This window comes from Homarus americanus, unplaced genomic scaffold, assembly GCF_018991925.1.
Source record: "Homarus americanus isolate GMGI-L3 unplaced genomic scaffold, GMGI_Hamer_2.0 scaffold13628, whole genome shotgun sequence".
NCBI classification, from domain to species: Eukaryota; Metazoa; Arthropoda; class Malacostraca; order Decapoda; family Nephropidae; genus Homarus; species Homarus americanus.
In genome coordinates this window covers 460,057-532,145 of record NW_024728956.1, presented here as the reverse complement: position 1 = coordinate 532,145, position 72,089 = coordinate 460,057, and the positions used below count along the sequence as shown (strand labels likewise).

General features: G+C 40.4%; 3 protein-coding genes across 7 annotated transcripts in view; all 3 read right to left on the bottom strand.

The window, feature by feature from the left end:
- Positions 1–23,210: 23,210 nt before the first annotated feature.
- LOC121866260 (gastrula zinc finger protein XlCGF57.1-like) lies at positions 23,211–25,685 on the bottom strand. 2 transcript variants are annotated; one of them, XM_042365877.1, is made up of 2 exons: positions 23,467–25,685; positions 23,211–23,424 (listed from the first exon to the last, which is right to left on the bottom strand). In XM_042365877.1, the coding sequence occupies exons 1-2, from the start codon at positions 25,193–25,195 to the stop codon at positions 23,402–23,404; spliced, it is 1,752 nt and encodes a 583-aa protein (XP_042221811.1). In that variant the 5' UTR covers positions 25,196–25,685; the 3' UTR covers positions 23,211–23,401. The 2 variants fall into 2 exon arrangements, with proteins under 2 accessions (XP_042221811.1, XP_042221810.1); XM_042365876.1 differs by having other exon boundaries at positions 23,211–25,685.
- Positions 25,686–39,839: 14,154 nt separating this feature from the next.
- LOC121866261 (tRNA-uridine aminocarboxypropyltransferase 1-like) lies at positions 39,840–55,709 on the bottom strand. Of its 4 annotated transcripts, none has more exons than XM_042365879.1 (5): positions 55,619–55,697; positions 51,337–51,718; positions 49,019–49,159; positions 46,013–46,208; positions 39,840–40,748 (listed from the first exon to the last, which is right to left on the bottom strand). In XM_042365879.1, the coding sequence occupies exons 2-5, from the start codon at positions 51,613–51,615 to the stop codon at positions 40,504–40,506; spliced, it is 861 nt and encodes a 286-aa protein (XP_042221813.1). In that variant the 5' UTR covers positions 51,616–51,718; positions 55,619–55,697; the 3' UTR covers positions 39,840–40,503. The 4 variants fall into 4 exon arrangements, with proteins under 4 accessions (XP_042221813.1, XP_042221812.1, XP_042221814.1 ...); XM_042365878.1 differs by having other exon boundaries at positions 55,553–55,679; XM_042365880.1 differs by having other exon boundaries at positions 55,586–55,678.
- A 9,472-nt stretch (positions 55,710–65,181) lies between these two features.
- LOC121866270 (gastrula zinc finger protein XlCGF8.2DB-like) overlaps positions 65,182–72,089 on the bottom strand; it is a 15,881-nt gene continuing 8,973 nt past the window's right edge. Inside the window, exon 2 of the mRNA XM_042365892.1 lies at positions 65,182–67,089. Coding sequence (XP_042221826.1) covers positions 65,182–65,889 — 708 coding nt within the window. The 5' untranslated portion in view covers positions 65,890–67,089. The remainder of the gene's footprint in view (positions 67,090–72,089) is intronic.

Below are 72,089 nucleotides of genomic sequence, written 5' to 3'. Positions count from 1 at the left end.
GCTGGTAAACAATAATACTCAGGCTGATATACTAGGGTACTTGTGATGGCTGGTAAACAATAATACTCAGGCTGATATACTAGTGTACTTGTGGCTGGTAAACAATAATACTCAGGCTGATATACTAGTGTACTTGTGACGGCTGGTAAACAATAATACTCAGGCTGATATACTAGTGTACTTGTGATGGCTGGTAAACAATAATACTCAGGCTGATATACTACTGTACTTGTGATGGCTGGTAAACAATAATACTCAGGCTGATATACTAGTGTACTTGTGATGGCTGGTAAACAATAATACCCAGGCTGATATACTAGGGTACTTGTGACGGCTGGTAAACTTTTACTACATGTGACAAAAGTTTCATGAGGGGAGAAATCTTTACAACATATTTCCACATCAAAGAATAATTTCTTGTCAACTTAGAATTGTTTCGTTCAGTTGGTAATACTTTGTCTATGTCCACTGTTGTTTACACCTGCACCAAACATAATGTTCTGCCTTTCCTAAATTCGTGACCAACAAAGTCATTGTTGAATACAATCTAGGATTGTCAAACAGAACCCTAACAACTGTAACCAGGCAAGAACTTTATGATGAATTTGAAGCAAGCAGACAAGTGGAAACAGTGAAGTTCTAATACACTGAACTTAACAAATAATGTTTTGGAAAAAATTTTAACGCTCAACACCACAATAACCTGATCACTGGGGTCTGATAAACACCTCTGTGACCTCTACTCTGCAATATTTTTTGCACTACCATTTAAAGGATGACTATGGGGTGCACAATAAACTAGCAGCTTTCCATGGCAATCAGTGTTGTCACAATTTACTGCTTGTCTTCCCACTGCCATTTGTTTTTTCACTCCATATCTGTGGAAGTAAAGTAGAACATATTAGTGAAATAATATAAGAGAGTTCCTATAAATAACTGAAGATACACCTCACCCACACACAAAACACCAGTACAGGTTGTGTTCCTCAAATACCTAATGTTAGTAAAAATTATCACTAAACAAGGGATAACAGCAAAGGGCGAACAACAGGTTCACCCAGCAGGGCAGTACACACTGTGCTCCCTAATAAACCAGTTAGTTATAAATGGTTTCAAAATTAAACAATTGGTTTATTATATACAGTAAACGATGTGGTTCAGAGTTAAATGATTTAATGAGCACAAGGTGAGTCTAATTCAATCAAATTGCATACATCATAAATGAACAAAAATGGTTTAGATAAACAATAAAAATGATACTTAACATATCCAGGGTGTCTACTGGCCAGAGAAAAAAAAATCCTTGATTATCCAGGTTTTCAAGATGTAAATTAAAAAAATTCCAAGTACAGCGGTCCCTCGATTAACGGACACAATTGGTTCCACAGAGTCGTTCGTTAGCCGAAAATTTCGTTAACTGAATCTATTATTTCAATGGGATATTGGGTAATTGGTTCCAACTCTCAGAAAAAGAACATACAAAGTACTGTATACAGGTAATAGAATTAACAAAACATTAAATATAAACTAAATACAGCACTACTACTCCTAGACTTACGACAAACTATACCTACGACCACCCAGATATAGGACCGCCTTAGTCGTACCAAAATTTTGTCAAATTACGTATTTTCGAGTCCCAACGTTAGTGATTGCGCTGTGTACTGACAAAATTTTTGTTTGTAATTCACTTTAAAATGGCTGTCAAGCTTAAAAGTGAGAGTATTTGACATGAAGATACCCTCTTAAAATGTTATTTACTACCTTTGAGAGTTATACGATTCAGTTTGGCTACTTGTACACCTAGACTAATGATTAATGAATAAACCAGAGTATATGAAGGTACATAATACTGTACACTACAATATTACTTATTGATGCTAAATACACTACAATAGTTTTTATAAAGTGGTGATAAATACACTACAGTAGTATTTATTAAGTGGTGAAAAATACACTACAATAGTATTTATAAAGTGGTGATAAATACACTACAGTAGTATTTATTAAGTGGTGAAAAATACACTACAATAGTATTTATTAAGTGGTGATAAATACACTACAATAATTTTTCATTAAGTGGTGATAAATACACTACAATAATTTTTATTAAGTGGTGATAAATACACTACAATAGTATTTATTAAGTGGTGATAAATACACTACAATAATTTTTCATTAAGTGGTGATAAATACACTACAATAATTTTTATTAAGTGGTGATAAATACACTACAATAGTATTTATTAAGTGGTGATAAATACACTACAATAATTTTTCATTAAGTGGTGATAAATACACTACAATAATTTTTATTAAGTGGTGATAAATACACTACAATAGTAATTATTAAGTGGTGATAAATACACAACTGTACTGTATTAATTTACTAAGTGTTGAAGACAAACATTGTGGTAAGCCAATCAGCTGTTTGCTCTTTGTAAACAATGACTCCTGGTTTTCTGTGAGGGATTTTTTCAGGAAAGTTGATTCTTTTAGGATAATGTTTTATCAACCAGCCACCAAATGATCCTAAATTATCTGATAATTGTGGTGGAATTGTATAAAGAAGTGTTAAAGGAATCTTGTGGGAGATAGGGGGAGGGAGCCACACACCTGCCCTCCCCTCTGCCAGCTGCTCCCATATAAAAATTCGTCTTCACATACAATACAGCTCCTCCCCGACTTAGGGCGAGGTTAGGGACCCAAATCCAGGTCGCAACTAACTTTTAAGCTTGCCAGCCATTTTAGAGTGAATTACAAACGAAAATTTTGTCTGTGTACTGATGTTGGAACTCGAAAATACGTAATTTGACAAAATTTTGGTACGACTGAGGTAGGTCGCAAGTGCGAGTGGTCGTGAGTCGAGTAGGTCGTTAGTCGGGGAGGAGCTGTATACAGTGGTCCCTCGGTTAACGAGCACAATCCGTTCCAGCAGGTTGCTCGTTAACCGAAACCATTGTTGCAATGGGTTTTTGGGTAATTGGTTCCAGCTCACCGAAAATTGCCTAAATTCAACAAAAAAGGTAGAAAAGAACACTTACTTTGAGGTGTGTATATAGAAGGCTCCTGGATGATGATGATGATTGGAATTAAAATGGGGGTGGAGGAGAAGGGAGAAGAGAAGGCATTGGGGTGGAAGAGAAGTCACCCCATGGCGCCATTTCACCCATAAAATTTTAGTTCTCTTGGTGTAATTCAAGATTATTTTCTTTAAATCAACACTGCACTGCATTATATATTGTCAATATGTAAAATAAATTTCAAAATGACCAATAATTTGCTCGCAAACACAGAAAAAAAGCGTTTAGTTGAAGTCTCAAGCAGGATGTTACCTCCACTGAAGAGATAGAGAGACTGGCGCCTGTTTGGTCTGTTGCCAGGCTGGGTGGCGCACATTAAACTAGTTTCCTTACCTTCAATTATGTTCAATAATTGTTAAAATGACTAAAAAATTTAATATTAAACTTTTAAAATTATTGAATAGTATAAACTTCTTGATATTTACTAAAATAATAAGGAATTTAAGCCCTAAAACCGATTACTGTATTGGACCGCCAAATGCAAGCGAAAACATGTTGAGGTCGGCTCGTAAAAAACTCATTAATCGAGGGATTGCTCGTTAACAGAAGTGAAGAATCTTAAGGAAGGTAAATCGTTAACCGAAATCTCATTAACCGAGGGATCACTGTACAGTACGTACAGTATTCCTATACAGTACTTATTTCTTCTTATTTTTATCTTTATAGTTCTGTACAGTAAACAGTTTTCTCTTTATTCATAAGACAAATTCTGTGGTTACTTGCATATAACACTTTACAGTAAATATCAATCATCTCGGTGACAACCAGACTTATATGTCTGATTTTCAACCCCCAAGAGTTTTCATATTTTTGTTCTTATTGGTGTAATATTCTTTTAATAACCTTGTTATACACTTAAAGACCTTAGTTGTTAAGTGCAGTAATAACATAACTGATTTTCTGTATATATTGTTTTAAGAAAACTATGGCTACAGGAGGAAAATACATACCAAAGTTTTTACCTAAATATTCCATGCTGAAATGGTGGGCGAGTCTTATATAGCCGTGAGTCGTATATAGCTGTGAGTCTTATATAGCCGTGAGCCTTATATAGCTGCGAGTCTTATATAACCATGTCTTATATAGCTGTGCATCGTATATAGCCGTGAGTCTTATATAACCATGTCTTATATAGCCGTGCATCTTATATAGCCGTGAGTCTTATATAGCCGTGCGTCTTATATAGCCGTGAGTCTTATATAGCCGTGTCTTATATAGCCGTGAGTCTTATATAGCTGTGCGTCTTATATAGCTGTGCGTCTTATATAGCTGTGAGTCTTATATAGCTGTGAGTCTATATATGAGCCGTGGTCTTATATAGCTGTGCGTCTTATATAGCTGTGCGTCTTATATAGCTGTGAGTCTTATATAGCTGTGAGTCTTATATAGCCGTCTTATATAGCCGTGCATGTCTTATATAGCCGTGAGCCTTATATAGCCGCGAGTCTAATATAACCATGTCTTATATAGCCGTGCGTCTTATATATGTCTTATATAGCCGTGAGTCTTATATAGCCGTGTCTTATATAGCCGTGCATCTTATATAGCCGTGAGTCTTATATAGCCGTGCGTCTTATATAGCTGTGCGTCTTATATAACCGTGTCTTATATAGCAGTGCATGTTATATAGCCCTGCATCGTATATAGCCGTGAGTCTTATAGCCGTGTCTTATATAGCCGTGCATCTTATATAGCCGTGAGTCTTATATAGCCGTGTCTTATATAGTGTATATAGCCGTGAGTCTTATATAGCGTGCGTCTTATATAGCCGTGGAGTGTATATAGCCGTAAAGGTCTTATATAGCCGTGCATGTTATATAGCCGTGAGTCTTATATAGCCGTGCGTCTTATATAGCTGTGCATCTTATATAACCGTGTCTTATATAGCAGTGCATGTTATATAGCCCTGCATCGTATATAGCCGTGAGTCTTATAGCCGTGTCTTATATAGCCGTGCATCTTATATAGCCGTGAGTCTTATATAGCCGTGCGTCTTATATAGCTGTGCGTCTTATATAACCGTGTCTTATATAGCAGTGCATGTTATATAGCCGTGAGTCTTATATAGCCGTGAGTCTTATATAGCCGTGAGCCTTATATGGCCGCGAGTCTTATATAGCCGCAAGTCTTATATAGCCATGTCTTATATAGCCGTGCATCTTATATAGCCGTGAGTCTTATATAGCCGTGTGTCTTATATAGCCGCGAGCCTTATATAGCCGCGAGTCTTATATAGCCGTGAGTCTTATATAGCCGTGAGCCTTATATAGCCGTGAATCTTATATAGCCATGAGTCTTATATAGGCGTGAGCCTTATATGGCCGCGAGTCTTATTTATATAGACGTATCTTATATACGCCAGTCTTATATAGGCGTGGAGCCTTATATAGCCGCGTGAGTCTTATATAGCCGTGAGTCTTATATAGGCGTGAGCCTTATATGGCCGCGAGTCTTATAGCCGGGCGAGTCTTATATAGCGTGAGCCTTATATAGCCGTGAGTCTTATGGTAGCGAGCCTTATATAGCCGTGAGTCTTATATGCAGCCGGTGAGCCTTATATAGCCGTGGGAGCCTTATATAGCCGTAAGTCTTATATAGCCGCGAGCCTTATATAGCCGTGAGCCTTATATAGCCGTGGAGTCTTATATAGCCGTGAGTCTTATATAGCCGTGAGCCTGGCAGTTTTAATCTTATATAGCCGTGAGCCTTTATAGCCGGAGCCTTATATAGCCTTTTAGTCTTATAGCCGCGAGTCTTATATATAGCCGTGAGCCTGGCATAGCCATGAGTCTTATATAGCCGCCGAATCTTATATAGCCGCATTTTGTGAGTATAGCCGCGGAGCTTTATATAGTCGCGAGTCTGCAGGCAGCCGTGAGTCTTAGAAGGGTTATAGCCGTGAGCTCTTAGAGTATAGTCAGTGGAGCCTTATAGGCCGCGAGTCTTATGGCAGGCGTGAGCCTTATATAGGCGTGAGCCTTGCAGGCAGCTGCAGTCTTATATAGCCATGAGTCTTATATAGCCGCGAGTCTTATATAGCCGTGAGTCTTATATAGCTTATATAGCCGCGAAATCTTATATGGCGTGAGCCTTATATAGCCGCGTGAGTCTTATATAGCCGTGAGTCTTAGAGAGGCAGCGAGTCTTATATAGGCGTGAGCCTTTGCGGCAGTCGTGAGTCTTATATAGCCGTGAGTCTTATATAGCCGCGAGTCTTATATAGCCGTGAGTCTTATATAGCCGTGAGCCTTATATAGCCGCGAGTCTTATATGGCCGTGAGCCTTATATAGCCGTGAGCCTTATATAGCTGTGAGTCTTATATAGCCGTGAGTCTTATATAGCCGTGAGCCTTATATAGCTGTGAGTCTTATATGCCGTAAAATTTGGAAAGACGGAATAACAAAATAAGAGGTTTTTAATAATATGTATATGTACAGTAGGATCTAGCCATTGCTAATGTAGATAATTATATAGGACTAGCCCGTGAGCAAAATTGATAGAAGACAATAAAAAAAAAAAAAGATTTTCAGTGTTATATTATAGTGGACACTGTTGTAGTTTGTGGGATTATGTTAAAAACCGAATATTTTTAAAATAAACGCTACTTAACATTTGTGGGTATGAAGAACAGACCTAACCAACCAAACCAAACAAACCTATCTAACCTTACCTAACTTCCCCAGTATTAAATAGGCGGCTGCATTTATGAAAAAAAACCCACCTTACCCTAAAAAAATTCCTACAAAAGGTTTCTCAACTGTTTATTGTAGTATCAGGTGTGCTTAATAACATATCAAAAGTCTACCGCAGTCTGGCCATGAGAAAGGTCTAATTTTCAAGATGGCGTCGAATAGCCACCAAATCATAAAAATGCCTGTTACTCCTTCATTATTCATCCTAGAGAAGTAATTTTGATGTCTAACCCCATGTTTCGGTGGCCTAGGAATCTGTTTGGCTTGTTAAAAAGGCGACATGTTTACATAATTGTGAAATCCAAGATACAATTTGCTTTGTGTGACTGTTTATTTACATTATTTATTTACTGACTATATTTACTAATGACCTTCACTTTCGCATCTTTTCAGGCCTGACCATGAGTGCTAGCACTGTAAACCAAGAGACTTGCCCCATTTGCCGTGAAGACTTAGATGTTTCTGATGTGGTTGAACTTCGTCAGAAGGGAGCTGATGGAATCAACAGTGCGAGTGTGCAAAGAGGGGATGTAGTTGTTTCAGCTGGTGAAAAAGTACACATTACATGTCGAAAGAGGTACAACAATCCAAAAGACATTGAAAATAAAAAAAGAAAGAAAGTTGAGCCACCAAAGAGAAGTGCCAGAGTATCATCCAGTCCTTTCAACAGCCAAACGGATTGCCTTTTCTGTGGGACTACAGTAACACCAAGAGGTGCAAGCTTTAGTTATGTAAAGACCGATACGTTTGTGCAGACCATTCTTGAGTGTTGTGACAGTCGTTCAGATGAATGGGCCTTCACTATGAAAGGCAGGATTGAATATTATGGCTGTGATCTACATGCTGCAGACTGTATTTACCATCACTCTTGCAGTGGTAATTTCCAGTCTGGGCTTAGCATACCACTACAGTTCCAGAATGTCCCAGAGGCAAAGCGCAGAAAGTCAGGCCGGCCCAAAAACGAAGATCAGGAGCAGGCATTCATGAACGTTTGCTCTTACCTTGAGAATAATGATGAAGAACAATTGACAATTTCACATTTACGAGAAAAAATGAAGGAATTTCTGACAAATAAAGATTCTGAACCAGATGGAAATCAATACCTCAAAGGACAATTGAAAGAACAGTATGGGGACAATGTTCATTTTGTTGAAGGGGAAGGCCTTTATGATATAGTGACAATGAGGAAAAAGACATCACAGATACTGAGATCTTATTTCAACATCCAAGCAAAGGACGAAGAATCACAGAAACAGGCGATCATTGAAACAGCGGCAAGACTCATTAAAAGTGATATCAAGTCTAATGTGCCATCACTTACAGATCAGTATCCAAGTGCAAAGTCACTCAAGCTTGATTCTGCCCTTTCATTTGTTCCCGACACTCTGCAGATGCTATTGAATGGTCTTTCAATTTCAATTTCAATTTCAATTGTTTATTCCTTGATAGAGGAAGCGGGATCCTAGTGCTGTCACTAGGTACCCCTGTACAATGACACCAGAATCATCTGGCAAGTGTGAAAAGTATATACAGTATAAATATTATAAAGGGGCTTACTAAAGCCTAAGGAAGGAAGGATGTTCCTTTAACACATAATTAATATTATTTACAAAACAGAATGGTCTTTTCGTGGGAAAGGAGACAAGACGAAAGGTTGCAGGAATAGGACATGCAATTGTCCAGGCAGTTCAATCACGTGCTGGTGTAGCTCCCTTACAAGTTGGCCTTGCAGTGCAGGTACATCATATGTATCGGTCACAGTTCCTGGTGGATACCCTTCATGAAATGGGATTTAGTTCTTCTTATAAAGAAGTCATGCGTTTTGAAAAGAATGCAGCGGATTCAGTTGCTCCAGATTTGTTAGTGGATGACATTGATTTGCTAGACATGACATTTCTTTTTGCCAGGGATAATGTTGACCACAATATCCTTACTATTGATGGCAGGGGGAACTTCCATGGAATGGGGATCATAGCAGCACTCACCCCAGGGCGAAAGAAGGATCATGTCATTCCAAGGAAAAACGTTACCAACTTTGATTTTTCACCGAAAAGTAAAATTCCAATCATTGAACACCGCTTCGCTAAACATGTGCGCCAAACCATCATGTTTGAACAACTCCCGGCATTGGTCAGCAGTGATAAGACAATTAATGCACTGTGGGAGCTTTCACTAAACTTCAAGCAGGAAACCCCTGGGTGGCAGGGAATGATGCATATCATTCATCAAGGATTAGAGCACCCAGGCCAATCATCAATTGCATTTTTGCCTATGATTGACTTGTACTCTGGGGACAAGACATGCATTCTGTCCACGCTTGATTTCGTTTGTGATCTCGCTACCAAACACCATGCTCCGCCCATTATTACGTTTGATCAGCCCCTGTATTGGAAAGCTGCAGAGATCATCATAGATGCACCACAGAGTAGCCACTTGAAAAGCATTGTCTTGATGTTTTCACACATTCATGAACCTTCTTGGTGCAATAGGCACACTGAAGGAAGGCACAGGCCTCAGGAGCATTATGGAAATTGTCTATGGTGGAAATGCCATCCAGCATATGATGACAGGAAAATCAGTGCAAGGAGCTTTCAGTGGACATTTGCTGGTGGACAGATGTCTCAGTCACCTGGTTGTGTCGGATCTGCTGAAGGATAACCCACAGTTCGAGTCAATGGTAGACCAGATGGAAGACCTTGGTGGCAAAAGAAACGACTTTGGAGAGCGCTGTAGCATCAGATATGTTGATCCAGATCAAAGATATGATTGACACAAAGAAGGCAGAACTTAGTGCAAGGTCAAAAACCATTCAGCTGTGGATAAACGATCAGAGAATGCTGCAGACTGCTCGAATGGTGATCAGAGCGAATCGCACAGGATCTTGGATGATGCACTTGCGCGCAGTATCAGATTGCCTGCCAATATTTGCCGCCGCTGGGCAATACAACTATCTGAAATCTGCATATTTCTAAGTCCAAGAAATGTGCCAACTCGAGGCTAGACATCCTGATGTATATGACCAATTTTCTAGGGGTTTCCATGTGATCCGCCGTAGCAACCAGTGCTGGGCAGGCCTTAGCTCTGACCTTGTGATCGAGCAGACACTGATGCGGTCCTCAAAGAGTATTGGAGGCTTGACTCATGGAAGTGGAATGACTGAAGAAATGCGGGCATTATGGACCATGTCCATACCCATCACATCTGAGTACAACAATGCCATGCAGGAATTCAATGACCTCACCTACACGACCAGCGAGCAACACCGAGAATCAACAGAAGCAAGGATGAAACGAGATCACTCTGACCTGGAAAAGATCAAGGAAAAACTGTCCACATGCATGCCATTTTCTCCAGACCCATCTCTGAGAAACATCATTACTGGTTTAGTTGCCAAAGAGGATGTGAATGTGCATGAGTATGAGACTGTTGGGAATGAGATTATTGAAAAAATGGTTGGAAAACCTGTTTTTGGGATCTCATTCAAACGGAATGACCGGGCAAAAACCCTCGCACGAGTCCACCATCAAATTTTCCCAAGGCCGAACCATTGACCCTGCTCTGCTGTTCCAAAGATTTCTAGTTCTGTCAAAACCCCGAGACCTTTCACTGGAAGATGTAATGAGCTATGAGCTCAGCCCATTCCCTACAGCCCTGTTTGAAGCCAAGGAAATCTTTCGTAAAACTGACAAGCCCCAACTAGCACATGCAGTTGCTGAGTATTCAAGCAAGAAATCAAAAGAAGCTGTCATGGATTCTATCCCACTAACTGAACATTATGTCCTTGATGGTGGTTCCCTGGTCCATTGCTTGCCATGGAAAAAGGGTGACAGTTATGGTGCCATTGCACGGATGTATGCTGACTTTACCATACGCCATTATGGAAAAGCAACCATAGTTTTTGATGGCTATAGTGAAGTTCCTTCCATCAAAGACAATACGCATCAGCGACATGGGAAAAACACCCGCCCGATCATCAGCTTCAATGCAAAAACTGAGTTTGTTGGAAGAAAGGATGATTTCCTTTCCAGATCTTGCAACAAACAAGGACTTATTGATCTTGTAACTGAGGAACTACATAAGAAGGGCTGCACTGTTATCAATGCATTAGGGGATGCAGACATGGGCATTGTCAAGGCTGCAATCAAGGCGTCACAACATCAGCTCACGACCTTGATAGGGGAGGATACAGACCTGCTCATTCTTCTCCTCTACCATGCTGAAGCAAACAATAGGGGCCTCTATTTTCGTTCGGACAAGTCCACAGTTCCTAAGGTGTACAACATCAGTGAGATGAAACAAGTCCTGGGTAGTGACATGTGTTCTCAGTTGCTGTTTATCCACGTTTTCACAGGATGTGACACAACTTCCCACATTTTCAGTGTTGGCAAAAAGTCAGCGTTCCAGAAACTTGTGAATGGTGAATTGACCATTCAGACCTGTGCGAATGCGTTTCTGCTCCCAAATCAAGCAAACAGTGTCATAGAGGACCTTGGGAGCAAGGCGATGGCAGTTCTGTTTGGTGGCAAGAGTACCGATTCACTTACCTCTGTGTGCTACAACCTTTTGATTAAGAAAATTGTCTCCGCCAAGTCATTTGTTACCCCAGAACGTCTCCCTCCTACCAAGTCCTCGACTAAATATCATAGCTTTAGAGTGCATTACCAGATCAAGGTGTGGACTGGAAAGGAGAGTGACATGAACGCAGTGGATTGGGGATAGAAACTGGAGGACAATCAGTTTGTGCCAGTTATGACCAAGAAAGTACTGTGCCAGAAAGCCTCCTGCAGATGGTCCACTGTAATTGCACAACTGCCTGCCGAACACGTTGTAGTTGCAGAGGATACGGAGTACCATGCACACCCGCTTGTGGACCATGTCAAATTGAAAACTGTGAGAATCCACATAATCAACCTTTACAGGAGGAAGAATGTAACTATGACTATTTGTAAACCTGGTTCAGATCAAAGGCATTTTTCAGAAATATATATTATGGGATTTGTTATAACTTTTTACCAGTAATCACTACACTATGTTAAATATGCTAATTGGTTTCCTAGATGCCCAAAACAAGGGGTCAGGCACCAGAATTATCTGCCTAGGATGAATAATGATGGAGTCATTGGCATTTTCATAGTTTGGTGGCCATATTTGTCCGCCATCTTGGATTTTGTAATTCTGTAATCACTTCACTATTATTTTAAATATGCTAACTGGATTCCTAGATCCCCAAAACATGGGGTTAGACAACGAAATTACTTGTCTAAGATGAATTAGAAAGCGTAATGGGCATTTTCATAGTTTGGCAGCCATATTGGTCCTCCATCTTAAATTATGTAATTATGTAATGGCTTCACTATAATTTAGATATGCTAACTGGATTCCTAGATCCCCAAAACATGGGTTAGGCACCAAAATTACTTCTCTAGGATGAAAAATGAAGGAGTAACGGGAATTTTAAGGATCTGGTGACTAACTTCAACGCCATCTTGAAAATTAGACCTTTCTTGTGGTCAAACTGTGGTAGACTTTTGATATGTTATTAAGCACACCTGATACTACAATAAACAGTTGAGAAACCTTTTGTAGGATTTTTTTTTGGGGTCAAACCATATTTTCAGCCGACTAAAACAGGAAGAACTTACTTTGCTACGGTGAAATTTGAGGCATTTTCTTGACGTGAGATGATAAGGCAGTCCTGGCAGGTTAGTCCTATAGTGTATATATGTATTAACCCTAATGTAGATCAACCTCAATATTAAGGGAAGTTTTTTAAGATCGATTTCGTTCGTGGCATTCGTTAGGTTCCTAGGTTCTTTCGTTGGGTTTACATCTACCATAAAAAATAAATGTACAATTTGGTTTAAAATTTTTGACACACAATTAGCATAATATTAAACACATAAATGAACATGACACTGCATAGAACCTACTAGAACCTGACCTAATAGGTTGGATTTGTTAGGTCAGGTTCTACTAGGATTTAGTAGGTTCTATGCATTGTCATTACCATTTCTGTGTTTAATATCATGCTAATAGGGTGTATAAAAAATATAAACCTTGACCAGTGTTTTTTTGTTGACGAAATCGCTCGCAGCACTAAGTAATCATTTACCAGCAATAAATATATGATAAAGGTGTAGAAGAGGGTGACCACCAGAAGGAATAGTCCGAATTGGTTGAGATTTTGGATCATATGAAGATCTTCCCCCCCCCAGGCTAGATCATATGAAGATCCTCCCCCCCAAGTAGGTTTGGGGGGGAGGTTAGGTTTGGTTAGGGGGAGGTGGATCTTCAGATGAGCGCGATTGGGCTTGATCATATGAAGATCCTCCCCCCCAGGCTAGATCATATGAAGATCCTACCCCCAAAGTAGGTTTGGGGGGGGAGGATCTTCATATGATCCGAGATTTTTTCTACACACTAATATCATGATATGAAACACAAAAATGGAAACAACAGGTTCTATTAGGTTCTATGCATTATCATGTTAATTTATATGTTAAACAACGTACCTTAATATTGAGGTTGATATAAATCACTAATGGCAAGGAGGAATACGTGGAAGCGTTCACCATCATTTAGGAAACGTCTCTTGAAAAGGGATTCAGCGAGGTAAACAACAAAAATGGCGCCGGGAGGAGAATTGTGAAGCAGGTTAGAGTAAATAAAATAAATACTTACAATCTTAACAGAAAGTTGTCGTTTCTCTTAATATACTTAAAATCATCAAAACAATAAGTACAGCAAAAATAAAGAAAATCAACAAATAACGGTGAATTTTTATCTTGCACAGCTATTTCTCTCGCTGTTATTAATATGTATTTCGCAACGTTTAGACAATTCTAAGACCTTTATCATCTGTGATATTTACACCAGAAATTAAGGATAACCGAGATATTAATTTTTCAATATAATTAGATTTGGTCAGTCACAAGTGTCGCCATTTGTTGTTTACGTCTCACAGAGAAGGTCTGACCACCCATCACACGGTGCTCTTTACCTCCGTGTTGGCTTCTTGAGCGTCTACAGCACATGTGGGGGATGTTGTGGGAGTTTCTTATTGGCTATAGTGATAGGAGACTTATAATTGGGCAAGAGTTTTTTGTCTTAGCCAATGAACAATACGTAGGTGAGTCGGGAGCGGAGACTTGATTTTTCAATACCAGAATAACCAGATATGGCCGAACTGTTTTATCAGAAAATAGTGTTAGGTTAGGTTAGGTTAGGTTAGGTCAGGTCAGGTTAGGTCAGGTTAGGTTAGGTTAGGTAGTGTTAGGATAGGTTAGGATAGGTTAGGTTAGGTAGTGTTAGGATAGGTTAGGATAGGTTAGGTTAGTTAGTGTTAAGTTAGGATAGGTTAGGTTATGTTTGGTTTGGTTGGTTTGTGGATTTTTATTTAAGGATTTACTCGAGATAAAAGAATCGTTAAGAGTGATGGGTAGGGTGGAGGGGGGGGGGTCTAAAAAACTATTGATTTCCGGTAGAAATTAATATCTAATCCGTTCGAAACTCATCAAATAACATGGGGGAAACATATTTCTAATATCCAAACAAAGACCGGTGCGTTAGTGAAAATTGACCCAAACAACTTCTGGTGGTAGCCGTTATCTACACCTTTACTTAACCATACTTAACCATATTTCTGCTGTGCATGGAAAGTTTCATTATAAATGAGGCGACATTTACCAGAACCTAATAAAACCTGGGTATTTTTGCGTTTACACACTGCACATTCCTACCACTAATCTATTATCATATTCTAATAAGAAGTCTAATTATAAGATAATTTTCATCTAATTACATTACCATCGGAAATGTATAATAACGGAGATAGCATATCCAAAATGTTCTCAATTTTTTCCATTAATCTTCCGCCATTATCACCTACATCACCTCTCACACTGGCGTCTCCTGCATCTCCTTCATAAATCATCACGCGCATGCGTTCCCGTACACGCCACATGGCCAATCAAAAGCGTTTTTGTTTTTGCAACTAATCAAAATGATTTTGGGTTTAATTCGCGGTATATTTGGCCCACTCAAATTCAAGTTTTATTTTGTGTCTCATATTTCGAAATTCAAGTTCAGTTTCGACCATAGAAGTCTGCAATAGGTGTCACTTAAATTATATGGAGCTGATTGCGAATTTTTGGGAATAAAACGAATTGACTATAGCAATTTTTCGATCACATGGTGTTCTTCCAACCTCAGTAAAGTGTACTAAGAGCAAGACTGAATGTGAATATCGCAAAGACCAACATATGTGGCGCTGTGTAAGAATCTCAGAATCCAACGACGAACAAGAACCAGGCCAATAAGGTAAGAAATAGGTTATTCCATCATGTGGTGAGAGTCAGTTAGGTTAGGCTAGGCTAGGTTTGGTTTTTGGTTTTTCTAGTGTTTTTTTTTGTGTATTTTGCCATGATTTTTTTTTCGGAAAATGTCCAACGAAAAAAAGTTGATAAAAAAAACCCCCGGCTAATATCCGCCAGAAATGAAGGTCATATTCTGTCTAAACACACACACACACATACACTAGAAAAATATACTTTTTACTTTCTAACAGAGTGCGGCATGACAGCGCAAATTTACCAAAACCTGACGTAACCAACCAAAGAAACCTAACCTAACCTAACCTACCTAACCTAACCTAACTTCCTAGCTGGGGACGGATCCCCCCCTCCATCATATTAAACAGAAAGTACTTAACCAATCAAAGTGCACTCACGGTAAAATAGCATTAGTGGGAACTTAGCCGGTCACGGCAAAATATCCAGTGTCATAAATTACTTTATGGCCCCAAGTTGCTGGTTGAGGCACACAACTGTGTAAACCAATACTTAAGTTACCTGTGTTGTGAGAGTTGGTACCACTGTGTCCTGCTCGGCCCGGACACGTGCGTGATTCAGTGTCCTCCTTCCTCCTGTACTAACACCAACCGACCAAGCCGATAACAGGTGAAATACATTAATAAAATAATAAACGTTGTACTGTACCGCCAGTCTCTTTTGTTGTGACTTGTAAGATGGTTCTTGTGCCTCATCTTTTTCTTTGGTCTTTATTTTATTTGTAGAATATTTTTTCTTCTTTCTATTTAATATTGTGGATTTTATTTACATTTAAATGCTAATATAAATAGTTATGGGTGGTAGAGCTATTGTACAGATTTTCAATCTTGGCCCAACAGGCAGTAGACTAGGGAAAATATTGAAAGACCCAGAACAAATTTCAATAGTAATTAATTTAACGTCATTCAACTTGAAAACATGACTCAAATAAAATACAGTATACAATTGCTGCAGCTTCTGAGAATGGAGGGGGGGGGGAGGAGTTGTGGGGTACGAGATGTTTGGTTCACACTCAGGATGGGATGGAGAAAGGAAACTCACAATGTGCTCTCTGTATATATGTTGTATTGGATGTACAATGTAGGTTGGTGCTGGGAAGGCAGCATGGTTACGAGCGTTGAGTAGAGAGAGCTGGTTGGTGAGGGTGTAGTGGATTCCTCCCCTACAAACGCTGTGTCCCTGACTAGCCAACCCCCGCGAATCTCTCGGCTATCCCTCGTGGTCAAGGTCAGGTAACCAGCGCCCCCAAAGCGGAGGTGCCACGCCTACCCCCGCTATATAAGACCACACCTGGCCGTGACCTGCCCCCTGACCCTCTCTCACCATGAACGGTTACGAGTTTGATAACGTGGCGCAGATACGTCCGGATACGCCGACCTGCCCCAAGAAATTAAACCTCCTAGTTCTCAAGAAGTTCTTTGAAACTAATGAGATCATGGGGTTCACCAAGGTGGAACGACTGAAGCTCCATGGTGACATCAAGATCACCTTCGCCGAGAAGGGTATGCCCGTACAGCTCGCTGAAATCCCAGACATCAACGGCATTCCATTTAAAATGATTTTTTTTTACGGGAATTAGTCAACCCGGGCACAGGTCAAACGACCCACAACGGAGCCTGGGGGGCGAAAAAAAAGAACGGAAAGAAATTGAAAATATAGAAAAAAAAGGTTATACTGTATTAATCTACACCACGAAGATGCCGGAAAACCAGCTTTTTAAAGTGAGACAGATTGTAAGACCATGGAAACACAGAAGAAGGCAGAGCATTCCACAGTTTGGCTGTGTGAGGAAAGAAGGAGGTACTATAACGGGTTATTCTCGTGTGACCGATATCCACAGAGAAACGGTGGGCACCGCGGGCAAGACGTGTGTTACGAACCCACGGCCTTGCCGGCGGTACACAGGATGCCAAATCCCCTGAACATTGTCCGTTAAAGTACCTGTAAAAGAGAGAGAGTGAAGCAACATTGCGGCGAAGAGAAAGGGGAGAGAGATTGTCGACTAAAGGAGGAGAGTTAAGAAGACGAAATGCCTTTGATTCCACCCTATCTAATAGTTGGACAGAAGAAGAGCCACCCCAGATATGAGAGCAGTACTCCAAGTTAGGACGAATGAATCCCTTATATACTTGGAGCAACTGCTCAGGAGTGAAGTAGCTGCGGCATCTGTACAGCATTCCCAACTTTCGGGAGGCAGCTTTAGTTATAAAGGATGTGTGATTTCCAGGACATATTGGAGGAAATGGTGAGGCCATACCCTGTCAAATGCTTTGGAGATGTCGAGGGCCACGACAAAAGTTTCCCCATAATCCGTAAGAGAGGATGACCAAAGATGGGTGCAATAGGAGAGCAGATCACCAGTAGATCTTGCCTGGCGAAAGCCATACTGGTGATACGACAAAAGAGAAAGGCGTTCAAGGTGACGGAGAAAATGGGAGTTCAAGATAGTTTCGAAAATCTTAGAGAGGGATGAAGTTAGGGCAATGGGGCGATAGTTAGAGGGATTAGAATGGTCACCCTTCTTCGGGATGTGCTGAACCAAGGCATGCTTCCAAGAAGAAGGAAAAGTTTTGGTTTTGAGGCAAAGGCAAAAGAGGCGAGCAAGCACAGGGACCAGGGCTTCAGCACACTCCCTCAGAACACGTCCGGTCCATGCGCCTTACTCACATCCAACCTGGATAACACACTGGCAACCCTGCGAGTGGAGATTATAGGAAAGTGCATAGGTTCAGTAGGAGGTGCAGGGGTAGGAGGGGTAGAGTGGGAATCGTCTAAGGTGGAATTAGAGGAGAATAAGGTGCCAAAGAGGTTGGCTTTCTCAGGGGGAGAGTTGGCTATAGAGTTATTGGGACAGAAGAGGGGAGGAAAAGAAGGCATGCAGAAGTTGTTACAGATGTTTTTAGCTAAGGATCAGAAGGATTTACTAGAGGAAGAATTAGTCAGGACAGCAGTCTTTCTTTTAATAAAATTCCGCTTGGCCCTACGAAGAATAGCCTTACAACGATTCCTAGAAGTAATGAAAGAGGTGTGGGTAATAGGAGATAGTTTCACAGCTCGATATGCCCTATCTCTCACCCTGCAAGCAAGAAAGCAGAAGCGATGAACTATTAAGCCACGCCTACCTCCGCAATATAAGACCTGACCTCGTGGTGACCTATCTCTTTCTACCTACAGCCAGTATTGAAGCAACACCTCCTCCTCCATTCCTGCCTGGAGGCCCTTGCTCCCGCCGGCGACCATGGCGACCCACAAGCTGGTCCTCCTCTGAGCACCCTCACCAACCAACTCTCTCTACTCAACGCTTGTAACCACGCTGCCACTTCCCAGCACCAAGCTGCATTGTACATCCAAATACAATATGTATACAGAGAGCACATTGTGAGTTTCCTTTCTCCATCCCATCCTGAGTGTGAACCAAATATCACGTATCCCACAAATTGTGACCCCCGGAGATTCGCACTCACACAGGATGGAGGAGAAACCGATCACTCTCCCAGTCTTCAAGCAACATGGAAGACTGGCTTATCCACACAGGGGCAGCTCTCATCGGCTCTACAGCTACTGTCTCTACACCGCAGGTTAGACACCATAGAGCAGCACTGCTTCTCTAAGCAGACACCAGCTCCTCTTCCTGCCCCAAGCACCACGTCCTACCGACCCCAGCAGGCGCATTTGAGGACTCTGTACCTGCCGAGAGGGAAGCACAGCATTCATCGCCCCCACACACCATTTTTTTTCCATCAGGCACTCCCTGCTGATGTCGTGGACCCTGCTGCTGTCGTGGACCCTGCTGCTGTTGTAGAACCTGCTCCTATCATAGACCCTCCTCCTGACGTCGCCCCTGACCCAGTCATCCCAGCCAGTGACCATGAGGACGCTGCCCCTGCAGCTACAGAAGCACAACATTCATCGCCCCCACACACCCTTTTTCTCCCCCTCTTCTCCCACAGATTTCGTGTGTCTAGACAGTTGTCTCCCCTAGCGGCCGGCTCATCCACGCCCTCGCCGTTGTCTCGCATGTGGCATGCACCGCCCGTTCTGCCTCGCATGTGCCATGCAACCCTGCAGACAACAAGTCTCCTACACCGCCTGGGGGGAAGGGGGAGTATTGTAGTGGTTTCCTTCCCTACAAATGCTTATCGCTAAGTAGCCAACCCCGCGAATTCCCCAGTGTATGCCTCGTGGTCTAGGTCAACCAGCGCTGCCTTACATGACGGAGGTCAACTATTAAGCCACGCCTACCTCCGCTATATAAGACCTGACCTCGTGGTGACCTATCTCTTTCTACCTACAGCCAGTATTGAAGCAACACCTCCTCCTCCACTCCTGCCTGGCGGCCCTCGCTCCCGCCGGCGAGCATGGCGACCCACAAGCTGTCCTCTGAGCACCCTCACCAAAAAGCTCTCTCTACATCACGCTTGTAACCATGCTGCCTTCCCAGCACCAAGCTGCATTGTACATCCAATACAACATGTATATAGAGAGCACATTGTGAGTTTCCTTTCTCCATCCCATCCTGAGTGCAAACAAATAACCTATACCCCACAAGCTTAAGAGAAGGGGGCGACGTGACTACTCAGGTCAGGTCAAAAATAAGGGACCCACTAAATAACTATCCTACATCTACATCCAAGGTTTTCAAAGCATTTTTAACCTTGGCCCACTGACAAATAAATTTTCTGTAACATATTCTCAGTTTTGAACTGACCATCACTAAGGTTTATTGATTTTAATTCCTTAATCAAACTAGCTTCAAACAGAAGTCTTTCTGTGACACAAGATGATTTGAATACTTCTAAACTTTTTTCCCAAACAATGGGATGATTATTATTCCTAACATGAACGAACAGGGCACTGCTTTCAGATGCTGTTCTGATATTGTACTTATGTTGTCTGATTCTGAGCAGCAATGTTTTTCTTGTCTGTCCTACATAATTACCATTACATGTGCTACATGGAATACAATAAACACTTCCATTTACATTCAAACTTGGGCTATTTTTTATTAACATATTGGTAATGGTTGAGTCATACTTGAAAACAACATTAATATTTAGTAGTTTGAGGGACCGAACTAACGGGACAAATTCATTACAATATCCTTCAGTGCAAGAAGAGGTCATGGTAGTCATGATACTGATAGTATAATTGAATATCACTGCAGTATATTTGGTATTTACATTGTTAACACAAACATGTAAACAATACATGATGCAATATACTATCAGTATCATGACTACCATGACCTCTTCTTGCACTGAAGGATATTGTACACTAAAAATTACTAAATACCTTCAATATCAGTAATTGTGTTTTCAATACATATTCTTGTCTTGACCAAACGAAAATGCTTAGATTTAGCATAAAGTTTCATATAAAGCTTAATGAAGATGTAAACTTCATTCTCTCTCAATTACTGATATACAGTGACACCAGTCAGTGACCAATGCCATGGTAACTTAAACTAGTAACTACACTTAACTACTTTACCTTTATGACGTAATTATAATCTTACCGGTCTTTATCCTTAGGAAAGCAATGGAATTTTAAATGTTTGTGGTTTTCTTGTCCTTCCTACAAACAACACAACCATGACAACTTAGGAGCCATTCCCTGTAACTATAGTTTTGTCACACTGAACGAATCTTGAATGTCCAACCATATGACGTCAAATAACAAAATATAGTCTTTTTTGCAGACGACTCTCACGCGACGGTGGCGCTAATTGGTGACCGACCCAACTATGAAGTGCCTAGTTAGTGTTTCGATGCTATTTTTTGGCGGCACGCAGCTGTATGGGGAGTCGAGCTTAACTTACTCTACCTTCCTTGCACAAAAGCCGTTTACAGCACCCAACAGTCAGTGATGCCAAACCCGGGCTACTTTTAATCTGCTTGCCCAGGAATTAAATGGTGTTGCTATTGTTTATTTATTTATTTTTTTACAAGGTACAGCTCACCCAGGCACAGGTCACTGACCCACATCAGGGCCTGGGGGCGAAAACGAAATAATAATTACAATAATAATAACAATAATAATAATAATTAGTGCAAAGTATTTAAAATTTATAATAAATACAAAATTAAAAAATAAATAATAATAATTATAATAATGACACTAATAATAATAATAAAGAACCATAAAGATATAAAAAAATGAAAAAAGATCAATGGTGAGAAACGATATATGTACAGTATGTTGTGTTGTCAAAGAAAGAGAAACAATTGAGACCCTGCAATTGTGTGTAAATGAGGCAGAAGTCAGATCAGCAACCTGGGGCTTGGTCACAATTTTCATGATGTCATATAGCAGCAGGGTCTACCACCAGACAACACATTATGCTTCCAATATCTTCCCAGGCGGTAATACCTCCCTGTTTGGTAGCTGCCTACTACCTGCGAAAGAGCCTACTATTGTGCTACTTTTCAACAAGAAAACTGCGGCACCACTAATTCACCTGTTTTTCATCATTAACTCGAATACGCCGAGTCAGCCAGCCACCGGTTGTTGACAACATCTTGCCAACAACAGAGTAATTCTCACACACAGAGTAATTGTCAGGAGTACTGGCTTAACCCACCTCAGGGGTGAGGTGAAAGAGGGGGTCCATGGGTCACTGAATGATGGTGTCACGTTATTATAGGCAGTTAGTGTTGGGGGAGAGAGAATATAGATCTCATAGGTTTTGTTCTTTTTAATAGGTGCAGGTATGTACAGTGTAGTTCTACCTATGAATGTCAACATATACTCTGATGCCCCTCTGGGCCGTCTTATTACTAAAATCTTCAATATTTTGTCCACTTGTAGGACCTCACGGCACACCTGTCCAGCACGTTCTCCCCCGCGCCACCTCACCTCCGTCACAGTGCATGCTGGGTAATACCATTGCTCCTTATACCATAAATAAATTTCTAAATACATAATAACAAACCCTCTTACTGACCAAGTTATAATAATTGTACATATTTATCTCGGGTAAGTGTTGTTATACTGACATATGTCTCATCCTTACAACAATATAAAACATTGACCAGAAACACAGGTATAACCTCTATTTACACCATTACCCCTTCAGAGGTCAGCAGCACACTTGGGTATTTTTTCCTGGTTAAGACCAAATGATTTTATTCAGCTGAGAGAAACACTTGACCTCTAGAGGGTTTGAGCTTATCTTCAATAAGTCTATGGTACAATTATGTGCACTATACATTGTTTCACTTAACACTGTACTTATGATACATTCATGATGCATTTACAGTGAGGTATACCTGTAGTGTGTTGTATACCTCTACCATGTATGTCAGGTATACCTGTAGTGTGTTGTATACCTCTACCATGTATGTCAGGTATACCTGTAGAGTGTAGTGTGTTATATACCTCTACCATGTATGTCAGGTATACCTGTAATGTGTTGTATACCTCTACCATGTATGTCAGGTATACCTGTAGTGTGTTGTATACCTCTACCATGTATGTCAGGTATACCTGTAGTGTGTTGTATACCTCTACCATGTATGTCAGGTATACCTGTACTGTGTTGTATACCTCTACCATGTATGTCAGGTATACCTGTAATGTGTTGTATACCTCTACCATGTATGTCAGGTATACCTGTAATGTGTTGTATACCTCTACCATGTATGTCAGGTATACCTGTAGTGTTGTATACCTCTACCATGTATGTAAGGTATACCTGTAGTGTTGTATACCTCTACCATGTATGTCAGGTATACCTGTAATGTGTTGTATACCACTACCATGTATGTCAGGTATACCTGTAATGTGTTGTATACCTCTACCATGTATGTCAGGTATACCTGTAATGTGTTGTACACCTCTACCATGTATGTCAGGTATACTGTACCTGTAATGTGTTGTGTATGTATACCTCTACCATGTATGTCAGGTATACCTGTAGTGTGTTGTATACCTCTACCATGTATGTCAGGTATACCTGTAGTGTGTTGTACACCTCTACCATGTATGTCAGGTATACCTGTAGTGTGTTGTATACCTCTACCATGTATGTCAGGTATACCTGTACTGTGTATGTCAGGTATACCCTCTACCATGTATGTCAGGTATACCTGTAGTGTGTTGTATACAGTACCTCTACCCTCACATTACTGATATTTATATAAGGTGATACATTAATTACTTACCAATACAGTACATGTGTTACTATTGATTACACTGGCCACAAACCTTCAGTCCCTACCTGTGCAGTATATAAACTTTACTCTTTATCAAAACCACAAATATTCCACAAAAACAGTTTCAGAATTCTTCCTTAACAAAATCTAGTTCTTCCTTAACAAAATCTAGTTCTTCCTTAACAAAATCTAGTTCTTCCTGGCACTCCATCTTTAAAGAAGATTGATCAATTATCTCCGGCTCTGGTGAAGCTTCTGTCTTACAAATGACTGAGAGTGTATCATAATTAGTCTCCTTTTTCACTCCTTCAGAGACACACATCTCCACTGTTGGTTGGCAAGACAAGCTCATGTCCTGGCAACTTTCATCTTCATAATGATGAGAGTTGACCACTTGGTCAGTCTGGTGACATCTCTGTGCATGTAATATAAAACTCTCATTCTCTTTAAAGTCTTTCATGCAACTTACACATTGGAAAGGTTTTTCTGGGTGATCTTTCTTGTGTCTTACTAGAAGATAACTTTTAGAAAAACCTTGATGACATTCTGAACACTGAAATGGTTTCTCTCCTGTATGAATTCTCATATGTTCCACTAAAGTCTGTTTACGTCTAAATCCTCTAAGACATTCTGAACACTGAAATGGTTTCTCTCCTGTATGAATTCTCATATGTCTCAATAAATTTTGTTTACTTCTAAATCCTTTAGGACATTCTGAACACTGAAATGGTTTCTCTCCTGTATGAATTCTCACATGTCTCAATAAATCTTGTTTACTTCTAAATCCTTTAGGACATTCTGAACACTGAAATGGTTTCTCTACTGCATGAATTCTCATATGTCTCAATAAATGGTGTTTACGTCTAAATCCTTTAAGACATTCTGAACACTGAAATGGTTTCTCTCCTGTATGAATTCTCATATGTCTCAATAAATTTTGTTTACTTCTAAATCCTTTAGGACATTCTGAACACTGAAATGGTTTCTCTCCTGTATGAATTCTCATATGTCTCAATAAATCTTGTTTACTTCTAAATCCTTTAGGACATTCTGAACACTGAAATGGTTTCTCTCCTGTATGAATTCTCACATGTCTCAATAAATCTTGTTTACTTCTAAATCCTTTAGGACATTCTGAACACTGAAATGGTTTCTCTCTAGTATGAATTCTCATATGACTCAATAAATCTTGTTTACTTCTAAATCCTTTAAGACATTCTGAACACTGAAATGGTTTCTCTCCTGTATGAATTCTCATATGTTCCACTAAATACTGTTTACGTCTAAATCCTTTAAGACATTCTGAACACTGAAATGGTTTCTCTCCTGTATGAATTCTCATATGTTCCACTAAAGTCTGTTTACTTCTAAATCCTTTAAGACATTCTGAACACTGAAATGGTTTCTCTCCTTTATGAATTACCATGTGTGTCAATAACCCCTGTTTACTACGAAAACCTTGATGACATTCTGAACACTGAAATGGTTTCTCTCCTGTATGAATTCTCATATGTTCCACTAAAGTCTGTTTACTTCTAAATCCTTTAAGACATTCTGAACACTGAAATGGCTTCTCTCCTGTATGAATTTTCATATGTTGCAGTAAATGCTGTTTACGTCTAAATCGTTTAAGGCATTCTGAACACTGAAATCGTTTCTCTCTAGTATGAATTCTCATATGACTCAATAACGCCTGTTTACGTCTAAATCCTTTAAGGCATTCTGAACACAGAAATGGTTTCTCTCCTTTATGAATTACCATGTGTGTCAATAACCCCTGTTTACTACAAAATCCTTTAAGACATTCTGAACACACAAACAGAGTCTGGTGTGAGTCATCTTTCACATGTGTTACTTGATGTGATTTTACAGACAATTCTCTGGGAGACTCTGCCTGTTCCTCTGAGAGACCTTCCATTATAAAACTGTGTGTATTGTGTGTTCAAAGGTTTTAGTGACACTTAACTGGCAAACTGTTTCCTCCTACAAGAACTATTAATGTCTTGTTACTGTTAATTATATTTGACAATGAAAACTGAAACATACATCAATTAGTGAATGTGATTTGCTGACATGATGTTGAGATGGGAGGACAGTGAGGAGGTAAGTGTGATGGAATATCCAGTTTGTCAAGTGACTACACCATTATTAACAAGGTTCCTCTATACCTCTTTGAACTAAATGTAAAAATTGGTGTAAAGAATGAGTTACACATACAACTATACTTGTCATTAACAAACACTGTTTATGACTTACAACATCCACTATAAAAACACTCAACAGAGAAGTGTACAAAAATTATACTGTACACTATTGTTATATGTGCAGTTCCTCTGGTGTACAGCAAACAATAACACTCAGGCTGACATAGTACAGTGATGGCTGGTAAACAATAATACTCAGGCTGATATACTGATGGCTGGTAAACAATAATACTCAGGCTGATATACTACTGTACTTGTGACGGCTGGTAAACAATAATACTCAGGCTGATATACTAGGGTACTTGTGACGGCTGGTAAACAATAATACTCAGGCTGATATACTAGGGTACTTGTGACGGCTGGTAAACAATAATACTCAGGCTGATATACTAGTGTACTTGTGACAGCTGGTAAACAATAATACTCAGGCTGATATACTAGTGTACTTGTGATGGCTGGTAAACAATAATACTCAGGCTGATATACTACTGTACTTGTGACAGCTGGTAAACAATAATACTCAGGCTGATATACTAGGGTACTTGTGACGGCTGGTAAACAATAATACTCAGGCTGATATACTAGTGTACTTGTGACGGCTGGTAAACAATAATACTCAGGCTGATATACTACTGTACTTGTGACGGCTGGTAAACTTTTACTACATGTGACAAAAGTTTCATGAGGGGAGAAATCTTTACAACATATTTCCACATCAAAGAATAATTTCTTGTCAACTTAGAATTGTTTCGTTCAGTTGGTAATACTTTGTCTATGTCCACTGTTGTTTACACCTGCACCAAACATAATGTTCTGCCTTTCCTAAATTCGTGACCAACAAAGTCATTGTTGAATACAATCTAGGATTGTCAAACAGAACCCTAACAACTGTAACCAGGCAAGAACTTTATGATGAATTTGAAGCAAGCAGACAAGTGGAAACAGTGAAGTTCTAATACACTGAACTTAACAAATAATGTTTTGGAAAAATTTTTAACGCTCAACACCACAATAACCTGATCACTGGGGTCTGATAAACACCTCTGTGACCTCTACTCTGCAATATTTTTTGCACTACCATTTAAAGGATGACTATGGGGTGCACAATAAACTAGCAGCTTTCCATGGCAATCAGTGTTGTCACAATTTACTGCTTGTCTTCCCACTGCCATTTGTTTTTTCACTCCATATCTGTGGAAGTAAAGTAGAACATATTAGTGAAATAATATAAGAGAGTTCCTTTAAATAACTGAAGATACACCTCACCCACACACAAAACACCAGTACAGGTTTGTATTCCTCAAATACCTAATGTTAGTAAAAATTATCACTAAACGAGGGATAACAGCAAAGGGCGAACAACAGGTTCACCCAGCAGGGCAGTACACACTGTGCTCCCTAATAAACCAGTTAGTTATAAATGGTTTCAAAATTAAACGATTGGTTTATTATATACAGTAAACGATGTGGTTCAGAGTTAAATGATTTAATGAGCACAAGGTGAGTCGAATTCAATCAAATTGCATACATCATAAATGAACAAAAATGGTTTAGATAAACAATAAAAATGATACTTAACATATCCAGGGTGTCTACTGGCCAGAGAAAAAAAATCCTTGATTATCCAGGTTTTCCAGACGTAAATTTAAAAAAATTCCAGGTACATGAATTTGGTATTTATTACCGTATATACTCGTCTATAATTCTATCTCGTTTATAGGTCGACCCTGAGTTTTTTACCAAGAAATCGTTAATTTATGATATGCCTCGTTTATAGGTCGACCCAAGTTTTTGAGGGTAATGGAACAACAAAACCTTCACTAAAAACACTCTATGTCCTAAAAACTGAGGGTCGCCGTACCTGAAACACGAGTGCCGAAGGCAAATTGTTTACTATTTATTATTACGACACTTTACACTGAAACGCGGGTAGTTTCAACAAAAATATTGTATATTTCCATTCAAGTATTTATTCAAGTCAATTAGGAGGGAATATTATTGTAATACAACAGTTTTTTAACTGAAAACCATTCGAAAATCGATTACGGTAACATCTTTTGAACGAAAGAAAGCAAGTCATTGTTTTCGTCACGATTTTATCCCACTTTCCACTGTAATACGTACGTCATTTCAGCAAAAATATTACATTTCCTTGAATGTATTATATCAAGCACAGTATGAATAGAATATCATTGTAATATAACAGTATTTTAACCGAAAACTGTTAAAAAAACGAGTAACATCTCTTGAACATCAGAAGGTTAGGTAAAGTCTTTTGTTTTCGTCATGTAGTTTATCCTATTTTACATTGAAATACATCACGTTTCAGCAAAACTACTATTTATTTCTGAGAATATGGAAATGTAATATTTTTTGCTGAAATAACGTACGTATTACAATGGAAAGTGGGATAAAATCGTGACGAAAACAATGACTTTCGCTTTCTTTCGTTCAAAAGATGTTACCGTAATCACTTTTCGAATGGTTTTCACTTAAAAAACTGTTGTATTACAATAATATTCTGTCCTAATTCACTTGTGATGTAACAGTTTTTTAACTGAAAACGATTCGAAAAACACGTGTACCATCTAGCTGATACGGCAGAGCCCAGGTCGCGGAGGCTTTGTTTTTGCATCGGCCATTCTTAAGCAGCCTTTAATATTAGCGTACGTTGAAATTGTGTTTACCGGTATATTCTTATTTTCTTGCTTCTTATTTTACAGAAATATGACAAGTTTGTATATAATAATACAATGTAACCGGACTTTTAATTTACAAGTACAGTCATGCGCCGGTTAACGTCCAATCGCATATACGTCCGAGCCCCCAAAAAAAAATCCGTGACGCCTGCTGGACCACCACTCCACGACCCCCTGACGGAGCAATTTTTTTTTTTTTAACAGGGATTAGCCCACCTGGGCATAGATCACTGACCCACATCAGGGCCTGGGGGGCGAAAATGTAATAGTAATAATAATTATAATAATAATAATTATTCATAGTAAATAAAAATTTTAATAAAAATACACCAAAATAAAATAATGATAACATTAATAATAATAATAATATATAATAATAAAAGTAATAAAAATACTGTACTATAATAATAAAATAATAATAATAATAATAAAGAAATACAAGAATGAAAAAAAAAAGATCAAAAGTGAGAAACACGACCTCGAGTCCTAGACCTATGAATTATTTTTATTATTATAATTTTTATTATATTCGCCCCCCCAGGCCCTGATGTGGGCCAGTGATCTATGCCCTGGTGGGCTAATACACATATATAATAATAAAAAAAAAAAAAAAAAACATTCTGAAAACAGAAAAATTACGAAATGCCTCTGGCCCCTAGCATTTTGGATAAGGGATTGTCAAACTGTACCATAAAAAATAAATGTGCAATTTGGTTTAAATTTTTTGACACACTATTAGCATAATATTAAACACATAAATGAACATGACACTACATAGAACTTACTAGAACCTGACCTAATAGGTTGGGTTTGTTAGGTCAGGTTCTATTAGGTTCTATGCATTATCATGTTAATTTAAGTGTTACAGAACTTACCTTAATATTGAGGTTGATATAAATCACCAATGGCAAGGAGGAATACGTGGAAGCGTTCACCATCATTTAGGAAACGTCTCTTGAAAAGGGATTCAGCGAGGTAAACAACAAAAATGGAGCCGGGAGGAGAATTGTGAAGCAGGTTAGAGTAAATAAAATAAATACTTACATCTTAACAGAAAGTTGTCGTTTCTCTTAATATACTTAAAATCATCAAAACAATAAGTACAGCAAAAATAAAGAAAATCAACAAATAACGGTGAATTTTTATCTTGCACAGGTATTTCTCTCGCTGTTATTAATATGTATTTCGCAATGTTTAGACAATTCTAAGACCTTTATCATCTGTGATATTTACACCAGAAATTAAGGATAACCGAGATATTAATTTTTCTTTATTATTAGATTTGGTCAGTCACAAGTGTGGCCATTTGTTGTTTACGTCTCACAGAGAAGGTCTGACCACCCATCACACGGTGCTCTTTACCTCCATGTTGGCTTCTTGAGCGTCTACAGCACATGTGGGGGATGTTGTGGGAGTTTCTTATTGACTATAGTGATAGGAGACTTATAATTGGGCAAGAGTTTTTTGTCTTAGCCAATGAACAATACGTAGGTGAGTCGGGAGCGGAGACTTGATTTTTCAATACCAGAATAACCAGATATGGCCGAACAGGTGGAAAGAGCTGTGCCGACAATGTGATAGAGATTATTTTACCTCAAGTGCAGAGTTTCATCAGAAAATAGTGTTAGGTTAGGTTAGGTTAGGTTAGGTTAGGTCAGGTCAGGTTAGGATAGGTTAGGTCAGGTTAGGATAGGTTAGGTTAGGTAGTGTTAGGATAGGTTAGGATAGGTTAGGTTAGTTAGTGTTAAGTTAGGATAGGTTAGGTTATGTTTGGTTGGTTTGTGGATTTTTATTTAAGGATTTACTCGAGATAAAAGAATCGTTAAGATTGATGGGTAGGGTGGAGGGGGGGGTCTAAAAAACTATTGATTTCCGGTAGAAATTAATATCTAATCCGTTCGAAACTCATCAAATAACATGGGGGAAACATATTTCTAATATCCAAACAAAGACCGGTGCGTTAGTGAAAATTGACCCAAACAACTTCTGGTGGTAGCCGTTATCTACACCTTTACTTAACCATATTTCTGCTGTGCATGGAAAGTTTCATTATAAATGAGGCGACATTTACCAGAACCTAATAAAACCTGGGTATTTTTGCGTTTACACACCGCACATTCCTACCACTAATCTATTATCATATTCTAATAAGAAGTCTAATTATAAGATAATTTTCATCTAATTACATTACCATCGGAAATGTATAATAACGGAGATAGCATATCCAAAATGTTCTCAATTTTTTCCATTAATCTTCCGCCATTATCACCTACATCACCTCTCACACTGGCGTCTCCTGCATATCCTTCATAAATCATCAAGCGCATGCGTTCCCATACACGCCACATGGCCAATCAAAAGCGTTTTTGTTTTTGCAACTAATTAAAATGATTTTGGGTTTAATTCGCGGTATATTTGGCCCACTCAAATTCAAGTTTTATTTTGTGTCTCATATTTCGAAATTCAAGTTCAGTTTCGACCATAGAAGTCTGCAATAGGTGTCACTTAAATTATATGGAGCTGATTGCGGATTTTTGGGAATAAAACGGAATTGACTATAGTAATTTTTCGATCACATGGTGTTCTTCCAACCTCAGTAAAGTGTACTAAGAGCAAGACTGAATGTGAATATCGCAAAGACCAACATATGTGGCGCTGTGTAAGAATCTCAGAATCCAACGACGAACAAGAACCAGGCCAATAAGGCAAGAAATAGGTGATTCCATCATGTGGTGAGAGTCAGTTAGGTTAGGCTAGGCTAGGTTTGGTTTTGGTTTTTTCTAGTGGGTTTTTTTTTTGGTGTATTTTGCCATGATTTTTTTTTCGGAAAATGTCCAACGAAAAAAAGTTGATAAAAAAAAACCCCGGCTAATATCCGCCAGAAATGAAGGTCATATTCGGTCTAAACACACACATACACTAGAAAAATATACTTTTTACTTTCTAACAGTGCGGCATGACAGCGCAAATTTACCAAAACCTGACCTAACCAACCAAAGAAACCTACCTAACCTAACTTCCTAGCTGGGGACGGATCCCCCCCCCCCTCCTCCATCATATTAAACAGAAAGTACTTAACCAATCAAAGTGCACTCACGGTAAAATAGCATTAGTGGGACCTTAGCCGGTCACGGCAAAATATCCAGTGTCATAAATTAGTTTATGGCCCCAAGTTGGTGGTTGAGGCACACAACTGTGTAAGTTACCTGTGTTGTGAGAGTTGGACGGTCAACTCCTGCTCGGCCCGGACACGTGTCCTCCTTCCTCCTGTACTAACACCAACCGACCAAGCCGATAACATTAATAAAATAATAACCGTTGTACTGTACCGCCAGTCTCTTTTGTTGTGACTTGTAACATGGTTCTTGTGACTCATCTTTTTCTTTGGTCTTTATTATATTTGTAGAATATTTTTACTTCTTTCTATTTAATATTGTGGATTTTATTTACATTTAAGTGCTAATATAAATAGTTATGGGTGGTAGAGCTATTGTACAGATTTTCAATCTTGGCCCAACAGGCAGTAGACTAGGGAAAATATTGAAAGACCCAGAACAAATTTCAATAGTAATTAATTTAACGTCATTCAACTTGAAACCATGACTCAAATAAAATACAGTATACAATTGCTGCAGCTTCTGAGAATGGAGGGGGGGGGGAGGAGTTGTGGGGTATGGGATGTTTGGTTCTCACTCAGGATGGGATGGAGAAAGGAAACTCACAATGTGCTCTCTGTATACATGTTGTATTGGATGTACAATGTAGCTTGGTGCTGGGAAGGCAGCGTGGTTACAAGCATGATGTAGAGAGAGCTGGTTGGTGAGGGTGTAGTGGATTCCTCCCCACCAAACGCTGTGTCGCTGACTAGCTGACCCCCGCGAATCTCTCAGCTATCCCTCGTGGTCAAGGTCAGGTAACCAGCGCCCCCAAAGCGGAGGTGCCACGCCTACCCCCGCTATATAAGACCACACCTGGCCGTGACCTGCCCCCTGACCCTCTCTCACCATGAACGGTTACGAGTTTGATAACGTGGCGCGGATACGCCGACCTGCCCCAAGAAATTAAACCTCCTAGTTCTCAAGAAGTTCTTTGAAACTAATGAGATCGTGGGGTTCACCAAGGTGGAATGACTGAAGCTCCATGGTGACATCAAGATCACCTTCGCCGAGAAGGGTATGCCCGTACAGCTCGCGGAGATCCCAGACATCAACGGCATTCCATTTAAAATGATTTCTTTTTTTTTTTACGGGAATTAGCCAACCCGGGCACAGGTCAAACGACCCACAACGGAGCCTGGGGGGCGAAAAAAAAAGAACGGAAAGAAATTGAAAATATAGAAAAAAAAGGTTATACTGTATTAATCTACACCACGAAGATGCCGGAAAACCAGCTTTTTAAAGTGAGACAGATTGTAAGACCATGGAAACACAGAAGAAGGCAGAGCATTCCACAGTTTGGCTGTGTGAGGAAAGAAGGAGGTACTATAACGGGTTATTCTCGTGTGACCGATATCCACAGAGAAATGGTGGGCACCGCGGGCAAGACGTGTGTTACGAACCCACGGCCTTACCGGCGGTACACAGGATGCCGAATCCCCTGAACATTGTCCGTTAAAGTACCTGTAAAAGAGAGAGAGTGAAGCAACATTGCGGCGAAGAGAAAGGGGAGAGAGATTGTCGACTAAAGGAAGAGAGTTAAGAAGACGAAATGCCTTTGATTCCACCCTATCTAACAGTTGGACAGAAGAAGAGCCACCCCAGATATGAGAGCAGTACTCCAAGTTAGGACGAATGAATCCCTTATATACTTGGAGCAACTGCTCGGGAGTGAAGTAGCTGCGGCATCTGTACAGCATTCCCAACTTTCGGGAGGCAGCTTTAGTTATAAAGGATGTGTGATTTCCAGGACATATTGGAGGAAATGGTGAGGCCATACCCTGTCAAATGCTTTGGAGATGTCGAGGGCCACGACAAAAGTTTCCCCATAATCCGTAAGAGAGGATGACCAAAGATGGGTGCAATAGGAGAGCAGATCACCAGTAGATCGTGCCTGGCGAAAGCCATACTGGTGATACGACAAAAGAGAAAGGCGTTCAAGGTGACGGAGAAAATGGGAGTTCAAGATAGTTTCGAAAATCTTAGAGAGGGATGAAGTTAGGGCAATGGGGCGATAGTTAGAGGGATTAGAATGGTCACCCTTCTTCGGGATGGGCTGAACCAAGGCATGCTTCCAAGAAGAAGGAAAAGTTTTGGTTTTGAGGCAAAGGCAAAAGAGGCGAGCAAGCACAGGGGCCAGGGCTTCAGCACACTCCCTCAGAACACGAGGGGGTATTCCGTCCGGTCCATGCGCCTTACTCACATCCAACCTGGATAACACACTGGCAACCCTGCGAGTGGAGATTATAGGAAAGTGCATAGGTTCAGTAGGAGGTGCAGGGGTAGGAGGGGTAGAGTGGGAATCGTCTAAGGTGGAATTAGAGGAGAATAAGGTGCCAAAGAGGTTGGCTTTCTCAGGGGGAGAGTTGGCTATAGAGTTATTGGGACAGAAGAGGGGAGGAAAAGAAGGCATGCAGAAGTTGTTACAGATGTTTTTGGCTAAGGACCAGAAGGATTTACTAGAGGAAGAATTAGTCAGGACAGCAGTCTTTCTTTTAATAAAATTCCGCTTGGCCCTACGAAGAATAGCCTTACAACGATTCCTAGAAGTAATGAAAGAGGTGTGGGTAATAGGAGGAGATAGTTTCATAGCTCGATATGCCCTATCTCTCACCCTGCAAGCAAGAGAGCAGGAGCGATCAAACCATGATTGTAATGTGAAAGTTTTGGTAGAAGATGGGATAAATGCACTCATACCGCCCTGTATAACCCCAGCAATGCTGTCAACACATACTGAGGCATCCCGAGTGGAAAAGCAATATTCATCCCAAGGAAAGTCGGTGAAGAATTCTCGCAAGGATTGCCAGCTTGCCCTCCGATAGTGCCATAGCTGACGTTTAGAGGGGGGAGGGGGAGGTGGTCGTGCCCAGTTTGATTTAATAGAAATAAGGTTGTGATCAGAAGACCCTAAGGGGGCAAAAATTGAGTATGAAAAGTGTGAGGGGTTAGAGGTAAAACAAAGATCAAGAATGTTAGCAAGTTGATCGTGTCAATCAGGAACGCGTGTAGGGTCTTTGATTATTTGTTCCAAATCATTAAGTAAGGAAAAAGAGAGTGCCTCAGCTCCACCTGGGTCACCCCTTGCAGAGCCAAGCCACTCTCTGTGATATACATTGAAATCCCCTAGGTAGAGGATCTCGGTGTTGGGGTCTGTGGATAGCAACAACTCATGGCAAGAAGTGAGATAGTCAAAGAGTTCAAAATAGTTGGTAGAGTTGGGAGAACAGTATAGGAAACAAAGAAAAATAGTCACAGTAGGTAGAGATATTTTGAGCCAGATGACATCATAAAGGGGAGATTCAAGATCCGTGAGTCGGGCTATAGGTGTACGTGTATTGCAGTAGGCGCATACACCTCCCTTAGAACGGAAGTAGGTATAAAGGTTGTAGTTAGAGACTTGAAAAGGTTTGGGTGAAGCTGCTTTGGTCAGTTGAAGTTCGGAGAGTAGTAAGAGATCGGGGGAAGAGGTTGATAGATGGTGCTCCACAGAAGAAAAATTGGATCTCAGTCCGCGAATGTTGGAGAAATGAAGCGTGAAAAAAGCCGATCCTCCAGCAACCGTAGTGGCGTCAGTTGAGGCCCCAGTAGCTTGATGATGATCAGGCCGGCCCTGGGGTCCACAACCTTCCCGACCAGTGGGACCCATCCGAGAAGGCCCCGCTTCAGTATTAATATCAACTGACATAGGAGAATAAAATAGAATGAATAAAACAGATCAAGAATGAGTAAGGTTTTAGTTGTGGTGTTGTCAATAGTAAGAGAGACAGTTGAGACCCTGCAATTGTGTGTAAATGAGGCAGAAAGATAGATCAGCAACCTGGGACTTGGTCACAATTTTCGTGATGCCATATAGCAGCAGGGTCTACCATTAGACAACACATTATGCTTCCAATATCTTCCCAGGTGGTAGTACCTCCCTGTTTGGTAGCTGCCTACTACCTACAAGTGGGACAACCTGAAGCTGAGAGTAATCTCCCACGCCGAAATTGCCCACGTGGACCAAGCAGAGCTGAGTGAGCTCCTCAAGGGGCAACTCCAAGTTGTGAAGAAGCTGTCCGACACCACTGCCCTCGTCGGACACCATTCAACCTTACCCAAGGAGGCTCAACTGGCGTGGGTAACTGTGCCAGTCAAGCCCTACTGCAGACCGAAACGCTGTTACAAATGCCAGCACTACGGACTCACTGTCAACAAGTGTGAGGCGCAGGAGGACACCTGCTCCCTGTGTGGCAGCCCCGGACACCGTTACACTGTCTGCCCCAACACAGTAAAAAAAATGCGCTGCCTGTGGCGGCCCACATTCCTCTGCCGATCGGACCTGCCCGAAATGGAAGGAGGAATGCAGGATAGCCAAGGCTCGACTCGACAAGAAACTGAGCTGCAAAGAGGCCCTCCTTGCTATGCGCTCCCAAGACAAGAAAAAACCAGTAGAAAAGAAAAACCAAGAAAAGAAAACCCAAGAAATGAAAACTCAAGAAAAGACACCCGCCACACAGAATCAAGAACACCACGAGGCCAGTGGAGCTGAAGCCCACGTGGTCAACCTCACTGTCTCCGACTTCTTCCACACCTATGAGGACATAAGACACGAGGAAGACGAACAACAAGACCCAAACACGAATGAATGGACACTTCAAGAGAGCAAGAAGAGGAGGAGAGTTAGAAGAAAATCAACTTCAAGCTAAGAAGAATACCAAGACATTTCCTCCAAACAAGAAAACAACACACACAATCAAGCCGACCAAGCACTGAGAAACCATGGCCCAACCCAACACGCACCTCACGCTTGACCTGATGCTAACCTGACTCTGTCCTGCCACCTCCTCGCAGCGTCCAGGCGAGTTGCTGCTGTCTCCAACTTAAACTCCCTCACGCATGTGTTGATTAGCTACTGCACCTATTCTCTCCTCCTAAAATTCACTTCAATCCTCCCTTTATCCTTCCCCCCTGTCACTAGCATTTTATGTATGTATGTACCTGCCCCTTCTAGCTACAGCCGCAGCAAGCAACACCTCCTCTGAGCACCCTCACCAACCAGCCTCCCTACTCACGCTTGTAACCACGCTGCCTCCTCGCAGCACCAGCCACCAAGCTGCATTGTACATCCAACATAATATGTATACAAAGAGCACATTGTGAATTTTTTTTCTCCATCCCATCCCGAGTATGAACCAATAACCCGTACCCCACAATTGGTGACCCCGGAGATTCGCACTCACACAGGATGGAGGAGAAACATCTCATGTAAACCTACAAGGGTGCTCAGAGGAGGACCAGCTTGTGGGTCGCCATGCTCGCCGGCGAGAGCAAGGGCCGCCAGGCAGGAGGAGGAGGAGATGTTGCTTGCTGGTTGGTGTAGGTAGAAAGAGAGGTAGGTCACCACGAGGTCAGGTCTTATATAACGGAGGTAGGCGTGGCTTAATAGTTGACCTCCATCATGTAAGGCGGCGCTGGTTGACCTAGACCACGAGGCATACACTGGGGAATTCGCGGGGTCGGCTACTCAACGACAAGTGTTTGTAGGGGAGGAATCCACTACAGAGTTACTACTATGACAAGAGACGTTACCTGGACAAACTCTCTCTTGAATGTCATGAACACTAATACTGACATGTTCCTTGATAATAGAGATGAGTTTGAAACACTTCTGAAGGTACACCAACCCAATATTTTAGGAGTTATATAACTGTTGTACAAGAAGAGGAGAATCGACCCAGAGGAATGCGAGTTCAGCATTGCTGGATATGACTCATTTACAAACCTTTCTCAAGAAACTTGGAAGAATGGTGTGGTTATCTATGCTAGGCAAGATCTTAGAGCTAGCCAGGCGAGGGTACTTAGGAGAGGATGTATTTTGAAGAGTCCAAGTGGTGTAAAAATAAATTAAAGGGAGGGGACTTACTTATTGTCAGGTGTATCTGCAGATCCCCAAACTGTAGCCCACTAAATGTTCAATAAACATGGATAACAATAATCTAATAAATACTTAGAACACATAAAATCAAACTATTAACATAGGTAATGTACACTTACTAGTGTCATGGCCACTACTGAATAACCTTCCTCTTTCAGCAGTGCTCCAACTTCTAGACCCATTAATCAGACTCATGTTCTGAAATAACAGCTGTGGTTAACAGACCAGGATCATGTAGACAAATCTTGCTGCCTCTGGCTGACAGTCGAAGATGACATTCTATAAATACACTGTGAGAATACACCCAAGGAAACTATTCATTATACTGTGCAAATTGATTTAGGACTGAGAAATACTACTTTATAACAACTATTATATTTACAATAAAACAAAGAGCACAGACATTGACACTGCATGGCCTTGTGGCCCAACTGATTTAGTAATTTATCAATCTTAATCTCAAAACATGGCTCTTCCTCCACTCACAGAAGTATCACTTAGTATTCACCCTAAATACTAGCGAGTAAATTAATACCAAAATGCAGGATATACAGCACAATGGATGAGCCAAGATTACAATCACATTCAAGGACATTATCTAGGAGAGCTCTTCTTCCTATCTCTTACTAAAGAAATTAACATCTCAAGGTAGCTTATAAAGTTTTCAACATTTGTAAATTTAGATAACTTTTCAAAATACTCTTTTATTTCTCCATAATATACAACAATGAGGTAAATTACTAGACCTATAACAAGCAATACATTCATTGCTAGTTTTCATCACATCATTTTTTTTTTCAATCTTTGTCACATGATTGAAATTGTATACAAGTACCACAATGGCAGTCAGCACTACACATGGTCTACCTGCAGCATGATCTACACAACAATTTCTTCCATTAACATGAGTGTTACAGTACATTAAACCTCACTGGTATTGTACCTCTAATACTGTCACCTTCTCTGTTGACACAATTGGGAGGGTGCCAGGAAGATCATATACCTGCCTCTCGGTACAGTGTCCTGACAAGGAAGGTGGCAGAAGGGTTGTCATACTGGTCTGGCCGATAGCTTACTGGTCGCTGGTTTGTGTCAACACTGAAGAAGCAATGTATGACTGAGATACAGAGTTTCATACCAGCAGTATATACTGTATTTCCACTGGCTTGTCATAAAACACCCAATTGACTTTCAAATATCCAATAGTGAGATTTACCTTTCCTGTCTGTAGTAAATTGTATGATATGCCCACAGGGCCTGAAGACAATGAAGTACATAGGTATACAGTATACTAAATTGGTTTACAGTACAAACACTAATGGACTTCAATAAACTGTGCTGCCAGCTGGGAAGTGACTTGGTTATAGCAGCAATCACAATCATCACCATCGTCTTACAGCCATTTTCCACACTAGTCTGGGATAGCCTTGAATACCTTTTGGAGGCTTTCTATGAGGCGTGGTCTATACAGGCCATAAAATCTTATATGAATTAAACATATAAAAATGGGCTGCTTACTAGATATAAAATATTAGTTACAGAACAATACAGTCACTCCTCCACGTGGCAACACTCCACTTGTATTACTTATTGGTTGTTATCCTGTACAGTACTGTATAACGCTAAGTCAGGCACACCATCAAGCCTTTCGTAACATCTACAGTCTGCGCGGAATGTTAAGTCACGATAGGGCCGACGAACTAAGTTCTCGCAAAAATAATATCATATGTTGTGAAGCCTGTCCTGGCGAGATGTCAAAACGCTTGGTTTGTTGGCAAGTGCTGACATTTGGCAACTGAGAACATGTCACGGCTTGTAGTCAGTGCGCCTCTGGCAGCTGTGAGGGGGAGATTTTTTGTGCGGGTTCTCGCGCCATGTGGCCATGTTTTTTCTAGTTTAAGGTGCATTAACCCGACATAGTGGCCATCAGAGATGTCCAGGAGGGTTACTACAAGAGACGATATTGCAGCAGTGATTGCATTGTACAAAGCGAACCATATACTGAGAGAAATATCGGCTCAGACTGGTGTGGCATTACGAGTTGTTCAAAATCTTGTCAAACGTTTCCGTGACCTTGGAGAGGACGAGTTACCAGCTCCATAACCTAAGTCTGGTAGGCCTAAATTATTGTCTCCACGGACACTTAAGGTTATTTCTCGACAAGTTCGGTCCAATCCCTCACTCACAGCACGTGAAGTGAAAGAGAGAAACCCCCGTCTTTTGAGTCACGTCTCGTTACGTTGTGTTCAACAAGCCCTGCACGATGACCTGGAATTTAAGAGCTTTCGTGCCAGCCGTAAACCTCTGTTGACAAAGAGACAGAAGGAAAATAGAATGAAATTTTGCAAGAAATATGAAGTGTGGGATTTAGAGACATGGAGGAGTGTATTATGGTCGGATGAGGCTACGTTTTCTGTGACTGGGAGTAATGGAGGGAGGGTGTACCGCCCCCCCCCACTCAGACGCGCACCTCCCACAGTACACAGTGAAGACTGTTAAGCACCCTGCCTCGCTTATGGTTTGGGCTTCCTTTACGTATTATGGTGTTGGTGAACTAGTAATCCTCCCTAAGAACCAGATGATGAATCAGTACAACTATCTTGAACTGCTCAGTGATTTCTTACCTGAATCATTTGATAAAGCTAAGGCAAGCCTTTTCTTGCAGGACGGTGCCCCATGCCACACTGCTAAAAGTGTCATACAGTGGCTCAAAGACTATGAGGTACCTTTCCTTAATGACTGGCCTGGCAGTAGCCCAGATCTTAACCCAATAGAAAATTTGTGGTCCATTGTTAAGCGTCGTCTGCGTGAAGCTGACACATCATCAATCCCGAAGCTAGAGGCAGCCATCAAGGATACCTGGGCTAACTTGCCACCTGACCTCTTGCAAAACCTTGCTGACAGTGTTCCTCGAAGGCTAAAAGACTGTCTGAAGCGCAGAGGAAACACTACAAAGTATTAATTGAAGTGGTAAGTGCTACTTGACTTTATTTATATAACATAATCGTAAATATCAATATTTTTTCAGCACACGAACTAACATTCCACGCAGACTGTAGACGTCTTGGGCATCATCATAATCACAGCAAAACAAGTGTCAAGACATATTCCACAAAACAAGTGTCAGGATATACTCCACAAAACAAGTGTCAAGACGTATTCCGCAAAACAGGTATCAGGACATACTTCATAAAACAAGTGTCAGGACATACTCCACAAAACAAGTGTCAAGACATACTTCAGACAACAAAGCACTATACTCCCTTGTATGCCTTTAAGGATTGTGAGTCATATATGGAGTGAATTTTTTCAAACATGAATTTAAAGAAAAACAGAAGGTCATCATATTCACTGGCATACTTGGCCTTGAGAACATGAATGTGAATATCTACTAAAAAGTAATAAATGGCCTCAATAGTTGCCAGATATGTGTGGGGTTTCCCTCGCTGGTAGCGCCAGAATAACGTCTCTCTGTTTGTCAGCTCAACACACTGGAGACCTGAAGGATGATAATAAAATGTCATAGATTGAGTATGCATAATAATACTATTAATAATAATAATAATAATAATAATTAATTATCTATTGAACGAACATGGAAGCCCAAAGGTTGAAAATACATTACAGTGGTCCCTCGGTTAATGAATGCCTTGGTTAACGAATTACCTTCCATAAGAATATTCAATTCGGTTAACGAACAAAAATTCGGTTAACAAAATTCTTACGAAAATGTTTCGACATGCTTTGGCTTGCTCACCAGCTGGAAGATTAGTCCGCCAATATAGAAATCGGTTCTAGGGCTTACATTTGTTAAAATTGGAGCAAATATCAAGAAGGTTGTTCTATTCAATAATTTTCCAAGTTTTATATTAAATTTTTTTGTCATTTTAACACTTATTTAACATAATTGCAGTACAGGGAACTAGTTTTTGGAGTGCCCATCAGCCACTTTACTCACCCACCAAGGCCTCAGTTTGTGTGTCTGTTCAGTGGAGGAAACATCTTGCTTGTGGGTCTCTTGAACACAGAGTATTTTTATGTTTTTACAGTACAATTATTGGTCATTCTGTAATTTATTTAACATATTGACAATATATAGTGCAGTGCAGTGTTGATTTAAAGAAAATAATCTTGAATTACACCGAGTGAGCTTTACATTTTATGGGTGAAATGACGGCATGAAGCATGGGGTGATTTCTCTTCCACCCCACTTCTAATTCCCATCATCATCATCATCAACCAGGAGCCTTCTACATACACACCTCAAAGTAAGTGTACTTTACTGCATTTTTTTTTTACTTTGTATGTAATTTTCGGTAAGCTGGAACCAATTCCCCAAAATCCCATTGAAACAATGGTTTCGGTTAATGAACGACCTTCTGGAACAAACTATGTTCGTTAACCGAGGGACCACTGTATACAAGAAACAATGATAAAAGTTACATATGGGGACATTGGTGACTATATGTATTTATAAATCATTGTGTGTGTTTATAAAGGACCAGGTGTGTTTATAAAGCACCAGGTGTGTTTATAAAGCACCAGGTGTCTACAAAGCACCAGGTGTGTCTACAAAGCACCAGGTGTGTCTACAAAGCACCAGGTGTGTTTATAAAGCACCAGGAGTGTCTACAAAGCACCAGGTGTGTTTATAAAGCACCAGGTGTGTCTACAAAGCACCAGGTGTGTCTACAAAGCACCAGCACCAGGTGTGTTTATAAAGCACCAGGAGTGTCTACAAAGCACCAGGTGTGTTTATAAAGCACCAGGTGTCTAAAACACCAGTGGCCTCAACACCAGGTGTGTTATAAGCACCAAGTGTGTCTACAAAGCACCAAGTGTGTTTATAAAGCTGGAGTGTTTATAAGCACAGAGTGTCTATAAAGCACCGGAATTGTGTTTATAAAGCACCAGGTGTGTTGCAAGCACCAGGTGTGTCTACACCAAGTGTGTTTATAAAGCACCAGGTGTGTTTATAAACACAGAGTGTGTCTACAAAGCACCAGGTGTGTTTACTCGCTTCAGAGTGTGTTTATAAAGCACCAAGGTGTCTACTATAAAGCACCAGGTGTGTGTTTATAAGCACCAGAGTGTGTTTATAAGCACCAGGTGTGTCTACAGCACCAGTGTGTTTATAAAGCACCAGGTGTGTCTAAAAGCACAGGTGTCTACAAAAGCACCAGGTGTGTTTATAAAAGCACCAGTGTGTCTCCCTGCAGCACCAGGTGTGTTTATAAAGCACCAGGTGTGTCTACAAAGCACCAGGTGTGTCTACAAAGCACCAGGTGTGTTTATAAAGCACCAGGAGTGTCTACAAAGCACCAGGTGTGTTTATAAAGCACCAGGTGTGTTTATAAAGCACCAGGTGTGTTTTATAAAGCACCAGGAGTGTTTATAAAGCACCAGGTGTGTTTATAAAGCACCAGGTGTGTTTATAAAGCACCAGGTGTGTTTATAAAACACCAGGTGTGTCTACAAGCACCAAGTGTGTTTATAAAAGCACAAGGTGTGTTTATAAAAAGCACCAGATGTATCACCACAAAAGCTTTCCAGGCTGTGTTTATAAGCACCAGAGTGTGTCTACAAAAGCACCAAATTGTGTCTACAAAAGCAGTGTGTTTATACTTTCCAGGAGTGTCTACAAAAGCACCGTGTGTTTATACACTTCCAGAGTGTGTTTATAAACTTTCAAGTGTGTTTATAACACCAAGTGTTTACTCCAGCACAAGTGTTCTCACTTCAGTGTGTTTATAAAACACCAGTGTTTTATAAAGCACTAGGTGTATTTATAAAGCACCATGTGTGTTTATAAAGCACCAGGAGTGTTTATAAAGCACCAGGAGTGTTTATAAAGCACCAGGTGTGTTTATAAAGCACCAGGAGTGTTTATGAAGCACTCGGTGTATTTATAAAGCACCAGGTGTGTTTATGAAGCACTAGGTGTATTTATAAAGCACCAGGTGTGTTTATAAAACACCAGGTGTGTTTATAAAACACCAGGTGTGTTTATAAAACACCAGGTGTATTTATAAAACACCAGGTGTGTTTATAAAACACCAGGTGTGTTTATAAAACACCAGGAGTGTTTATAAAGCACCAGGTGTGTTTATAAAGCACCAGGTGTGTTTATAAAACACCAGGTGTGTTTATAAAACACCAGGAGTGTTTATAAAGCACCAGGTGTGTCTACAAAGCACCAGGTGTGTTTATAAAACACCAGGTGTATTTATAAAACACCAGGTGTGTTTATAAAACACCAGGTGTGTTTATAAAGCACCAGGTGTGTCTACAAAGCACCAGGTGTGTTTATAAAACACCAGGTGTATTTATAAAGCACCAGGTGTGTTTTATAAAACTCCAGAGTGTGTTATAAAACACCAGGAGTGTTTATAAAGCACCAGGTGTGTCTACAAAGCACCAGGTGTGTTTATAAAACACCAGGTGTATTTATAAAGCACCAGGTGTGTTTTATAAAGCACCAGGTGTGTTTATAAAACACCAGGTGTATTTATAAAGCACCAGGTGTGTTTATAAAACACCAGGTGTGTTTATAAAGCACCAGGTGTGTTTTATAAAGCACCAGGTGTGTTTATAAAACACCAGGTGTATTTATAAAGCACCAGGTGTGTTTATAAAACACCAGGAGTGTTTATAAAACACCAGGTGTGTTTATAAAACACCAGGAGTGTTTATAAAGCACCAGGAGTGTTTATAAAGCACCAGGAGTGTCTACAAAGCACCAGGTGTGTTTATAAAACACCAGGTGTGTTTATAAAACACCAGGAGTGTTTATAAAGCACCAGGAGTGTTTATAAAGCACCAGGTGTGTTTATAAAGCACCAGGAGTGTTTATAAAGCACCAGGTGTGTTTATAAAGCACCAGGAGTGTTTATGAAGCACTCGGTGTATTTATAAAGCACCAGGTGTGTTTATGAAGCACTAGGTGTATTTATAAAGCACCAGGTGTGTTTATAAAGCACCAGGTGTGTCTACAAAGCACCAGGTGTGTTTATAAAGCACCAGGTGTGTCTACAAAGCACCAGGTGTGTCTACAAAGCACCAGGTGTGTCTACAAAGCACCAGGTGTGTTTATAAAGCACCAGGTGTGTCTACAAAGCACCAGGTGTGTCTACAAAGCACCAGGTGTGTCTACAAAGCACCAGGTGTGTCTACAAAGCACAAGGTGTGTTTTTGAAGCACAAGGTGTGTTTATGCGGGACTTCTAGCACCAGTAGTATTTGTAAAATAACTGAGTCACTATGAACAGTGATGATCATAAAAAGATTCAGTGTAATATAAGTGAAGATAACTTATAACTCTAAGGAGACAGCCAAGAGGATCTCAGAACATATTTCACTATACAGTACTTTAAATAATTCAAGCATCTAAACTTAAAATTTTACAGTACATATTCAATATTTTTAAAATGTCAACATTCTGAAATCATCATCAACATCATCAGCACTGTTTTACAGTTGTTTTCCATGTTTGTATTAGTTAGCTGTGATTACAAGATGGCAGTGTCCCAGTTTCCATCAGGCAAAGTTGAAGCAAATTTTACAGGTGGCTGACCTTCCTACCACAACTCACGTTTACAGAGGGAAATGGACAATTGGGCATTATATGATATTATAATACAGTTGGTCCTCATATTACGCGGTCCCGCATTCCGCGTTTCACCGTTAACGCGGTGCCTTGCCAGAACCTAACATTCTTACATTCCGCGGTCGCGAACGCCATTACGCGGAGAGTGTCCGGCGCGACGCTATTTTTAGATTTTCCCCACGCGCCACCCGCCCGCCCGCCTGCCTGCCTCTCCCTCCTCCTCCCTCCGCTTGGGCAAGCGGCGCGGTAAGGTTGCGCAGTGTGTGTCTTTGTTGCGTTATCACTGACGTCATATGACGTATCAGACCTGTGATTGGCCATGCATCCCTACCCTCCTCTGCTGCTAGCTGTAATTGGCTTAAAGTATTATGACGTGTCCACCCGGGGGAGGGAGGGAGGGAGGAAAGACGACGCTTGACCTAGCCGCGGCAGTTTCATCCCTCAAGGCCACTCCGTGTAAACGCGCATCCATTGTTCCGTAAAATGGCTTCCGCTGGACCACCACCCCCAGAGAAAAACCTTTCCTTACCTGCAAAGCATAACAGATTTCTTCACCCGCAACCCACCACAGCCAGCCCAAGCCAGTGATAGTGAAGTTGACTTTGAGGGATTTGTCAGGGAAGCCCTGACAACTGTAAGTGACAGTGATGATGATTCACCTAGTAATGGTGATTCACCTGAGGGCCAGTAATCTGCCCTCTGCCTCGGAACCAGCCTCCATCCCCGTATGCCGACCCATCTCTTCTACTACCGTAAGTGTTACACAAAATTTTTAGTTTTCTAACCTAACCTTTATTTTTCCTATGTTAACCTTTATCTTTCCTAACCTAACCTCTTCTATATTACTTGTTTTTTCATACCATCATAAAGTTAAGATAAAATTTTTACTACAACATAGTTGTGTGTCGTCAAAAAGTGGAGTTTGGGGATCGGCCTGGACTCCATTTCAATTAATCCCATATGTTATGTTGTTCACTTTACGCGTTCCTCACTTTCCGCGGGACCCTCCGGGTTACATTAACCGCGTAATATGAGGACCAACTGTACATTTTATTTCACAATAAGACTGACATTACAAACAGTGTCACTGCTGCTGCTATAAAGGCAGAAACAACATGTAGAATCAAGTGACTTATCACCAACATTTTGCTACTTTACCTTTTATTCTCTCATCATTATAGATCTTCCTGGTTTGGTTCCACGTACAGTCTATAAATACTGCTCTAGTAAATGGGATTTGTGGCTTGATGCGCTTTGTCTCTGGTTCTTCGAGGCTTTTTCTTGTCTTCTTGTCCAGGTGTGACCACAAATCATTAATATTTATGGCATCTTTGTCTGGAAATACGAGCAGTACCTGTTAGGAAAATATCACATTACCAACAAAGTACTGTACCGGGTACTGTGTGTGGAAAAAACATATTTAAATGTATGAAAGAAGCGGCAGATGAAGATAAAATGAAAGGCTGCAGAATAAAATGAAGAAGTTTATGTTGAAAAGAGATTCTAACATGGATATACTGTACAGTACTGTACAGCAGTTAACTTAACCCTTTAACTTTCATTTTCAACAGGTCTGTGTTTTGACAGTACTGTACTGTACCCTACTGTACTGTACTGTACTGTACCCTACTGTACTGTACCCTACTGTACTGTACTGTACTGTACCCTACTGTACTGTACTGAACTGTACCCTACAATACTGTACTGAACTGTACCCTACTGTACTGTACTGTACTGTACTGTACCCTACTGTACTGAACTGTATCCTACTGTACTGTACTGGACTGTACCCTACTGTACTGTACTGTACTGAACTGTACCCTACTGTACTGTACTGAACTGTACCCTACTGTACTGTACTGAACTGTACCCTACTGTACTGTACTGTACTGAACTGTACCCTACTGTACTGTACTGAATGGTACCCTACTGTACTGAACTGTACCCTACTATACTGTACTGTACTGAACTGTACCCTACTATACTGTGCTACTGAACTGCACCCTACTGTACTTACTGAACTGTAACTACTGAACTGAAACTGAACTGTGCCCTACTGCTACTGTACTGAACTGTACCCTACTGTACTATACTGAACTGTACCCCTGTACTGTACTGAACTGTACCCTACTGTGCTGAACTGTACCCTAATGTACTGTGTGAACTGTACCCTACTGTACTGTGTACCTGTACTGTACTGAACTGTACTGTAAAGAACTGTACCCTACTGTACTGAACTGTACTGTACCCTACTGTACTGTACCCTACTGTACTGAACTGTACCCTACTGTACTGTACTGAACTGTACCCTACTGTACTGAACTGTACCCTACTGTACTGTACTGAACTGTACCCTACTGTACTGTACCCTACTGTACTGTAACAAACTGTACCCTACTGTACTGCACTGAACTGTACCCTACTGTGTTCTTTGTTGATTGTGCCCTGGTACAGTAAAGTACAGCATTGCACCACACAAATTATATACAAAGACAGCAGCTAGTGAGGGAACAACCTTCTAAAATAGAAGCAGAATACAGTGATCCCTGGGTTAACGAAATTTCGGTTAATGAATTATCTTCCATAAGAATCTTCAATTCGGTTAACGAAAAAAATTCGGTTAACGAATTCCTCTCAACATGTTTTCGCTTGCTCACCAGCTGGAATATTAGTCCGCCAATACAGTAATCGGTTCTAGGGCTTAAATTCGTTCCCATTTGAGTAAATATCAAGAAGGTTGTACTATTCAATAATTTTCCAAGTTTTATATTAAATTTTTTAGTCATTTTAACACTTATTTAACTTAATTGAAGTACAGGGAACAAGTTTTTAGCATGCCAAACAGCCACTTGACTCACCCAGCATGGCATCAGTTTGTGTCTCTGCTCAGTGGAGGTAACATCTTGCTTGAGACTCTCTTGAACATAAACTATTTTTACATTTTTACAGTACAATTATTAGTCATTCTGAAATTTATTTTACATATTGACAATATATATTGCAGTGCAGTGTTGATTTAAAGAAAATAATCTTGAATTACACCTAGTGAACTTAAAATTTTATGGGTGAAATGACGGCATGAAGCATGGGGTGGCTTCTCTTCCACCCCAACTTCCTTCTCTTCTCCCTTCTCCTCCATCCTCACTTCTAATTCCCATCATCATCATCAACCAGGAACCTTCTACATACACACCTCAAAGTAAGTGCACTTTACTGCATTTATTTTTACTTTGTACTATATAATTTTTTCTGTGAGCTGGAACCAATTACCCAAAATCCCATTGAAACAATGGTTTCGGTTAATGAAATTTTCGGTGAACGAACGACCTTCTGGAACGAATTTTGTTCGTTAACCGAGGGACCACTGTACTGTATGAGATAAGAGAGTAAGTTACGAAGCAGCTAGCCCTCCCATGCACTTCACAAGTGAGGCTGCAGAGGACCATGATGCAATCTCTTGGAATGTCCTGAAATTTTTTCCTGGGGCTAAAATGAAGAGGTTTCAAGAGATTTTCTCAGATTTTTTCCAGAAAATGCGCCCGATTTTTATCCCCAGAAACGTGTTTGCAAACCCAGATTGAGAGAATTTTCCCAAAAAATTTTGGACCAATTTCCCTTTTGGTTATTAGAGAGTTCTGGGGACCAGGGATTCTGGTCAACAGGGAGATTACTGTATCCCGTTAAAGATAATACGTACGCTACATAAAAATTTGACATAAACGAGTGTAGGTAGCGAGGTGAGGCGCACTGATATGATACATATAAAGGTAGAACACAGAAATTTGCCACGCAATGCCCAGGCACAGACATTCAACCACACGTATCAACCCTGAAACCGCTTGTACTGATGCTGGATTTTTTAGACTTTTTTTAATATTTCTGGTGAATAAAGGAGCTGTCTGGAGCACCCCAGAGAGCTTGAAAAAAGCAATGTCCAGTGTATAGAGGTTCTACTGTATCTCAAATTTGATACATAGGAATTGGGTGCAGAGAGGTAATACTGTACTGTATTAAGTACAGTACAGTATTACCTCTCTGCACTCAACTTCTATATACTGTACAGTGTACTTACCTTCCCTTCTTTAGGTGATTGGCCTCCCCTGTATACTTACTACTAGTGTACAGAACAGTACAGTACTTAGGTCTCAACCTTTTAATACTTACATTTTCCTGACTTGAGTAATGTGGCAGGTCAGGGTAGGTGTAGATGTGCACATCATCTGGTGCTATCACTGCTGCATGTACTGCTGTGCTCTTCCCATCAATTTCTCTTGGGTGTTTGACAATATCAATCTTACAGGGGAGCTGGAAATGAAAAAATTTGCATTACTATTTAAAACAATGAACTTTTTAATTTATGAAACACAACACTTAACTACTTATGGTGAACCAAACAAATACAGTACATAAATTAACTACATAATGCATAAAAACACTATTGCCCCAGCAGTATTTGAACCCACACTGCTCACCTTGTGATAGGTGTTTTTATATCACACACAAATATATATAAAATAGTTCTGGAACTCTTAAGTGGCAGGGTTGACGTAAACTCTTCGTCTGGCCTTTCTTTATTGTTGAAGCGTCTATATACACAGTCCTGAGTTTTGGAGAGAATGTATTGTGAATTCTCCCCAGGTAAGTGTCTTGAGTGCATTTATATATGGGAACACTTGAGTGAGGTGTTCACTCATTAACCAGTGATAGCAGTCTAGCCTCTGTGACCGTGAGAAGAGAGGCCGGCAGGTGGGCTGTTGTGGTTGGTGGGCTTGACTTCGCCTGACTCTTGATGAAGTTATAGACTCAGCATGTATAGCATGAACAACTACTGAGTCATCGTTGAATAACTTAGTGAATAACTACTGAGTCATTGTAGACTAACTTAGTGAATAATTTGTTATTATACACTTGGGTGAATATTTATATTATGCAAATGGTGCTGTTGCAACCTGAGGTGCAGTATTACCACAACAATAAAGTATTTGAACCCACACTGATGAGAAACTTAGCTGGGGAAACCACATACAAGCCATTCACAGTATAAGTCAATGAACAGTGTGGTATCATGTATCACACTCGACAGTCACTCACTTTTACAGTAACGAAAGAAATCTATTATGATCATGTTTACCAACACCTGACACACTGTCACACACTATGGGGGGCCTCTGGCTCTTCTAAAACACAATCACTGGTTACTGCACAAAAGAGAGTTGTGCAGACAATGACCTACTTGAAAAAACTGATCACACAAACAAACAATTTGCTAAATTGAAAACGTTAAAATTCGAAGATGTTAACACCTACTGCTGTGTCCTATTTGTTTACAAATCTGTCAATTACTTGCTTGACAATACTGTAATTATTTCCAGTTCCGGAATAATCAGAGATACAACTAAAGGCACCCAGAGCGAATAAGACCACCCCCATACTCTCCTCTCAGTCCCAGACCTCCATAAAATATCACGATGTGAAGGTGTGGAACAACTTACCCCCACCCATCTGAGCAAAGACTACGCCCCTTCCTTTAAATCATCTTTCAAATAATATCTATTGTCTAATTATTAATATTTTTTTGTAATACATATTTTATATACAGGTGCTCCCCGACTTACGACGGGGTTAGGGACCCAAATCCAGGTCGTAAGTCCGACATAGATTTAAAAAAATGTAAATAAATAAATAAATAAATAAAAAAAAAATCAATTTTTGTTTAAATAAAAAATCTACAATGAAATACAGTACAGTAAAAGTAATAAATAATGAGGAATGGATACAGTGTGACTGAGCACTTACCTTTAATGTAGTCAGCTGAATGCACACGGGGCTCCCATAATTTTCTAATTATACATGGAGACTACATTAACTGGAAACATTTCGGTATAGAAAATAAGCGCGTCATTTGAAAAAATAAAATAAAAAATTAGTCATGACTGCGGTGGTCGTATGTCCCGACGGTCGTAAGGTCAGAGCAGGTCATAAGTATTGAAGGACGTAAGTTGAGGCAGTCGTAAGTCGGGGGACTACCTGTACCTACTTTCATTGTAGCACCAAAACCGTTTATCAGAAATTATCATGTACAAAGATAGAAATTACCATTGTAATAAATATATTTGCCAACTAGACATGATACTGACAGCTCTGTTCTTTTGTTCCACCTTAATACAACCATGTTGTATTGCTTCCCTCCCTTATCATATTTATGTATATCAACTCCACAGTGAAATTAGTTCAGTGTAGTTGGCCGAGGAGATAGAGTATGCACATATACACACACACACACACACACACACACGCTGTACTATATATGGGTACAAAGTTAATTAATACAGTATAGAACAATTAACTGCTGTTCTGTTATAAGTATTATCTCAATGTGTCAACTTCTGAAACTGTTTTTTCTTAATATGCTTAAAAGACTGTGGTTGAGTGATACACTGTACAGTAATTCTAAGACATCAAACAAATAACTTAGTATTTACCTTTAGTTTGGGAATTTTGTCAGCAATACAAGGTAGAGGGATGTAACACGTGTAGCAGAAGTATTTTCTTGATTTCCCACACTTACAACAAGAACTTCTTCCATCTAAATCATTCAAAAAACTAGAATCACTAATTTTCATATCTGAAAATGGATTTTCCAAATTCTTAGTGGGCTTCATTAGCTTTATTTGGTCATTGCTATACTTTCGAAGATCAACAATTTCTTCTTTCTTCATTGCTTCTCTATGTGTAAGAGTTTCTTCAGCGTCTGTCTTCATGGTACTGTACCAAACGACCTCTCTTCCACACAACTCCAATATACTGTAGTGGTGTTCTCAGTGTGATGTAACACATAACTTATTTTAACACACAATTTCTGACCTGCAAAAATAAATTTGATAATTGAGACATACTACTAATAATATCGTAATATGGAAAAAGTCTATTGGTAAAAATACATAAAATGAACATGTGAAGACAAGATATCTTGCCTACAATAATGGGTCATTCCCAGTTCAGTACAAAATACAGGTAGTCCCCGACTTACGACCACATGGACTTACGTCCATTGGTACTTACAACCTGCTCTGACCATATGTCCGTCGGGACATACAACTGCGGCAGTCGTGACCAAAAATATTTTCAAATGACGCACGCATTTTCTATACCGAAATGTTTCCGTCCCGGGCGAGAGGGTGGCAAGTCTCGGGTCACCTCATGGGTACACTCACTCAGTGGAGCGCTTAGTTTGTGTTTGGCTATTGTATCCTATACTAATCGCGCTGTGAACTTTCGTTATAATCGTATTTAATTGACTTTATAATGACTGGAAAGCGTAAAAGTGAGAGTGCTGGTGGTGTTCCAAGGAAAAGGAGACAGGCAATTACTTTTGAGATGAAAATGAAGATAATAACACAGCATGAGAATGGAAAAACTGTAGCAACAATCTCACACGACCTTGGTTTCTCACACTCGACTATATCCACTATTCTGAAGGACAAGGAACGTATTCGTGAAGTAGTGAAAGGAACAACACCTATAAAGGGAACTATAATATCAAAGAGAAGACAAGGTCCTATTCACAATATGGAAAAATTATCGGTGATATGGATAGAAGACCAGATACAGAAGTGTGTACCCTTTAGCCTTCTAACCATACAGGCCAAAGCAAGAAGCCTGAAGGAGCAGGCAGGAGAAGAATGTGATCAAACCTTTACAGGAAGTCATGGGTGGTTTGATAGATTTAAAAAACGCTACAGTCTACACAATGTTAAGGTGAGTGGAGAGGCAGCTGGTGCCGATGTTGTTGCTGCCGAAGCTTTTAAGGAGGAGTTAGATGAAGTGATTGTGGAAGGGAATTATTTGCCTGAGCAAATATTCAATGTGGATGAGACTGGATTATTGTGGAAGCGCATGCCTGAGCGGACACACATCCACAAAGAGGCGAAAACAATGCCAGGATTCAAGGCATTCAAGGACAGAATTACACTTCTGTTGGGGGGGAATGTAGCTGGTTTCAAGCTAAAGCCCTTCATGATCTATCATTCAGAGAACCCCAGGGCTTTTAAACATGTCAGCAAGCACACACTGCATGTGTTTTATCGCAGTAATAAGAGAGCCTGGATGACCCTAGTACTGTTTGAGGATTGGTTCATGACTTGTTTCATTCCACGAGCCAAGGAGTATTGTCTGCAACAACAGATTCCATTCAAGATTTTACTGATTTTGGATAATGCTCCGGGACACCCACCACACCTGGACGACATGCACCCTGATGTTAAGGTAGTGTACATTCCACCTAACACTACCTCTATCATCCAACCCATGGATCAAGGTGCTATTGCTGCCTTTAAAGCGTATTATATACGCACGACCTTCGCTCGGGCTGTTGCTGCTACTGAAGGTGAGAAAACGCTCAGAGAGTTTTGCAAGGCGTACAACATTTTGTCATGTATAAAGAACATTAGTGCAGCATGGGATCAGGTTACAAAACATTGCATGAATGGAATATGGAAGAAAATCCTGAAAAGATATGTGAACAGTTTCAAAGGATTTAATGAAATTAAGTTATTTCGGATATTAGTAACAAGATAGTGGAGTTAGGTAAACAGCTGGAGTTAGAAATTGTTAATGAAGATGTTGGACCGTTGGTAGAAAGTGTAGCAGAATAGCTCAGTAACGAGGATCTTTTTGAACTAGATGCACAGAAAATTGCAGAGGAAGAAGAGAGACAAAATGTAGAAGAGGCACAAAAAAGTGTGGCAGAGGCAGCTACAAGCAATGTAAAGATGGCATGGAAGCACCCCCCAAACCAAAAAGTTTTCCCCCAGTGACATATGGCAAGAGGCATTCTGTATACATGTGTTAATTATGTGCAAGCAAAAATGTTTGATGGCATGGAAAAAACATCTGCTATTCATACCCATCCCCCCCCGTTTATCCAATCAATTTATTGTTACCCATTTCCACTATTCTAATGGTTGCCCCGTCATATATATATATATATATATATATATATATATATATATATATATATATATATATATATATATATATATATATATATATATATATATATATATATATATATATATATATATATATATTTGTACATATATAAATTTTTTGTAAAAAAAAAGCGAATGATCAAAACCACGATAAAAAACTATCTGAAAAACACGGGATTACTGTGCTGTACTCTGTTTTGGTGACTGTACAGTAATTTGATTTTTGCTATGTTTCTTGTGACTGTAAAGCGCTTTGCCTCTGTTGTTGTGAACATGATGTGAGCAGCACTGGCCGTAATTATGTCATCACCATTTGGTCTGTTTTTGTGACTGTGAAGTGAACAATGTAATTTTGAAAATGTCTGGGAAGGCTGAGGCACCCAGGGAACTGTGTTTCTGGAGGTGAAGTTTACTCCCCAGAGGCTGTGTGGGGGTCTGAGTGACGTCTCCACTCTACCTTCAAGAGTCCCCCTAGTCTTGAAGGGGACGAGTGATGATGACCAGGCTTATTCTTAATGATGTGATGAGTGTTGTTTAATTGTGTTGAAGGGATTTTTGTGTTAAAAGTGGGTGTCCGACTGGTTGGGAATATATCCCATTGAACCCCCATTATAATGATCCCTGTAGTATATTCAAATAACACACTTTGCCAAGATGATCGAGAATCTTTAGTTTGCCATTAAAGAGGAACGTTTTTCTATTATCTGTAGGACTGGATGTTACGATGGAATCTATTCACTTTAAATGCCTTCCCGTGATTCTATTTTGTTGGACGCTCGTACACTATGAGTAAACAAGTTTGATTCTGTGCTTATACTTTTTGGACTCTGCTTTTGGCAGTTAACTCTGTGTGCGATAAACCCAGACCATGGACGTATAATGGGATCATAATGCAGAGCTGTACAAGTCATGACATGTGACAACAATCATTGATGACAGGTATGTGATGTGGTTTGGGTCATACTTAATCCAAATTTACGTTATTTTGAACTGTAGTGAGCTTTTCCCCATTGTAAATATGGGGATGCCTGCACATATTCCTGTCTTAAACTATACACTAAGCCGGTGACCTTTAGAACACACTGTGCCAGTTTTTAACATTTCTACTGCCCTGAGTGTCAAGTATAATTTTCAATATTCAAATTATTGTCATGTGTATATTGATAAATAATACTTTCATAGATACTGTACTTGAATTTAGCGGGACATTCTAAAAATAAACGCGATATTCGCGATTTATTTGTTGTAATAATCACATATTTTTCTAAGTCCCAATTTGATGTTATGGTGACATGCAACATCACTCATTTGTTCGTTTGTGTGTTAGCACACCTGTTAGGTTAGGTTAGGTTAGTACATAGGCCTAGTTTAGTTTTAACCTTTTTTCCCATTTGAAACATATTTTTTCGCTAGTTTCCTTAGTGTTATAAATGATTCTGACATGCATTTATGTTGAAAATCACTCGTTTTCAGCTCCCCCACCACCCCAAAACTCACATTCTAAACGAGGCCCCCTACATTGTTGGGGTGGAAGGGGGTAAAGAAAGAAAAATTATTTGCTCTAAAGATAAATGCCAGAATCGCCTAAAGCAGCAAGAAAACAAGCGAAAAAAATATTTTTCATGTGAAAAAAGGTGATGGGTCACTACCAAATGTTTACCCTTTTATGTAAACATGTAAAACATGAAGTAAAAACTGTCTTACTTACAGTACAGTGACTGAGGTTGACTGTCTCACTTACAGTACAGTGATTAAGGTTGACTGTCTCACTTACAGTTCTAGAGTAATGGTGACAGCTTACTGTTTGTTTACAGTGTCGACTACTGCCGCTGCTGTTACACAACATAGACTCACACGAACCATTAATGTTAACATAATACCACGAACACGAATAATGTATTATATATTTTTTAGTTTGATTCACTCATGTTCAGAGGAGTAAAGTAGCGAAGTATATATACTTTGTTAATATACTGAAGCAACTTTTTCATTGGTCTACTTTAAAAAAAATGCTTTATGGAGCAGTTGGTAGGTGGCGCAGTCAGACAAATTTATTTACCTCAGACATTTTACAAAGTACAGTATGAAGCACAGCCAGGGCCGGATTCAGGAGTGGGCAAAGTGGGCAGCTGCCCAGGGGCCTCCACAATCTGGGGGCCTGTGGGGTTATGAGATATTGGTTCACACTCAGGATGGGTAAACATATTGTATTGGATGTACAGTACAATGCAGCTTGTTGCTGGGTAGGTAGCATTGTAATAACCGTTGAGTAGAGAGAACTGGGTGCTTGAGGGACGTCTAGGTCGCCGGCGGGAGTGGGAGCCACCAGGCTGGCGTGGAGGAGGTGTTGTTTGCTGGTGGCACTGGGTAGAAAAGAGAGAAGGCGGTCACAGCGGTGTCAGGCATTATAAGGCGGGGGTAGGCGTGGGTAGATTGTAGTGGAATTCTCCCCTACAAACGCTGTTTGTCGCTGCCTAGCCGACCCCACCAATTCCCCAGTGTATGCCTCGTGGTCTAGGTCAACCAGCGCCGCCATACACCACGGAGCGGGGGTCAACTGCTAAGCCACGCCTACTCCCGCTATTTAATACCTGACCTCGTGGTGATCTCTCTCTCTTACTACCCACACCAACCAGCCAGCAACACCTCCTCCGCCTGCCTGGCGGTCCTCGCTCCTCCGCCTGCCTGGCGGTCCTCGCTCCTCCGCCTGCCCGGCAGGCCTCGCTCCTCCGCCTGCCTGGCGGTCCTCTCTCCCGCCGGCGAGCATGGCGACCCACAAGCTGTCCTTCTCTGAGCGTCCTCACCAACCAGCTCTCTCTACATCACGCTTGTAACCATGCTGCCTTCCCAGCACCAAGCTGCATTGTACATCCAATACAACATGTATATAGAGAGCACATTGTGAGTTTCCTTTCTCCATTCCATCCTGAGTGTGAACCAAACAATCTCATACCCCCACAAATGGTGACTCCCGGAGATTCGCACTCACACAGGATGGAGAGAAACTGATCACGCTCCCAGTCTTCAAGCAACATGGAAGACTGGCTTATCCACCCAGAAGCAGCTCTCATCGGCTCTACAGCTACTGTCTCTACACCACAGGTCAGACACCCTAGAGCAGCTCTGCTACTCTAAGCAGACAGTCGCTCCTCTTCCGACCCAAGCACATCCGTCCTGCCTCAGACGCCGACCCCGGCCCAGCAGTAACCCCTGCCGCCCCTGATGCGGCCTCTGTTCCTGAGTGCGGATCAACACACCCCTCTTTTCTCCCTCAGGTACTCCCTGCTAATGTCCTGCACCCTGCTGCTGTCGTGGACCCAGCTGCTGTCACGAGCCCTCATCCGCTTCTGCTGACGCAGCCCCTGCTCCTGACCCAGGCCCACACACCCCAGCAGGCGCATCTGACGACTCTGTACCTGCCGTGAGGGAAGCACAACATTCATCGCCTCCACACATCCTTATTCTCTCTCTCTACTCCCACAGATATTGTGTATCTAGACAGTTGTATCCAGCGACCGGCTCATCCACGCCATCGCCGTTGTCTCACATGAGGCATGCACCGCCCGGTCTGCCTCACATGTGCTATACAACTCTGCAGACAACAAGTCTCCTACACCGCCTGGAGGGAAGGGGGAGTATTGTAGAGGAATTCTCCCCTACAAACGCTGTTTGTCGCTGCCTAGCCGACCCCACCAATTCCCCAGTGTATGCCTTGTGGTCTAGGTCAACCAGCGCCGCCATACACCACGGAGCGGGGGTCAACTGCTAAGCCACGCCTACTCCCGCTATTTAAGACCTGACCTCATGGTGATCTCTCTCTCTTACTACCCACACCAACCAGCCAGCAACACCTCCTCCGCCTGCCTGGCGGTCCTCGCTCCTCCGCCTGCCTGGCGGTCCTCTCTCCCGCTGGCGAGCATGGCGACCCACAAGCTGTCCTTCTCTGAGCGTCCTCACCAACCAGCTCTCTCTACATCACGCTTGTAACCATGCTGCCTTCCCAGCACCAAGCTGCATTGTACATCCAATACAACATGTATATAGAGAGCACATTGTGAGTTTCCTTTCTCCATTCCATCCTGAGTGTGAACCAAACAACCTGAACCCCACAAGATAGTTGATCCCCGCTCCGTGGGCGGCGCTGGAGGCGTAGGCTGTGGAATTCGAGAAGGTACGGTGCTTGTAGGGGAGGAATCCACTACAATACTCCCCTTCCCCTCCAGGCGCGGCGGGAGGCTTGAGGTTGGCAGAGTTGCGTGCCACATGTGAGGCAGAACGGGCGGTGCATGCTACATGTGGAACATAACGGCGAGGGCGTGGATGAGCCGGCCGCTAGGGGGGAGGCAACTCTGTCTAGATACACGAGATCTGTGGGAGAAAAGAGGGAGAAGGAGGGTTGTGGAGGCGATGAATGTTGTGCTTCACCCACGACGGGTACAGAGTCCTTAGATGCGCTTTCTGGGGTGTGTGGGCCTGGGTCAGGAGCAGGGGCTGCGTTAGGAAGTGTGTCCATGACAGCAGCAGGGTGCATGACAGCAGCAGGGTGCATGACAGCAGCAGGGTCCACGACAGTAGCAGGGGGTACCTGAGGGAGAAAAGAGGGGTGTGTGGGTCCGCGTCAGGAGGAGCGGCAGGGGGTACTGCTGGGCTGGCGTCTGAGGCAGGACGGGTGTGTTGGGATCGGTAGGACGTGGTGCTTGAGGCAGGAAGAGGAGCGGCTGTCTCCTTAGAGTAGCAGAGCTGCTCTAGGGTGTCTAACCTGCGGTGTAGAGACAGTAGATGTAGAGCCGACGAGAGCTGCCTCTGCGTGGGTAAGCCAGTCTTCCATGTTGCTTGAAGACTGGGAGAGTGATCAGTTTCTCCTCCATCCTGTGTGAGTGCGAATCTCTGGGGGTCACCATTTGTGGGGTTATGAAATATTGGTTCACACTCAGGATGGGATGGAGAAAGGAAACTCACAAAGTGCTCACTGTATACATATTGTATTGGATGTACAATGCAGCTTGTTGCTGGGTAGGTAGCATGGTAATAAGCGTTGAGTAAAGAGAGCTGGGTGGTGAGGGTGCCCAGAGTGAGGGCCTGCGGCTTGAGGGACGCCTAGGTCGCCGGTTGGAGCGGGAGCCGCCAGGCTGGCGCGGAGGAGGAGGTGTTGCTTGCTGGTGGCACTGGGTAGAAAAGAGAGGGAGCGGTCACAGCGGTGTCAGGCCCTATAAGGCAGGGGTAGGCGTGGGTAGATAGTTGACCCCCCTCTCCGTGGGCGGCGCTGGAGGTGTAGGCTGTGGAATTCGAGAAGGTTCGTTGCTTGTAGGGGAGGAATCCACTACAGACCTCCATATATTGCAATATTTTATTGGTTTGTTTATTCATTTGGATTATATTTATTTTCATTCTTTAAAATTCATGTTTATCTATTCCATCACGTAAAACTATGTTCAGCAAGAAGCGTGGTAGAAATTAGGCTAGCTACCCCATGAAATTCATGAATAATGCAAAGAATCATCTCTCTGTAATAACTAATATATTCTTTTCTGTGAAGTCTCTTGAAATTTTTTGACGTGCGGTAGTAGCTATATTAAGGCTGGTCGACTTGAAACCACATGAATGACTCCAGTCATGTCTCACTTTTGTGTGTGTGTGTTGGGTATTTGTACACTATCAATAAATATACAGTTAATTAAAATTTTCTCAATGTTCTAATGTCCTCAATATAACTGCATATGGCTTCAAAATTCTCCAAAGAAGTGTTCAAATTTCAAAATTTTCCCGGGGGGCTTACATTGTAGTGGATTCCTCCCCTACAAACGCTTATCGCTGAGTAGCCGACCCCACGAATTCCTCAGTGTATGCCTCGTGGTCTGGGTCAACCAGCGCCGCCTTACATGACGGAGGTCAACTATTAAGCCACGCCTATCTCCGCTATATAAGACCTGACCTCGTGGTGACCTATCTCTTTCTACCTACAGCCAGTATTGAAGTAACACCTCCTCCTCCTCCATTCCTGCCTGGAGGCCCTTGCTCCCGCCGGCGACCATGGCGACTCACAAGCTGGTCCTCCTCTGAGCACCCTCACCAACCAGCTCTCTCTACTCAACGCTTGTAACCACGCTGCTACTTCCCAGCACCAAGCTGCATTGTACATCCAATACAATATGTATACAGAGAGCACATTGTGAGTTTCCTTTCTCCATCCCATCCTGAGTGTGAACCAAATATCACGTACCCCACAAATGGTGACCCCCGGAGATTCGCACTCACACAGGATGGAGGAGAAACCGATCACTCTCCCAGTCTTCAAGCAACATGGAAGACTGGCTTATCCACACAGAGGCAGCTCTCATCGGCTCTACAGCTACTGTCTCTACACCGCAGGTTAGACACCCTAGAGCAGCACTGCTTCTCTAAGCAGACACCAGCTCCTCTTCCTACCCCAAGCACCACGTCCTACTGACCCCAGCTGGCGCATTTGAGGACTCTGTACCTGCCGAGAGGGAAGCACAGCATTCATCGCCCCCACACACCATTTTTTTTCCATCAGGCACTCCCTGCTGCTGTCGTGGACCCTGCTGCTGTTGTAGAACCTGCTCCTATCATAGAGCCTCCTCCTGACGTCGCCCCTGACCCAGTCATCCCAGCCAGTGACCATGAGGATGCTGCCCCTGCAGCTACAGAAGCACAACATTCATCGCCCCCACACAACCTTTTTCTCCCTCTCTTCTCCCACAGATTTCGTGTGTCTGGACAGTTGTCTCCCCTAGCGGCCGGCTCATCCACGCCCTCGCCGTTCTGCCTCGCATGTGCCATGCAACCCTGCAGACAACAAGTCTCCTACACCGCCTGGGGGGAAAGGGGAGTATTGTAGTGGTTTCCTCCCCTACAAACGCTTATCGCTAAGTAGCCAACCCCGCGAATTCCCCAGTGTATGCCTCGTGGTCTAGATCAACCAGCGCTGCCTTACATGACGGAGGTCAACTATTAAGCCACGCCTACCTCCGCTATATAAGACCTGACCTCGTGGTGACCTATCTCTTTCTACCTACAGCCAGTATTGAAGCAACACCTCCTCCTCCACTCCTGCCTAGCGGCCCTCGCTCCCGCCGGCGAGCATGGCGACCCACAAGCTGTCCTCTGAGCACCCTCACCAAATAGCTCTCTCTACATCACGCTTGTAACCATGCTGCCTTCCCAGCACCAAGCTGCATTGTACATCCAATACAACATGTATATAGAGAGCACATTGTGAGTTTCCTTTCTCCATCCCATCCTGAGTGCAAACAAATAACCTATACCACACAAGCTTAAGAGAAGGGGGCGACGTGACTACTCAGGTCAGGTCAAAAATAAGGGACCCACTAAATAACTATCCTACATCTACATCCAAGGTTTTCAAAGCATTTTTAACCTTGGCCCACTGACAAATAAATTTTCTGTAACATATTATCAGTTTTGAACTGACCATCACTAAGGTTTATTGATTTTAATTCCTTAATCAAACTAGCTTCAAACAGAAGTCTTTCTGTGACACAAGATGATTTGAATACTTCTAAACTTTTTTCCCAAACAATGGGGTGATTATTATTCCTAACATAAACGAACAGGGCACTGCTTTCAGATGCTGTTCTGATATTGTACTTATGTTGTCTGATTCTGAGCAGCAATGTTTTTCCTCTCTGTCCTACATAATTACCATTACATTTGCTACATGGAATACAATAAACACTTCCATTTACATTCAAACTTGGGCTATTTTTTATTAACATATTGGTAATGGTTGAGTCATACTTGAAAACAACATTAATATTTAGTAGTTTGAGGGACCGAACTAACTGGACAAATTCATTACAATATCCTTCAGTGCAAGAAGAGGTCATGATACTGATAGTATAATTGAATATCACTGCAGTATATTTGGTATTTACATTGTTAACACAAACATGTAAACAATACATGATGCAATATACTATTCAATTATACTATCAGTATCATGACCTCTTCTTGCACTGAAGGATATTGTACACTAAAAATTACTAAATACCTTCAATATCAGTAATTGTGTTTTCAATACATATTCTTGTCTTGACCAAACGAAAATGCTTAGATTTAGCATAAAGTTTCATATAAAGCTTAATGAAGATCTAAACTTCATTCTCTCTCAATTACTGATAAACAGTGACACCACTGTCAGTGACCAATGCCATGGTAACTTAAACTAGTAACTACACTTAACTACTTTACCTTTATGATGTAATTATAATCTAACCGGTCTTTATCCTTAGGAAAGCAATGGAATTTTAAATGTTTGTGGTTTTCTTGTCCTTCCTACAAACAACACAACCATGACAACTTAGGAGCCATTCCCTGTAACTATAGTTTTGTCACACTGAACGAATCTTGAATGTCCAACCAAATGACGTCAAATAACAAAATATAGTCTTTTTTGCAGACGACTCACGCGACGGTGGCGCTAACTATTGGTGACCGACCCAACTATGAAGTGCCTAGTTAGTGTTTTGATGCTATTTTTTGGCGGCACGCAGCTGTATGGGGAGTCGAGCTTAACTTACTCTACCTTCCTTGCACAAAAGCCGTTTACAGCACCCAACAGTCAGTGATGCCAAACCCGGGCTACTTTTAAACTGCTTGCCCAGGAATTAAATGGGGCTGCTATTGTTTATTTATTTATTTTTTTACAAGGTATAGCTCACCCAGGCACAGGTCACTGACCCACATCAGGGCCTGGGGGCGAAAACGAAATAATAATTACAATAATAATTACAATAATAATAATAATTAGTGCAAAGTATTTAAAATTTATAATAAATACAAAATTAAAAAATAAATAATAATAATTATAATAATGACACTAATAATAATAATAAAGAACCATAAAGATATAAAAAAATGAAAAAAAGATCAATGGTGAGAAACGATATATGTACAGTATGTTGTGTTGTCAAAGTAAGAGAAACAATCGAGACCCTGCAATTGTGTGTAAATGAGGCAGAAAGTCAGATCAGCAACCTGGGACTTGGTCACAATTTTCATGATGTCATATAGCAGCAGGGTCTACCACCAGACAACACATTATGCTTCCAATATCTTCCCAGGCGGTAATACCTCCCTGTTTGGTAGCTGCCTACTACCTGCGAAAGAGCCTACTATTGTGCTACTTTTCAACAAGAAAACTGCGGCACCACTAAATCACCTGTTTTTCATCATAAACTCGAATACGCTGAGTCAGCCAGCCACCGGTTGTTGACAACATCTTGCCAATAACAGAGTAATTCTCACACACAGAGTAATTGTCAGGAGTACTGGCTTATCCTACCTCAGGGGTGAGGTGAAAGAGGGGGTCCATGGGTCACTGAGTGATGGTGTCATGTTATTATAGGCAGTTAGTGCTGGGGAGAGAGAATATAGATCTCATAGGTTTTGTTCTTTTTAATAGGTGCAGGTATGTACAGTGTAGTTCTACCTATGAATGTCAACATATACTCTGATGCCCCTCTGGGCCGTCTTATTACTAAAATCTTCAATATTTTGTCCACTTGTAGGACCTCACAGCACACCTGTCCAGCACGTTCTCCCCCGAGTCACAAACCCAGCACGCCACCTCACCTCCGTCACAGTGCATGCTGGGTAATACCATTGCTCCTTATACCATAAATAAATTTCTAAATACATTATAACAAACCCTCTTACTGACCAAGTTATAATAATTGTACATATTTATCTCGGGTAAGTGTTGTTATACTGACATATGTCTCATCCTTACAACAATCTAAAACATTGACCAGAAACACAGGTATAACCTCTATTTACACCATTACCCCTTCAGAGGTCACCAGCACACTTGGGTATTTTTTCCTGGTTAAGACCAAATGATTTTATTCAGCTGAGAGAAACACTTGACCTCTAGAGGGTTTGAGCTTATCTTCAATAAGTCTATGGTACAATTATGTGCACTATACATTGTTTCACTTAACACTGTACTTATGATGCATTCATGATGCATTTACAGTGAGGTATACCTGTAGTGTGTTGTATACCTCTACCATGTATGTCAGGTATACCTGTAGTGTGTTGTATACCTCTACCATGTATGTCAGGTATACCTGTAGTGTGTTGTATACCTCTACCATGTATGTCAGGTATACCTGTAGTGTTGTATACCTCTACCATGTATGTCAGGTATACCTGTAGTGTGTTGTATACCTCTACCATGTATGTCTGGTATACCTGTAGTGTGTTGTATACCTCTACCATGTATGTCAGGTATACCTGTAGTGTGTTGTATACCTCTACCATGTATGTCAGGTATACCTGTAGTGTTGTATACCTCTACCATGTATGTCAGGTATACCTGTAGTGTGTTGTATACCTCTACCATGTATGTCAGGTATACCTGTAGTGTGTTGGTATACCTGTAGTGTGTTGTATACCTCTACCATGTATGTCAGGTATACCTGTAGTGTGTTGTATACCTCTACCATGTATGTCTGGTATACCTGTAGTGTGTTGTATACCTCTACCATGTATGTCAGGTATACCTGTAGTGTGTTGTACACCTCTCCCATGTATGTCAGGTATACCTGTAGTGTTGTATACCTCTACCATGTATGTCAGCTATACCTGTAGTGTGTTGTATACCTCTACCATGTATGTCAGGTATACCTGTAGTGTGTTGTACCCTTGCTCATGTATGTCAGGTATACCTGTAGTGTGTTGTACACCCCTCCCATGTATGTCAGGTATACCTGTAGTGTTGTATACCTCACCATGTATGTCAGCTATACCTGTAGTGTGTTGTATACTCCTACCATGTATGTCAGGTATACCTAGTGTTGTATACAGTACCTCTACCCTCACATTACTGATAGTTATATAAGGTGATACATTAATTACTTACCAATACAGTACATGTGTTACTATTGATTACACTGGCTACAAACCTTCAGTCCCTACCTGTGCATATAAACTTACTCTTTATCAAAACCACAAATATTCCACAAAACAGCTTCAGAATTCTTCCTTAACAAAATCTAGTTCTTCCTTAACAAAAATCTAGTTCTTCCTGGGCACTCCATCTCTTTTTAAAGAAGATTGATCAATTATCTCCGCTCTTGGTGAAGCTTCTAATTTACAAATGACTGAGAGTGTATCATAATTAGTTTCCTTTTTTCACTCCTTCAGAGACACACATCTCCACTGTTGGTTGGCAAGACAAGCTCATGTCCTGGCAACCTCTTTAATCTCATAATGATGAGAGTTGACCACTTGGTCAGTCTGGTGACATTCTGTGCATGTAATATAAAACTCTCATTCTCTTTTGAAAGTCTTTCATGCAACTTTACACATTGGAAAGGTTTTTTCTGGGTGATCTTTCTTGTGTCTTACTAGAAGATAACTTTTAGAAAAACCTTGATGACATTCTGAACACTGAAATGGTTTCTCTCCTGTATGAATTCTCATATGTCTCAATAAATGGTGTTTACGTCTAAATCTTTTAAGACATTCTGAACACTGAAATGGTTTCTCTCCTGTATGAATTCTCATATGACTCAATAAATCTTTTTTACTTCTAAATCCTTTAAGACATTCTGAACACTGAAATGGTTTCTCTCCTGTATGAATTACCATGTGTGTCAATAACCCCTGTTTACTACAAAATCCTTTAAGACATTCTGAACACTGAAATGGTTTCTCTCCTGTATGAATTCTCATATGACTCAATAAATCTTTTTTACTTCTAAATCCTTTAAGACATTCTGAACACTGAAATGGTTTCTCTCTAGTATGAATTCTCATATGTTCCACTAAAGTCTGTTTACGTCTAAATCCTTTAAGACATTCTGAACACAGAAATGGTTTCTCTCCTTTATGAATTACCATGTGTGTCAATAACCCCTGTTTACTACAAAATCCTTTAAGACATTCTGAACACACAAACAGAGTCTGGTGTGAGTCATCTTTCACATGTGTTACTTGATGTGATTTTACAGACAATTCTCTGGGAGACTCTGCCTGTTCCTCTGAGAGACCTTCCATTATAAAACTGTGTGTATTGTGTGTTCAAAGGTTTTAGTGACACTTAACTGGCAAACTGTTTCCTCCTACAAGAACTATTAATGTCTTGTTACTGTTAATTATATTTGACAATGAAAACTGAAACATACATCAATTAGTGAATGTGATTTGCTGACATGATGTTGAGATGGGAGGACAGTGAGGAGGTAAGTGTGATGGAATATCCAGTTTGTCAAGTGACTACACCATTATTAACAAGGTTCCTCTATACCTCTTTGAACTAAATGTAAAAATTGGTGTAAAGAATGAGTTACACATACAACTATACTTGTCATTAACAAACACTGTTTATGACTTACAACATCCACTATAAAAACACTCAACAGAGAAGTGTACAAAAATTATACTGTACACTATTGTTATATGTGCAGTTCCTCTGGTGTACAGCAAACAATAACACTCAGGCTGACATAGTACAGTGATGGCTGGTAAACAATAATACTCAGGCTGATATACTACTGTACTTGTGATGGCTGGTAAACAATAATACTCAGGCTGATATACTACTGTACTTGTGACGGCTGGTAAACAATAATACTCAGGCTGATATACTAGGGTACTTGTGACGGCTGGTAAACAATAATACTCAGGCTGATATACTAGTGTACTTGTGACAGCTGGTAAACTTTTACTACATGTGACAAAAGTTTCATGAGGGGAGAAATCTTTACAACATATTTCCACATCAAAGAATAATTTCTTGTCAACTTAGAATTGTTTCGTTCAGTTGGTAATACTTTGTCTATGTCCACTGTTGTTTACACCTGCACCAAACATAATGTTCTGCCTTTCCTAAATTCGTGACCAACAAAGTCATTGTTGAATACAATCTAGGATTGTCAAACAGAACCCTAACAACTGTAACCAGGCAAGAACTTTATGATGAATTTGAAGCAAGCAGACAAGTGGAAACAGTGAAGTTCTAATACACTGAACTTAACAAATAATGTTTTGGAAAAATTTTTAACGCTCAACACCACAATAACCTGATCACTGGGGTCTGATAAACACCTCTGTGACCTCTACTCTGCAATATTTTTTGCACTACCATTTAAAGGATGACTATGGGGTGCACAATAAACTAGCAGCTTTCCATGGCAATCAGTGTTGTCACAATTTACTGCTTGTCTTCCCACTGCCATTTGTTTTTTCACTCCATATCTGTGGAAGTAAAGTAGAACATATTAGTGAAATAATATAAGAGAGTTCCTTTAAATAACTGAAGATACACCTCACCCACACACAAAACACCAGTACAGGTTTGTGTTCCTCAAATACCTAATGTTAGTAAAAATTATCACTAAACGAGGGATAACAGCAAAGGGCGAACAACAGGTTCACCCAGCAGGGCAGTACACACTGTGCTCCCTAATAAACCAATTAGTTATAAATGGTTTCAAAATTAAACGATTGGTTTATTATATACAGTAAACGATGTGGTTCAGAGTTAAATGATTTAATGAGCACAAGGTGAGTCAAATTCAATCAAATTGCATACATCATAAATGAACAAAAATGGTTTAGATAAACAATAAAAATGATACTTAACATATCCAGGGTGTCTACTGGCCAGAGAAAAAAAATCCTTGATTATCCAGGTTTTCCAGATGTAAATTAAAAAAATTCCAAGTACAGCGGTCCCTCGATTAACGGACACAATTGGTTCCACAGAGTCGTTCGTTAACCGAAAGTTTCGTTAACTGAATCTATTATTTCAATGGGATATTGGGTAATTGGTTCCAACTCTCAGAAAAAGAACATACAAAGTACTGTATACAGGTAATAGAATTAACAAAACATTAAATATAAACTAAATACAGCACTACTACTCCTAGACTTACGACAAACTATACCTACGACCACCCAGATATAGGACCGCCTTAGTCGTACCAAAATTTTGTCAAATTACGTATTTTCGAGTCCCAACGTTAGTGATTGCGCTGTGTACTGACAAAATTTTTGTTTGTAATTCACTTTAAAATGGCTGTCAAGCTTAAAAGTGAGAGTATTTGACATGAAGATACCCTCTTAAAATGTTATTTACTACCTTTGAGAGTTATACGATTCAGTGTGGCTACTTGTACACCTAGACTAATGATTAATGAATAAACCAGAGTATATGAAGGTGCATAATACTGTACACTACAATATTACTTATTGATGCTAAATACACTACAATAATTTTTCATTAAGTGGTGATAAATACACTACAATAGTAATTATTAAGTGGTGATAAATACACTACAGTAGTATTCATTAAGTGGTGATAAATACACTACAATAATTTTTCATTAAGTGGTGATAAATACACTACAATAATTTTTCATTAAGTGGTGATAAATACACTACAATAATTTTTCATTAAGTGGTGATAAATACACTACAGTAGTATTCATTAAGTGGTGATAAATACACTACAATAATTTTTATTAAGTGGTGATAAATACACTACAATAATTTTTCATTAAGTGGTGATAAATACACTACAATAGTTTTTCATTAAGTGGTGATAAATACACTACAATAATTTTTCATTAAGTGGTGATAAATACACTACAATAATTTTTATTAAGTGGTGATAAATACACTACAATAATTTTTCACTTAAGTGGTGATAAATACACTACAATAATTTTTCATTAAGTGGTGATAAATACACTACAATAATATTTCATTAAGTGGTGATAAATACACTACAATAATTTTTATTAAGTGGTGATAAATACACTACAATAATTTTTCATTAAGTGGTGATAAATACACTACAATAATTTTTCATTAAGTGGTGATAAATACACTACAGTAGTATTCATTAAGTGGTGATAAATACACTACAATAATTTTTCATTAAGTGGTGATAAATACACTACAATAATTTTTCATTAAGTGGTGATAAATACACTACAATAATTTTTCATTAAGTGGTGATAAATACACTACAGTAGTATTCATTAAGTGGTGATAAATACACTACAATAATTTTTCATTAAGTGGTGATAAATACACTACAATAATTTTTCACTACAATAATTTTTCATTAAGTGGTGATAAATACACTACAATAGTTTTTCATTAAGTGGTGATAAATACACTACAATAATTTTTCATTAAGTGGTGATAAATACACTACAATAATTTTTATTAAGTGGTGATAAATACACTACAATAATTTTTCATTAAGTGGTGATAAATACACTACAATAATTTTTCATTAAGTGGTGATAAATACACTACAATAATTTTTCATTAAGTGGTGATAAATACACTACAATAATTTTTCATTAAGTGGTGATAAATACACAACTGTACTGTATTAATTAACTAAGTGTAGAAGACAACCATTGTGGTAAGCCAATCAGCTGTTTGCTCTTTGTAAACAATGACTCCTGGTTTTCTGTGAGGGATTTTTTTCAGGAAAGTTGATTCTTTTAGGATAATGTTTTATCAACCAGCCACCAAATGATCCTAAATTATCTGATAATTGTGGTGGAATTGTATAAAGAAGTGTTAAAGGAATCTTGTGGGAGATAGGGGGAGGGAGCCACACACCTGCCCTCCCCTCTGCCAGCTGCTCCCCTATAAACATTCGTCTTCACATACAATGCAGCTCCTCCCCGACTTAGGGCGGGGTTAGGGACCCAAATCCAGGTCGCAACTAACTTTTAAGCTTGCCAGCCATTTTAGAGTGAATTACAAACGAAAATTTTGTCTGTGTACTGATGTTGGAGCTCGAAAATACGTAATTTGACAAAATTTTGGTACGACTGAGGTAGGTCGCAAGTGCGAGTGGTCGTGAGTCGAGTAGGTCGTTAGTCGGGGAGGAGCTGTATACAGTGGTCCTTCGGTTAACGAGCACAATCCGTTCCAGCAGGTTGCTCGTTAACCGAAACCATTGTTCCAATGGGTAATTGGTTCCAGCTCACCGAAAATTGCCTAAATTCAACAAAAAAGGTAGAAAAGAACACTTACTTTGAGGTGTGTATATAGAAGGCTCCTGGATGATGATGATGATGATGATGGGAATTAAAATGGGGGTGGAGGAGAAGGGAGAAGAGAAGGCATTGGGGTGGAAGAGAAGTCACCCCATGGCGCCATTTCACCCATAAAATTTTAGCTCTCTTGGTGTAATTCAAGATTATTTTCTTTAAATCAACACTGCACTGCATTATATATTGTCAATATGTAAAATAAATTTCAAAATGACCAATAATTTGCTCGCAAACACAGAAAAAAAGCGTTTAGTTGAAGTCTCAAGCAGGATGTTACCTCCACTGAAGAGACAGAGAGACTGGCGCCTGTTTGGTCTGTTGCCAGGCTGGGTGGCGCACATTAAACTAGTTTCCTTACCTTCAATTATGTTCAATAATTGTTAAAATGACTAAAAAATTTAATATTAAACTTTTAAAATTATTGAATAGTATAAACTTCTTGATATTTTCTAAAATAATAAGGAATTTAAGCCCTAAAACCGATTACTGTATTGGACCGCCAAATGCAAGCGAAAACATGTTGAGGTCGGCTCGTAAAAAACTCATAAATCTAGGGATTGCTCGTTAACAGAAGTGAAGAATCTTAAGGAAGGTAAATCGTTAACCGAAATCTCATTAACCGAGGGATCACTGTACAGTACAGTATTCCTATACTTATTTCTTCTTATTTTTATCTTTATAGTTCTGTACAGTAAACAGTTTTCTCTTTATTCATAAGACAAATTCTGTGGTTACTTGCATATAACACTTTACAGTAAATAACAATCATCTCGGTGACAACCAGACTTATATGTCTGATTTTCAACCCCAAGAGTTTTCATATTTTTGTTCTTATTGGTGTAATATTCTTTTAATAACCTTGTTATACACTTAAAGACCTTAGTTGTTAAGTGCAGTAATAACATAACTGATTTTCTGTATATATTGTTTTAAGAAAACTATGGCTACAGGAGGAAAATACATACCAAAGTTTTTACCTAAATATTCCCTGCTGAAATGGTGGGCGAGTCTTATATAGCCGTGAGTCGTATATAGCTGTGAGTCTTATATAGCCGTGAGCCTTATATAGCCGCGAGTCTTATATAACCATGTCTTATATAGCCGTGCATGTTATATAGCCGTGAGTCTTATATAGCCGTGCGTCTTATATAGCTGTGCATCTTATATAACCGTGTCTTATATAGCAGTGCATGTTATATAGCCCTGCATCGTATATAGCCGTGAGTCTTATAGCCGTGTCTTATATAGCCGTGCATCTTATATAGCCGTGAGTCTTATATAGCCGTGCGTCTTATATAGCTGTGCGTCTTATATAACCGTGTCTTATATAGCAGTGCATGTTATATAGCCGTGAGTCTTATATAGCCGTGAGTCTTATATAGCCGTGAGCCTTATATAGCCGCGAGTCTTATATAGCCGCGAGTCTTATATGCCGTAAAATTTGGAAAGACGGAATAACAAAATAAGAGGTTTTTAATAATATGTATATGTACAGTAGGATCTAGCCATTGCTAATGTAGATAATTATATAGGACTAGCCCGTGAGCAAAATTGATAGAAGACAATTAAAAAAAAAAAAGATTTTCAGTGTTATATTATAGTGGACACTGTTGTAGTTTGTGGAATTATGTTAAAAACTGAATATTTTTAAAATAAACGCTACTTAACATTTGTGGGTATGAAGAACAGACCTAACCAACCAAACCAAACAAACCTATCTAACCTTACCTAACTTCCCCAGTATTAAATAGGCGGCTGCATTTATGAAAAAAAACCCACCTTACCCTAAAAAAATTCCTACAAAAGGTTTCTCAACTGTTTATTGTAGTGTCAGGTGTGATTAATAACATATCAAAAGTCTACCGCAGTCTGGCCATGAGAAAGGTCTAATTTTCAAGATGGCGTCAAATAGCCACCAAATCATAAAAATGCCTGTTACTCCTTCATTATTCATCCTAGAGAAGTAATTTTGATGTCTAGCCCCATGTTTCGGTGGCCTAGGAATCTGTTTGGCTTGTTAAAAAAGCGACATGTTTACATAATTGTGAAATCCAAGATACAATTTGCTTTGTGTGACTGTTTATTTACATTATTTATTTACTGACTTTATTTACTAATGACCTTCACTTTCGCATCTTTTCAGGCCTGACCATGAGTGCTAGCACTGTAAAC

What these genes read in the sequence shown, in the direction of transcription:
- LOC121866260 (XM_042365876.1), bottom strand. Translation starts at nt 25,195, where the DNA reads ATGGAAGGTCTCTCAGAGGAACAGGCAGAGTCTCCCAGAGAATTGTCT.
- LOC121866261 (XM_042365879.1), bottom strand. Translation starts at nt 51,615, where the DNA reads ATGAAGACAGACGCTGAAGAAACTCTTACACATAGAGAAGCAATGAAG. An exon ending in ACAAAATTCCCAAACTAAAG is followed by an intron (nt 49,160 to 51,336) that starts GTAAATACTAAG and finishes TTTCATTTCCAG; the next exon opens with CTCCCCTGTAAGATTGATAT. An exon ending in TAATGATGAGAGAATAAAAG is followed by an intron (nt 40,749 to 46,012) that starts GTAAAGTAGCAA and finishes ATCATCCTTCAG; the next exon opens with GTCTCCAGTGTGTTGAGCTG.